Below are 72,089 nucleotides of genomic sequence, written 5' to 3'. Positions count from 1 at the left end.
GCAAGCCACGTATAAATCAGTTTGCAAAAATCTAGGTATAGTAATGTGATTCTATGTGACCAGGTTGGCTAATGTTATTATGTTAGGCTGTTCACGATGCGCTAGCAAGTTTTTAAAGTGCCACAGAGCCAATGTTTACACTTTTTGGGAAATCAACCTACTAATGACTTACTTACAGTTGTCTTTGCCCATTAAACTACGATAGTAAAGAAAGTATTTTAACATTGCTAAAATTAAACACATCACAAGTCACTAAATAATTTGAAAATATGTATCTGTACACTTGCATATGTGTGTATGAGCCAGGGATGTGCCATCCATATAAGCAAGGTAAGCAGTGCTTACCTAACAGAAGGGTGAAAAGAAAAATGACAATATGTAATAATTAAATATAATTGTTAATATAAACTACTGTTTTTGTTCAATTTGTCATCTTTCCTCTCAGGTGAGCAGCACAGACAGCTATTCATTTGTTCGCTTTGACGCCACCCTCAGGTATAAGCACTTTATGTTATGCTTTCTCTGATTCCATTGTTTACTGCCCTTTCATTCAACACTATACGTTCATTCAAATTGAATCAACATGATCACACGGCAGGTCAGCATGTTGTTTCCTATAGTTCCGATATACCTAGGATCAGTGACATTATGCCAACTCACAGACCGCCGTCATGTCCTCACAGACATGTCTGCAACAGCTCCAGCTCAGTTGCTTTCTCCTGTAGCACATCCAGCAGCGTGTCGCATCTGGATGCATGTCACCTCATCGGGAAACACCGTGGATCGAATCCTGTTGTGACCAGGGAGTAATCACGATCGCATAATCAGTGTTAGCCGCACTGTGGACGTTGCATTTTCACATCTAACATTACATTTTTCATACACTAATGGTTAAGGTTAGGTATACGTTTGGATTGGGTAAAACAAGCATTCCTCATATGTGCCTGTACAGCAGAAAACAACTCGTGGACAGTACACCCAGAAAATGGTGCTCCCATGTCACCATACACCCAAGAACACTTACCGCTTTGGCCACATGGGGCAGTGTTCTGAATTTCGGTAAGTGTACACCGATTTTAGATAAAGAAAATTTGACCTACTCTTTCCGATCTCACTGTAAGATCAGTCTGAATGAATCATGCCCCCTACTACCAATGACCAAGGTAAGCATGCTTACCAAAATGAGTACACCAATCAGAAGCTCCTTCCTTCAGTCACAGTATCTGATAGGCTAGATTTTCAAGGTCAAGGTTTCTTTATTAGTACCCGAGGGTAAATTTGTTGTGCAGACAGGAGTTTCAGCAATCCATAGTTAAGACAAGACATCACAGCAATTCGAATTCATAAGACATCAAAACATTAAAACAAGTATCATTATAGTTTCACACACACACACACACACACACACACACACACACACACACACACTCACCCACCCCCTCAAAAGCTTAAAGTGCCATGCATGGCGAAGTGCATCATCTCATACTAGTTTTGTTTAATAGTACAATGGCAATTTTAGTTTTGTGTCAACACTTTCGATTTTACATAATTAATGCTATTAAGCGCAAAAATGGATATCTGCAGTGTAAGCATTGATGACCTATGTGGATTTGGCAAAGTTAATTTCAATAAAAAAATCAAGAAAGAGAGGCTTCGAAACTTCAACAAGTGGGTGACTTTTACAACAAAGTGATGGAGATGTTCATTCACAAGAAGAGATGCATGGATTTTGTGTTCAAGTAAAGGTATGTTAATGTATTTATTAAAAATCTGTGTTATTGATACTAGGTCATTGTTTCTGGTTAGTCTGAGGCTATAAAGTGGTGATCTGGCAATCATGCCCTTCTTGTGTTATGTCTGTTTTATAGTTCTAATGTTAGGGTGCAGTGTCTGTTTAAAAAAAAGCCTTGTGAATTCAGGTTAAGATTGTTGTCTTTTGTGGTCAGTTAATAGCCGCCATCCATTACTGTGGGAAGAGTGATGTGTGAGGCCTATGATGTTGAAACATCCTGGTTACTTTCATAACCTCCATTCCCTGATGGAGGGAACGAGATGTTGTGTCGATGTAGTGACACTAAGGGTCACCCTTGGGAGCCCCAAACACCTCTGATCTTTGAGAAAAGGCCAATGGGAATTGGCGAGTGGAATTTGCATGCCACTCCCCATGTGGAGCACCTACCCCAGTACAGGGCCAAGTTAGCACATGTACTGGGCCGACAACAAGTTTCTACGCAAACTCGCCTGCCACATGGCTAAGAAGGAAAGACATCCAGGGTCCACGACTTCGTAAACACGACTGGCTCAACCCGAAGATTGTAGAACCTCGTGAAGGTATTGAGTGTTGACCAGCCCGCTGCTCTGCAGATGTCTGCTAAAGAGGCACCACTGGTCAGAGCCCAGGAGGCCGCCACACTCCTAGTAGAGTGTGCTCGTAGCCCCAAAGGGGGCGGAAACCGCTCTTTTCTTGAAAATGTGGGTACCACAGCCCTTTGGGCGTGTGGCGAAATCATAAGAAAAGGAAAACAAGGATTCTCCTCCCGGCCCTCCACCGGGGGATGGAGTGGTCTGTTTACCAGCTCCAGGTCTGTAGCGGGTCTCTGTCTCCCTGGGTCGCCCATCTCAGGGGTGCTTCGAAGCCTTCCTCGGGTTCCTAGCGGCGGGTGGCATCTGCTTCCTGCGGGTGGTCCACGCCGGGGCCTGCCTCCTGGGGCGATCTGTGGTGGAGCCGGTGTTGCTGCCGCAGGGGGACACCCTTGGCGATGAGCAGACGGGGTGCGGGATCTTGATCCGCGCTGTGGCAGGATGAGCTGGATAGCCTCCGTCTGCTTCTTAACCATCGAGAACTGATAGGCAAAGTCCTCGACGGTGTTGCCGAATAGGTCAACCTGGGAGATGGGGGCGTCATGGAATTGTACCTTGTCAGCCTCCTTCATCTCGACCATGTTGAGCCAAAGGTGGTGCTCCTGGACCACCAGGGTGGACATCGCCTGCCCGAGAGGCATGTCCTTTGTCGCCTGAAGGGTGAGATTGGTCACCGAGCACAGCTCCTGCATCAATCCTGGTCAGAACTACCCTCGTGCAGTTAGGGTTAGTTCTCTCAGCACCTTGGCTTGGTGCACTTGCAGGAGAGCCATGACATGCAGGGTGGAGGCGGCCTGTCCAGCGGCACCGTAGGCCTTAGTTGCCAGTGACGACGTAAGCCTACAGGCCCTGGATGGGAGTCTCGGACAGTTCCGCCAGGTGGCAGCGTTTTGCGGGCACAAGTGCACTGCAACTGCCTTATCCACCTGGAGAATCGCCGAGTATCCCCTGGCAGCCCCACCGTCGAGGGTAGTGAGAGTGGAGGAGCCCATAAATCGGGTCCGGGCAGTGAAAGGGGCCCGCCACGATCTTGTGAACTCATCATGCACCTCTGGGAAGAAAGGAACCGGGGCGTAGCAGCATCAGCTTTGTCAGCCTGCGACTGGGTGACCGCACCCAAGGGTGGGAGCCCAGTCAAGTCCTCGGCGTCAGACTGGACGAGCCCGCTCTCCAATGCTGCGATCGAGAGCTCATCCTCTTCGCGAGCCCCGAATGAGATTGTGAACTCGCCCTGAGACGAGCCGGCGGTCTCATCCCAGAACTCAACCGGGGCACACGAGCGTACTGGGGAATGGGAGGTCCGTGGGAGGTTTCCCAGCAGAGAAGCTCCCAATGAGGTCCCCAAATCGCCCCCAGTGCTAACCGCCGCGGCCTCATACCCGTAGGTAGAAGGAAACCTACGGAAGGAAAGCTGCGACCGCAACGTTGCCATGGTCATGTTCTCGCAATGAGGACATGACCCATCCATGAACAATGTCTCCGCGTGGGCAGCGCCCAAGCACGTGAAACAGCGATCGTGGCCGTCAGAAGCGGAGAGATAGCGACCACCACCAGGAATTAAACACAGACGGAAAGGCATCTTTAACAAGACGCCCCGTCTGTGCCACTCTTTTAGTAGGAAAATATACTCTTTTATTAGGAAGAATATACTCTTTTAGCTGCTGAAGCATCCAGGGGCGTTCTCTGCACACCACCGGTGCAAGAGGGGGGAAACCGCCGTAATCCAACAGCTTTCGAGGTAAATGGATAGGCAGAGGAATTCAGCTCGCTGAAACACAACCGATCAGCTCTGAAGAAAAAATCAGTTAATAGCTGTATTAACTGCTAATCTTTTATTTTTATTTTTTTGTATGTCAAAACAAGCCCTTCTGGCACTATGGTTCATTGTATGATTTAATGGACGTAAACAGGCTCGGCTCTATATATGACAATCTTTAATTTGTGTGATATGAACAATATTACTGTCCTGAATTTAAAACAATTTGGTCATGAAGTTTGCCACTGTGACATAATTGTTTCCATTGACAAAGGCAACAATTTACTTCTATAACATTTCCGTGACATTACATTTACCTGTAAAGTGTTTAATAATGTGTATTAAAAATCGTTGATGCTTGCCCAGTCTCAATGCCCACGGAATGTGCCTGGTATGAGTTTATATCTGTTTGAGGCTGGTGAGTCCCAAGGTGCTCTGCATGCCTGTATATGTTAATTAACTGTTAACTACCTTCTTATTCACAAATTAAAACTCAGCTAATGAAGTCATAAGTTATTACCTCTTTGTGAGAAATATCCTTTAGATCCAAAGTGGCCCTACATCTCTCATTTATGAATTAAACTGTGTGTGCAATCTGTGCATGTGTATGTACATTAATCTGCACTTCAAGTCAGCAGAGGCCTCTACGGAGTACAAAACCAAGAATAGTCTGTCCACTCAGTGTGCATTGCAATGGGACCACCATTTTTCTAATTGTCAATCCCTTCAAATTATCTGAAGTCAGTTCACATTTAGTAGCTGAGTGGTCTCTCTCTCTCTCTCTCTCTCTCTCTCTCTCTCTCTCTCTCTCTCTCTCTCTCTCTCTCTCTCTCAATTTAAATTCAATTTAAATTTAAGGTACATTATTAGCATGATTGTGTTTACATACAATATTGCCAAAGCATTAATACACAAAACAGATAATTACAAGGCAAAAAATAATAATAAAACAGTAACAAATAACAATAAAAACAGAATTAAAATAAGGTGCCAGGTATTGAATAAAATAAAATAAAAACTATAACAGCAATATACATTATACAATCTAAAATAAAATAAGCATTTAACAAGACATGAACATAAATATATATATATATATATATATATATATATATATATATATATATATATATATATATATATATATTCTGAACGAAGTACCTTAAGGCAGTAATTGGTTTCTGAGGGTGTGCACTTCAAAAATGAATTTGGCTGCAACCGATGCATGATTGCCCCCCCCCCCCCCCCACCAGTAACACCTGCATTTGATCTGTTTCTGCTGAACTGGAAAACTGTGGCAACAGGTTTGAGAGTTTGTCAAAGTATTTCTCTCTCACCTCTGTAACTTTCTCACAGTGAAGGAGAAAGTGTGTCTCTGTCTCGACCTCACCAGTGTCACAGTGAGCACAGAGTCGTTCTTCCTTTGGAAGCCATGTTTGTCTGTGTCTGCCTTTTTCTATGGCCAGACTGTGATCACTTACAGTGTGGAGATATTCTGCCAGACTATACTCTCTGTTTAAGGTCCGATAACATTCCAATTTGCTTTGGTTTTACTTTCATTTTCCCAATGGTCCAAATAGGAATTAGTTAGATGTTGTTGCTTTTTGTGGCATTTTGTAATTTTATAATCCCTGAGTGCTTCACAATAATTTTGTCTGTTTTCAGCTTTGTGTGGCTCTCTGTGTTTTTGGTTAGAGAGCTCTCTGAGTAGTTTTCTTTTAATTTGACATTCTTTATCAAACCAAATTTCATCCCTCGTTTTTAATTCAATTTTCTTGTTTGTATGGAGTAGGTTTGCTTTGAGCACCTTTGATAAATATAATTTATTTGTTGTACTGCGGAATTTACATAAATCTTGTTAGCCATAAATTGTTATTTGAAATCTATTCATTAGTTTGGACATTTGTTTGGAGCTAATTGCACTAAGGAATTCGAATTCACATTTTGGGGACCATTTGTAGGTTGAGTTTAGTTTAAACAGGTTGCTGGGCTCTTGGTCTGTTCTATGGTACTGCATTTTTTTAGGAACACATTAATTTGACAGTGGTCTGATAAGAAAGACTGTGGTCTGACAGTAAATACACATATGTAGGAGGGTTCCAATGTCTGTAATGGTATAGTTGACTACACTAGCCCCAAGAGCTGAGCAGTATGTGACTCGACCTAAAGAGTCCCCTCGGATCATACCATTAAGCATATACAGACAAAGGCCTCGAAAGAGACACTAACTCCTTAAATTTTTTGTTGACTGTACTGTCCGGATTGTTCCGTGTTGTAGTGGTGGGGGTTAAATGTGTGTTGGTTTTCAGTATGTGGTTATTCCCATGGGTATCTATAATGTCAGATTTGTAACCTGTCCTTGCATTTAGGTCCCCACATAACATCACATTCCCCTAGGCCTGAAATTGGCTGGTTTCCATCTGAAGCTGATAAAAATGATTGTCCTTGTAGTACGGAGACTCTGATGGAGTTATGTAGGCTGCACAGATGTAAAGGTCCTTATCACAGTCTACGATGCCTTTATTGAGATTAAGCCAAACATGTGTTGAGCCTTTTATCATGATTGATAGATTGTTTTTTAAAGTCTCTTTGTACCAAATGATGACCCCACTAGAGTCTCTTCTGCGTTTCATGTTACAGTTTTTAAGTGATGGCAATACAATTTCCCTGTATCCTAAAGGGCAGTGACAGTCCACGTCTGATCTGCACCATGTTTCTTGCAGAATAATGATGTCCTGGTTATAAATGTTTTTCATAAACTCTGTTCTTGGCCCCTAAGATTGTGGAGTAGAGGCCTTGAATATTCCAAGAGCTTATAGAGAAAGAATCATTGTGAAATAAAATGAGGTGTTTTGGTGATCCAGATGGCTTACCCCAGTATTCTACAGATGAGATGTAGGAGATGTCTCACCTCTGTAATGTCTGAGGAGTCAGTGTGTATTTTGCCCTTCACTACATCAGCATAAGTGAGCTGCTGTGAATGCGGGAAGGGCTGTGCTGATCTGTCAGGTGCCTCCTGCTATTGTGTGTGAGGGTCAATGTTTATAGGTTGACAGGAGCTGGGCTGAGAGGTGTTTGGTTGGGCTTCAGTGTGTTGTGGTCTGGTTGGTTGCTCTCTTCTTACTGGAGTGTGTCTGGTTTGTGGGCCCCTTTGTGTAGTTGAATGCTGGTTACTGCGATGACTGTTGGAACTTGTACGCCGATGCTGTGAGGGTGCAGATTTGGAATTTCTGCAGAGTGATGAATCTTTTAGGTTTTTAGCGAATACACTTACACTCTCCTGTCTTAGGTGCACATGGTCATAGAAATCCTCAGTCGTTAGACTTAGGTGGTGGGCAGTGTTGATGGCCGTATGGCTGGAACATGCGGTTATTATCCTCTGGTTGATGCTATTGGTCAGGTCAGCAGGGTAGTCCTTCCTGTGTAGCAGGATGGAGATGGTGATGTTGGCCTGCGGGAATTCCCTGCGAGCCTTCTTAGCCACTCTTACGACATAGTCTGCAACTCTTTCCCTCTGGGTATTGAGGTCGTTGGTTCCTGTATGGATGATGATATTCTATGGGTTGTGCAGAGTGGACTGACAGAGGATTTGGAGTGCGCTGTTTGTTGTGGGGCACCAGAATTTGCACCAGAGTCTATAAGAATTGCTGTTTTTAGTGGTTGTAGTTTCCTGACTTGAGGTTTCCAAGAGAGCTTTGGGGTGTGGTGAGGTGTTTGACGGTTTTGTGTTTGAGGGGAACTGTGCTGAGCTGGCTGTGTGATAGTGCTGTCGCTGGTCTCCTGTCTGTTCTCTGTAGCAGGTTGCTCATTGTCTGTCTGTGAGTCTATGGAAAGCAAACTGAAATGTGCTTTATCAGTGTTTCTGCTTAAGTTTTCCAGTTTTTCATTAATGCTATGAATAAGAGTGTCTTTTTCCATCAGGTCTTTTCTCGGTTCAGACACTTTTTCATTCAAATTATTGTTGTCTTTTAAGAGATTTTTTTATTTTCATCTCCAGCAGTCCTATTGTGGTGCTGTATTCTTCTTTAAAAGCCTTTATCTCCTCTCTTAGATGTTGAGAATTGTCAGTTTCTTGGAGTTTGCTTCCTTTGAATTCAGTGATTTCCATTTCCAGTTGGGAAAGGCACTCCTGAATGCGCTGAATAGAAACTGTTGATCTGGGTATGTGTGGGGACAGAGGGGGAGTTTGTGTGCATGAAGGTGAAGCTGTGACCTCATCTGCTGCTGTTGTTGGGGGGAGAGGATACTTTTCCTTCTCAGCTAGGACTTTTAGTTCAGCAAAGTCTCTCTCAAATTGCTCAAGTCTGTCCTCTGAGCCCTGGACCATTACAGTGCCATTGTGATAGAGGTTGATGTTGAACTTTAGTGAAGTGTCCAGATACAGTTGTCTCATGGCTCTATTTCCACCAGAGTGGAGCAGAGTGCTGAGTGCCAGACATTTGGGTACTCTGTACTTTTATTACTGCTCTGTCATTTATTTCCATGAAATCTGCTCTGAGAGTTTCTGGGAATTCTCTGATTAATTTAGTTTCAAGTTTCTTTCTTCCTGGTTACATCGTCAGGATATGTGATGGCCAGAGTGTTGAGGTCCCACCCCTCTGATGAGGCACATCCATCCGTTGTCACCTTGATTACTTTAGGCCTTTGAAATTTAGACAGGTGTGAGTCTATGCAGACGTCAGAATTTGTGATTGGATTAGCTGTTCTCAGACTATTGGCCTCTCAGTGTGACATTCAGCCCTTTGTTTGGCTTAGACGTTTCACACCTTCCACTTTGCAACTCCAGAAAAAATCTTGGGTTGCTGTTCAGCAGGTAGGCAGGCAGACCTAGGTTAACTCTCACTTTGTTTGGTTTAATTTTATGTATTAAACTTAATTGTTGGTTTCCCTTAAGTTTCCAATATTTCAGTCTTTTAAAGGTACTCACTGCACACCGATACCATCAGATTGTCCATGCAGCTTCTCTGTTGGCTGATGCTTTGTTTCTGGTGTGGTCTGTGGAATCCTTAAAATGCTGTGAGATTTCCAGAAGTGTTTGTTCCACAATTCCAAGTTTGTTTAAAAGCAATTTAAGTCCAAATTATACTGATGCAAATCAGTGTAAACATAATCCAATATGATCCAGCAATAAAATCCTGGTTGATCCAGCAAAAAATATTTTATTTGTTATTATTTTTTATTGTTTTTTTTTATTTGTAAAATAGCAGGAGCTCAGGGGTGCATCTATCTCTCTCTCTCTCTCTCTCTCTCTCTCTCTCAAATTGCTTTATTGGCATGACATACAGTATCAAATCAAATCACTTTTATTATCACACAACCATATACACAAGTGCAATAGTGTGTGAAATTCTTGGGTGCAGTTCCTAGCAACATAGTAGTCGTGACAGTGATGAGACAATATGGTAAGTAAGTATATATTGACAAAGCAGTACAAGAAAAACAAATAAGTGAATAGAGTACAATGGACATGAACAATAAGACAAAACAAAACTAGACAAGAAACAACTAAGGAAACAAAGACATGTAATTGTACATGCCATATACAGTAAAGTGTAAATAAATATAATAAAATAATAATAAGTAACAGTAGCCAAACTAAACTGCTGAAACAGGTGCTGGATGTGTGTTCATTTTGTAGTTTGTGGCATTTGTTAATGTGATCGGTCACTAAGGGTGAAGTGGGTCCTTCACCAAGTAAGATTTCAGTTTGTCATTTTCACTGAGGGAATGAAACTCAGGGTTAAGTTGTTGTAATTTCATATATAATGAATACCTGAGGTATGAGTATTTTTCACAGTGAATGAGGATGTGTACTTCTGACACATGTTTGATCTTCTTTAGGTTGCCATGTCTTTTTATGCCTTCCTATTTCAATGGCCAGTTGGTGGTCACTTAGTCTGTATTTGGTTAATAGCTGTCTATGTTTGGTATTTCTGACCAAGAGCAGATATTCAGCAATTCTATACCCTTTGTTGAGTTGAAGGTAATGTTGTAGGTGACTTTGTGTTTTTGTTTGTTCCCTCCAATGTTCCATGTATATATATTGGTTTGGAGATTCATTATTATTTTTATTTTTTTATTAGTTGTTTTGAGTTGATTTTGGGTGCTTTGTTTGTGAGTTGTGACACTAATAGGCAGAGAGGACTTTGTGGATTGAGATCTTGTGTTTTCAGTGCTTTATAATGAAGGGTATATTTAGAACTAGAGTTTAAGTGAATCCAAAACTTTAACATTCTTTTTTTTTTTTTTTTTTTTTTTTTAAGTTGAAAGGTAGACGGCCGAGTTCTGCTCTACATGCATAATTGGGTGTCTTTCTGTGGACATGAAGGACACTCCTACAGAATTCTACATGTAAACCTTCTATAGGATGCTTGTCCCAAGCATTATGGCTGTAATTACTTAATGGAAACCAGACTTCACTTCCATATAAAGCAATGGGGAGTATGATACTATCAAATATCTTTGTCTAAATTCTGATTGGAATGTTTATTTTGAATAATTTCATTTTTATGGCATGCATTGCTCTGCGGGCTTTTGTAGTTAATGTTTTAATTGCCAAATAAAAATTTTCAGAGGGGGTTAAGACAAATCCTAGGTAAGTATATTGTGAGGTATGTTGAAGTGTGGTATCATTTTAAGTAAATTTGTATTCTTATTCCAGATTTCTTGTTTTTTTCGGAAATATCATCATTTTAGTTTTTTGGACGTTGATTTCTAAGGCCCAGTCTTGGCAGAATTGATTTAGGATGTCTAGATTGTTTTGGAGACCTTCTGGTGTTTTAGATAAAATTAATAGATCATCTGCATACAGTAAATATTTGACTTCCGTGTCCTGTAGTTCTAGTCCTGGACTCATGGATCTGTCCAGCAGGTCTGCTAATTCATTAATATAAATGTTTAATAAAGTCGGGCTGAGGCAGCAGCCTTGTCTTACCCCTCGATGTTGAGAAAAATATTCTGTTCTTTTCAGACCAGTTTTTACTGCACATTTATTTTGGGTGTACGTATTTTTAATTATGTCATATACCTTACCCCCTATGCCACTTTGAATAAATTTATATAATAAACCTTTATGCCAAATGGAGTCAAAAGCCTTCTTGAAATCTACGAAGCATACAAATATTTTGCCCTCTTTCTTTTGATGTACATGTTTGTTAATGAATGTGTTTAGTGTAAATATATGGTCAGTGGTTCGATGTTCAGGAAGGAAATCAATTTGAGATTTGCTGATGACATTATGTTCTTTAATGAAAGATGAAAGTCGTGAGTTGATAGTGGAACAGAATACTCCTAAGTTACTGGTTACACAGATTCCCCTGTAGTTATTGGGATCTGTTTTGTCTCCACTTTTAAAGATTGGAGAGATAAGCCCTTTATTCCACACATCACAGAAAACACCCAACATCAGAATCATGTTAAAGAGTTTCAGCAATGCATTCTGTAATATAGGAGAGCTGTTTTTTTTTAGCATCTATTTTCTGATGTTGTCAGGACCGCAGGATTTATTGGATTTAAGGGATTTCAGATTTTCAATTAGTTCTAGTTAGGTTATTGGATAATCTAGTGGATTTTGGTTGTTTTTGATGCATGACTCAAGAGTATTAAAATTTCAAGGGTTTTTGTTTGATTAGGGTAATTTAAATAACCAGTTTGATGGGTATAGAGGTTTTCAGAATAATCTTTCCATATGTTGCTGTGGTGAGCAGGGCGGAGCCAAGCGGCGTCTGGGCAGAGCGAGGCCGGGAAGATAAGTGGCGAATGACTTTCACCTGCATGCCATAGTTGCCATCTTGTATGGCTAGTTCATGTGATTTTGTAGTGCCTAAGCCATTCATAGGCTCCAGAATTGATTCTGGTCTATTGTGTTTTCAATGTTCTTTAGGGTCTGTTTGTGGTATTCCTGTTTGTTCTGTCTCAGTGTCTTAAGAAGTTTTGAGTGTTCTAAACGTAACTCCTTGTTGTCCGGATTTTTGTGTTTTTGGTTTGAAATCAATCTTAGTTCTTGCCTAATTGATTTACAATCACGGTCAAACCATTTTTCGGGAGTTTTTTTGTTTAGTGTCTCTTTTGTACTCATTTTATTTTGTTTCACTTCTGCGAAGTGCATTTAAAATCGTTTAACGCACACCTAGCAGTGGACTGTCCCCCTTATACCATGGTCACTTGCCAGAATTCATTAGTTACAGCTGTAATATATTTCCAGCAGTGCACATTTTGACTGGAAGAATAAAAAATAATGGTTAATTTTATCTAAGGGCCATTGTAGATCTGCAGCTCCACCTGTTCTAAATCAGACGCAGAGAAAAAGTAGTGTGACCACACACTTGGTCAAAACTGTGAATTTAAATGCACAATCCAAAAATAATAATATCCACAGAATATAGAGGGGTTGGCACTCTAGAGAAAATGTGTTATTTAATTTTTATTCATTGTCATTTTCACATCAATTTCACATTAGAAAAACCGACGTTACAATCGTGGCAGTGACAGTAAAAGTAGCACTTACTGTATAATAAGGGAAAACTCATTCAAAATACACTCTGGAACCTGCAGATTTGGACCTATGAGACATTGGTATAGTATCCATCAAGGCAGCACAATTGACTGAATTAATGAAATCACAATTTGTCCCTGCACGGTAGCGCTTCACCACAAAAATGCGTTCACCTGCGTTTTATAAACAACAGTGATTCTCCTTCAGCGTTTGTGACAGAGATGTGTGAGTGTCTAATGGCTATAGGTGGCACTTCAGCACAAACATAATATATACAACACATTATAGTTTAAATCACCTTGCTGGATGGCAAAAGACACATTTAATAGGTCCTGATTTCAAGCTCTCACCCTCCATGCAAAACAAGCTGAATTCCATTAAATTAGCTATGATGATGAAAGTGGTTAGGACATTTTTTTAATTGCTATATTTCACTTTGCTTGCTCTCTATTGTTATGTTCCTATGGTTATAAACAGTGCATTAATATCGAACGGTGATTAAAACTGACCAGAACTACCTGTGCATTCAACGGTTTGAACTGCATGTATTCCAGTCAATCAGAATCGAGTATTAGAACAGACCATGGTATCCACCTTTTTCCTGAATGCGGATTTTGTCCACGATTTGACTGTTTTCGATGTCCAGTGTTTTCACTCCCATCGACGTATATACTTATCATGTAATGTGATGTTTAAGGTATTACATTTGTAAAAATGGTCAAAAACATGTGGCTCTATTGTGCCAATTCTTCAGAGTCAAGATGACCGTTTTTTATTGAGAGTGCCTCAGCTGTGTAAATGTCATGAAGCGATGGTCCGAGCTTAGTTACATTGATATCATTAACTACTTTGAGTTGTAATGACAGCCAAAAACAGCACAAGTTGAGCCTGAAATTTATTTTTACAAAAATAAAAAACAAACAAACTTAAATGGTTGTTTTTCTCCATCTGGATCTGGAGTTTTTACATTGCATCTGGAGAGATGGATGGTTCATGAACAATTTGTTCATTTTGAACGAATCTTTTAGGTGACTCAGAAGAATGAGTAGTCTCAGAGAGTGATTCGCTCATTTTGTGTTGGAGCATGTGCATTGCGCAACCTCTGTTCGTTTTTTACGTGAAAACCGCATAGGCGCTGTACAGGAAACATAAATTATTAGTTCACCTTTCAGCTCTTTTGGTCCGAGTTGTTCGTTCTTTTGTCACGTGACAGCCGTATACACTATGCATTGCTTACATAGGAAACAGAAATGATTAGTTTACCTATCGAGTCTTCTGGTCCAAGTCATTCATTCTTTTGTCATATGACAGCCGTATACGCTATGCATTGCCCACAAAGGAAACAGAAATGATTAGTTAACCTCTCGAGTCTTCTGGTCCAAGTCGTTTGTTCTTTTGTCACGTGACAACCTTATACGCTTTGCACATATGGCTGTTACGTGACAAAAGAACGAACAACTCAGACCAGAAGACTCGAGAGGTGAACTAATCATTTCTGTTTCTCATAATTTGTCATTGGCTGCATTATCAATTTTTCCTTATTGGGACTATAATCAAAGTTTGCGTAAATATGGACTCAAGATGGCGCCGAGTATGGCTGCTGCGTTGCGAGCTCCGACACAACATAGTAGTGTTTTGTTTGTTTTGTTCACAATTCTTATGTTTTTTGTCTTGGATGTTGTCTGCCTTATTGTCTACGACAGACAAACACTTTTGGACATTGGTTCAGCAATTTCACACCGTAAACCAGACTTCAAATTTCTCAATGCTGACCCGCTGTTTACAAACATGCAAGCGGAGCCTTTTGTCTGGGCAGCACGGCCGCGGAAACGCAGGAGGAAAAGGGGAAACAGAGCCGGCGTTCTCATCAGAGTAAGACGCCGCACAAATCGACCCCCGCTACCCACTATTCTACTGGCAAATGTTCAGTCTCTGGATAACAAACTCTGCGAGCTGAAAGCGTGGATCTCTTTCCAATGAGATACAAGGGACTGCTGCATTATCTGCCTTACGGAAACTTGGATGTCTGCGGAGATTCCAGACTCAGCCATTGAACCCGTGGGGTTCTCTGTGCACCGAGCGGACAGAGCGAAAGATCTCTCAGGTAAAAGCAGAGGAGGTGGTGTATGTTTTACGATCAACAAATCCTGGTGTGATCAGAGGAATGTACATTCTATCAAGTCTTTCTGCTCTCCTGATCTGGAATTTCTTATGCTTCTGTGTCGACCATTCTGGCCACCGAGGGAATTCACAGCGGTCATTATCACAGCTGTGTACATTCCCCCACAAGCCGACACAGACCGGGCACTCAAGGATCTGTATGGGATTATAAGTGAGCAGGAAACCGCGCACCCTGAGGCCGCATTCATTGTGACCGGGGACTTTAATAAAGCCAGTTTAAAATACCACCAGCACATTAGTTTCAACACACGAGGGGACTGGGTTTTGGACCATTGCTACTCTCCCTTCCGGGATGGCTACAAATCCCTCCCCTGCCCACCATTCGTCAAATCGGACCACTCTTCCATTCTGCTTCTGCCCGCTTACAGGCAGAAACTGAAACAGGAAGCACCCACCCTCAGAACGATCCAGTGCTGGTCAGACCAATCAGATTCCATGCTACAAGACTGTTTTGATCACACGGACTGGGAGATGTTCCGGTCCGCCTCTGATGACGACATCGAGCTTTACGCTGATAGCGTAATGTGTTTCATCAAAAAGTGCGTGGAGGATGTGGTTCCGACCAGAACAATACGGATCTATCCGAATCAGAAACCATGGATAAATAACGATGTTATTTATGGCACTTAATGTGCGGACCTCCACTTTTAATTCCAGGAACACGGAGGAGCATAACCAAGCCAGTTATGCCAGTAACTATCAGAACCGCAAAACGCCAGTACAGGAGCAAGGTTGAAGGACAGTTTAACACCACCAACTCTAGAAGCATGTGGCAGGGAATTAACATCATCACAGACTTTAAAGGGAATAAAAACTCTGCCATGAACACTGCTGCCTCTCTCCCGGATGAGCTAAATACTTTTTATGCTCGTTTTGAGGGAAAGAACACCACCCTCGTGGAAAGAGCTCTCACGGCTGAAGCTACAGAGGTTAGTTCACTCTCCGTCTCTATAGCGGATGTAACCCGATCCTTCCGACGGGTGAATATCCGCAAAGCCGCGGGCCCAGACGACATTCCGGGCTGCGTCATCAGAGCGTGCGCGAACCAGCTGGCTGGTGTTCTTACGGACATTTTCAACCTTTCCCTCTCTTTGTCTGTAGTCCCCACATGCTTTAAAACATCCACCATTGTGCCTGTTCCAAAGCAATCAAAAATAACTTGCTTAAATGACTGGTGTCCTGTTGCTCTGACCCCCATTATCAGCAAATGCTTTGAGAGACTAATCGGAGATTACATCTGCTCTGTGCTGCCTCTCTCTCTTGACCCGTTGCAGTTTGCTTACCGCAACAACCGCTCCACTGATGATGCCATTGCATCTACAATACACACTGCTCTCTCCCACCTGGAAAAAAAGAACACTTATGTGAGAATGCTGTTTGTAGACTACAGCTCAGCATTCAAAACCATAGTGCCCTCCAAGCTAGATGAGAAACTCCGGGCTCTGGGCTTAAACAGCTCGCTGTGCAGCTGGATCCTGGACTTCCTGTCAAGCAGACGCCAGGTGGTTAGAATAGGCAGCAACATCTCCTCATCACTGACCCTCAACACTGGAGCCCCGCAGGGCTGTGTTCTCAGCCCACTCCTGTATTCCTTGTACACACATGACTGTGTGGCAACACATAGCTCCAATGCCATCATTAAGTTTGCTGATGACATGACGGTGGAAGATCTGATCACTGACAATGATGAAACAGCCTACAGAGAGGAGGTGCACACTCTGACACACTGGTGTCAGGAGCACAACCTCTCCCTCAACGTCAGTAAGACAAAGGAGCTTGTGGTGGACTTCAGAAGAAAAGACAGAGAACACAGTCCCATCACCATCAATGGAGCACCAGTGGAGAGAGTCAGCAGCTTCAAGTTCCTGGGTGTCCACATCACTGAGGAACTCACATGGTCCATCCACACTGAAGTCGTCGTGAAGAAGGCTCATCAGCGCCTCTTCTTCCTGAGACGGCTGACGCACGGTTCTACACCTGCACTGTAGAGCATCCTGACTGGCTGCATCTCCGCCTGGTACGGCAATAGCACTGCCCACAACCGCAAAGCACTGCAAAGGGTGGGCGAACTGCCAGATACATCATCGGAGATGAGCTTCCCTCCCTCCAGGAAATATATACAAGGCGGTGTGTGAAAAAAGCTCGGAGGATTATCAGAAACTTCAGCCACCCGAGCCATGGGCTGTTCTCACTGCTACCATCAGGCAGGCGGTATCGCAGCATCAGGACCCACACCAGCCGACTCCATGACAGCTATTTGGCTATTGAAAATGTAACATTTTTATTTAATTCTGCTCAAATGATCGAAATGAATGAAATTCTTTGAATAAATATTCGTTCATTTTGCTGAACGAGACTCAAAGATTCAAGTCAATAAAATGATCTGATCTTCCCATCACTACCAGAAACAAAAAAACAGGCAATTGGTATCATCATGACGCCTCCCAGTGGTTGCTTATGAAAACTGCGGATAAAAGAAAAGAAAAAAACTATAATAACAATATACTGTACTGTGACCGAAGCACATTAAGGCAGTGATTGGTTTCTGAGGGTGTGCACTTCAAAAATGAATTTGGCTGCAACTGATGCATTATTGTCCTCCCCCAGTAACATCTGCAGTTGATCTGTTTCTGCTGAACTGGAAAACTGTGGCAAGAGGTTTGAGAGTTTATCAAAGTATTTCTCTCTCACCTCTGTAACTTTCTCACAGTGAAGGAGAAAGTGTGTCTCTGTCTTGACCTCACCAGTGTCACAGTGAGCACAGACTCGTTCTTCCTTTGGAAGTCTCTCTCTCTCTCTCTCTCTCTCTCTCTCTCTCTCTCTCTCTCTCTCTCTCTCTTTCTCTCTCCTCATGACTAAATTCTAAATCTGTCTGTTATTGACTGTGCCTTGAGGTCTCTGAGTTTCCAGACTGGCCTCCAGGGCTTCAGGGGCAGTCAGGGGAGAGGCCTAAACCTGAGACTGGGGTTAAAGATGGTTCAGAGCCCATCCTGGAGGCCTAGTGCTAATATTGATCCCCCTGCAGTCATGTGGACATCAGTCATGCATTTAACATTAGCTGAGCTGAGGAGAGACAGCTCAGCCACAAGTCAATCAGAGTGAGAAACTGAACATCATGTCTCCTGACAGAAAAAAACAGGCAATGTTTCCATTAAGAGAAAAAAAAATAGCTATAACACTGTAGGCTGTATTCACACAGACAGTGTTTGGGATTGACAACCGTATTTACTAATAGGTGTGACTCGAATTGTCCCGTTCATACAATGGCTTGCAGGAGTGACTCAAATACTGTCTGAGTGAATAAACAAAGTCAAGGCCCTTCACATTATATCCGTGAATAATGCCTGTAACCATAGTTCTATCAGAAAGACTTGCAGACTTAGTAAAGTTAACATGACATTGATTTGATGAATATATGAAACAGGAATATAATGTCTCTTTTTGGCAGAAGCCCCGTCTGGCGAAGAAATTGCTACTCGAACCATCATATCCTGCCAGAGGTAGGAGGCAGGGGTGAGGAGCCTACAGGACGGGACTCAACTGGTGGCTGTGGGGAGTTGGAGGTTGCCGTGTTGGCACACTGAAACAGCAATGTGATAGATTGTAAGCAGACTTACAATGCAATGGCTGATACATGATTGGCTAGCAGCTACCTAGATAATGGAATGAAGATGTACAGCTGCGAGTCTTCCCACTAGAACTACGCTATGCTTACATTGATAATGTCATTGAGACACAAGAACCAATGTTGATTGAAGTTATTGACATGTCGCATATTTCATTTGGCAGTGTGATCTCATGAAAATTACGTGATGTGGCGATGATTTTACAAAATTATATTATGTTTTATCATTCTTTATCATGTATTGCTCACTGGCAAAAAAATATTTTGTGCATCCTCTATTGTAGAAACACCAAAATGGTTGCGTCATAAATGTCAGATAAATAGCATGCCACCGCATCTTTTATGGTTAAAAGAAGCATATAATAATGTGTTGTGCATCAGTGTAAACTCATATGTGATGCAAGTATCTTTTTTCACCAGCCTAGCACACCGCTATAGGTGACGTAGCTAAGTGACAGCTAGTAAAATGGATACTTCTTACCAAACTCGCACTTGTCAGTCGTCCACAATTTCTTTTTTTTTTTTTTTTTTTTTAATCACAGCTTGAAATGCAATTTCCATGTAAGTTGTGATGCATAGTAAGTTTTGATTATGATGGTGTAACTTTATAAGTTTTGATAACAGGTGTCAGATATCACACACTGGTGTGGCCAAATAATTTTCCATTTTCACTCACATTTGCTTGCACCCAGAAGCCCTTTTTTGTTGTTGCATTATGTTCTTTTTCCTCCAGAAAATGAGCTCCCCTTGATCTGACCGCGCAATAGCACAGATACTTCTCCATAATGCTTGAAGTATGGCGGCAATGCTGTACCTGCAATGATGCATAATTCCTGACACAGTACTGGTAACTATTCTTGCGTACTAGCAGCTCTTACAAAGTGCTGGTCCTGTGTCCTGCTACCGTAATACAATGAGAGGGGGAGTTTGCAAGTTATCCAGTTATGTCTAGCACACCCATTTCATTAATAGGTAAGCCATTTATTTAATATGTATATGATAAATATAACATATAATAAACATGTACAATTATAACGCATGATATAAGGGAGTTGTTTTACAAAGCTAATTGTGTTAAAGGGGTCATGAAATGGAAAATCATATTTTCCTTGATATTTAGACATATAAAAGGTAACTGTACTATAAACAGAGCTTTGGATGCGTTTCTGGCGATCTGCGCCACAGTGCGCCTATGTGTGAGTGTTATGTTTCACTGTGCTATGGACTGTGTTTGTGTGGCTAATAGGACTGCAACTAACGATGATGTTGAAAAGAACAATTATTTGTCTATTTGGCGATTATTGCAACGATTAATCATTAGCCCTTAACTGATTATTCAGTTTGTGCCCCGACTTAAAATGTTGTGTTAAATGTGCTTACTAACAATAAAGAGGACAAATCATCTTTTAAAAATACCTCTAAATGACATTCGCTGAATTAAAGGGGGGAAAAATGTTTTTATTAAGTTTACTACAGTAAATCCTATTGTAATCAAGTGTTTTTGTCTTGTTTTCCATTTAAAATTGTCTAAAAATCCTTAAAACAAGATATATTTACTTGAGAAGCATTTCAGAAGCATTACTTAAGATATTTAGACTTGCTTTAAGAAAATGTATCTTAGATGTATTTTTTCACTTGGTTATACTTCTGTGGTGTAGTAAAGACAAAATGTACTTATATTCAAGATCTATTCTAAAAGTAAGTCTAAATATCTTATATGCTGCTTCTCAGGTGAATGCAATGTAATTCTTCCTCTCCTCAATCAGGCACGAACTGCAGTGCTGCTCTCGCACGCCATCATTAGAGTTTAATGTGATCTCATGTTACGTTAAATGAGATCAAACGACTATTCGACAACGAAAATGTTTGTTGACAATTTTTTATTGTCGACGTTGTCGATAACAAAGTTGAGAGTTTATTTTGTGAAGTAGTTTGTGTATTTTTTAGAGTGACTTATTGAAGAACGTAAAAGCCCTGAGAGTGTGTATCTGCTGCAGAGAGGAAAATAAAAACGCTTACCTGAACCAGGAAATCTGCTTCTCGCCTCCTCCTTCCACTGAGAAGTGTTACACTGGTGCCGAAACCCGGGAATTAGGTTTGGTTGAAGATGGATGGAAGTCGCCCCGTAGAGTCCTCCCAGTTGGCAGAGATCTTCCAAGCCCTCGCTGGCCTACATCGGAGCCACCAGCAAACACTGCTTGAGCTCCGACAAGATCAAGTTCGCCGGTTTGTCGAGCTCCTACACGCTCAAGCTGAGGACCGGCAGGCGATCCGGAGCCTCCTCAGCCAGGAGGCGTCCCCAGCCGTGACCCCGGACACTCACACAGCGTTACCCCCACCCACGTTACAGAAAATGGGGACGGCGGATGACCTCGAGGCCTTGCTGGATTTGTTTGAGTGAACCGCCGAGATCTGGGGCTGGCCGCTCGGCTAATGGGCGGCCCGACTTATCCTGCTGTTGTCCGGGGAAGCCCAGCTCGTGGCTCAACAACTGCAGCGACGAGTCTCCTGGCCTACGGAGATTTAAAGAAAGCCATCCTGCAACAGGTTGGGCAGACTCCGGAGGAAAGCCATCAACTCTTCCGGAGCTTGAAGTTGGAGAGCTCCGACCGCCCATTTGCCTTCACCCAACGGCTCCGTGACGCCTGCCAAAGATGGTTGCTAGCGGGGGACCGCAACGTCGACGGGATTATTGACCAGGTGGTACTAGAACAGTTAATACATCGTCTGCCAAAAGGGACGGCGGAGTGGGTCCAGTGCTACCACCCCGCGTCGCTGGAGGAAGCTGTCCGGCATGCGGAGGACCACATGGCGGCGATCCCGAGGACGGAAGAGCCCTCCTACCCTCTCTCTCCTCCCTCTGTCTCATCCCCCTCCCCTATCTCCTCTTGTTCTGCTCCCTCTCCAGGTCCTGTTCCTGCCCCACGCAGACGAAGAGGACTTCAGCCCCTGAGACCAGTTCCCCGGGTGTGGGAGGCGACACCTTCCCCTATCCCGATGCCCCGCCGCTCTCCCCCTTAGGTCATAGCGCCTAGGCCAGCCTGCTGGAGGTGCGGAGACCTGGGCCACTTCCGGGATCAGTGCCCTCTGATGGAGCTTGGGACGGTGGTGAGGGTCTCTGACTTCCCACAGGCTGCACCCGACCGGGCCGGAGCGTACCGGATACCGGTAAGTGTCAAGGGGGGTACTCACCAAGTGTTGGTGGACACCGGGTGTAATCAAACCACTATCCACCAATGCTTGGTTCAACCCGAGGCATTGGTCACAACTAAAACGGTGAAGGTGAAATGTGTACATGGGGATATTCACAAGTATCCGGTGGTGACCCTGACGATTAAATTCCAGGGGAAAAAGCATAGAGTGGAGGCCGTGGTTAGTTCCCGCCTCACCCATCCGCTGATTTTGGGGACTGATTGGCCTGATTTTAGAGTTCTATTAAGGGAATTTGCGTGGATGTGTCCTGTATGAAGTTAGGGAGATGTGCAATGTGCGATGCTCTGGCAGGGGAGGTGGAGCCAGGGCCATCCTCGACAGATCCACGTCATAATGACGAGAGAGGGAGAGAGGCTGCAGCCCCTCCCCTTCTCAGGGAATTCCCTGAGGGGAATTTCCCTTTGGAGCAGTCGCGAGACGAAACCCTCAAACTTTGACCAAGTGAGAGTCATCGATGGTCAACGACTCCAGCCGGACATCGCCCTTTCATACCCCTATTTTGTGATTATAAATGAGCAGTTGTATAGAGTGACGCAGGACGCTCAGACTAAAGAGGATACAACCCAACTTTTGATTCCACGGAGCTGTCGGGAAATGGTATTCCCGGCGGCTCATTATAATCCCATGGCGGGTCACTTAGGAGAAAGGAAAACACTGAACCATCTAATAGCCCGCTTCTATTGGCCGGGCATTGGCGGCGATGTCCGCAGGTGGTGTGCGGTGTGCCGCGAATGCCAGCTGGTTAACCCACCAGCCACCCCAAAAGTGCCATTGCGCCCTCTTCCCTTGATCGAGGTCCCCTTTGAGAGAATTGGAATGGACCTCGTCGGGCCATTAGAACGGTCAGCACGCGGGCATCGCTTTGTATTGGTCCTAGTGGACTATGCAACGCGATATCCGGAAGAGTGCCTCTTCGCAACATCTCAGCATGCAGTGTTGCGGAGGCATTCTTCAAAATAATCTCCCGGGTGGAGATTCTGAAAGAAATCCTCACCGATCAGGGCACAACGTTTATGTCACGGACACTACGCGAACTGTACGAGTTGTTGAGTATTAAATCAATTCGCACCAGCGTGTACCATCCTCAAACGGATGGCCTGGTGGAACGATTCAATAAAACCCTCAAAAACATAATTCGTAAGTTCGTGCATGACGATGCTAGAAATTGGGATAAATGGCTCGACCCCCTGTTATTTGCAGTACGAGAGGTCCTGCAAGCCTCCACTGGCTTCTCCCCATTCAAGCTGCTGTATGGGCAACGCCCACGCGGTGTGCTTGATGTATTGCGAGAGGCCTGGGAGGAGGGACCTTCAAACAGTAAAAATGAAATTCAATACGTTCTTGATCTTAGAGCAAAACTCCACACTTTGGGGCAGCTAACACAGGAGAATTTGCTCCAAGCTCAAGAACGACAGCACCAACTGTATGACGGGAACTCAGCTAAGGGAATTTGCACCGGGAGATAAAGTGCTTGTATTGCTTCCCACATCGAGCTCTAAATTACTCTCCAAGTGGCAAGGACCCTTTGAGGTCACACGACGAGTGGGAGATCTCGACTATGAGGTAACGAACCGATAGAGGGGGCACACATCAAATATACCACCTCAATCTCCTGAAATTGTGGAGGGAGGCATTCACGTGACGTTGGCTATGGTAGTTCCCGAGAAGGCGGAGCTCGGACCGGAGGTGAGTTCAAAACATAAACAGTTCACCCCGGTCATTTGCGGAGACCACCTCTCACCGAGTCAACTCACGGAGGTTTCTAGGTTGCAACAGGAGTTTGCGGATGCGTTCTCCCCTCTACTGGGACGTACAAACCTCATCCATCACCACATTGAGACCGAGCCGGGGGTCGTGGTACGTAGCCGCCCCTATCGATTACCCGAACACAAGAAGAAAATAGTTCAGGAAGAATTGGATGCAATGCTCGATATGGGGGTAATAGAAGAATCCCACAGTGATTGGTCCAGCCCAGTTGTTCTAGTGCCTAAGAGCGACGGGTCTGTACGATTCTGTGTGGATTATAGGAAAGTCAATGCGGTGTCTAAATTTTATGCGTATCCAATGCCTCGCGTTGATGAGTTGCTCGATCGGTTGGGCACTGCTTGATTATATTCAACATTGGATTTGATGAAGGGTTATTGGCAGATCCCCTTGACACCAATTTCCCGTGAAAAAACCGCCTTCTCCACACCGTTTGGATTACACCAATTTGTGACACTTCCATTCAGTTTGTTTGGAGCCCCGGCTACATTTCAGCATCTCATGGACCGAATCCTCAGACCACATTCAGCTTACGCCGCAGCGGCACATGCAACATCTGAGGGCGGTTCTGTTGATCGCTGCGCCGAGTGGGACTCACAGCGAACCCGAAGAAGTGCGCAATTGGACGGGTGGATGCACGGTGTCTGGGGTTCCACTTGGGCCACGGGCAGGTGCGTCCCCAAATTGACAAGACAGCGGTGATTGTGACCTGCCCGAGACCCAAGACCAAAAAGGGGGTGAGACAGTTCCTGGGGCTGGCTGGCTATTATAGAAGGTTCGTGCCTAATTATTCGGACGTCACCAGCTCACTGACTGATCTCACTAAAAAGGGAGCTTCAGACCCAGTCCAGTGGACGGAGCAGTGTCAGCGGGCATTCACGCAAGTTAAAGCTGCACTTTGTGGGGGGCCGCTTTTACATTCACCTGACTTCTCTCTCCCTTTTGTTTTACAGACAGATGCTTCAGACAGGGGGCTGGGGGCCGTGCTCTCACAGGTGGTGGGGGGGAGGAGCGCCCGGTGCTGTACATTAGCCGTAAGCTCTCCTTGAGGGAAACTATGTACAGCACCGTAGAAAAAGAGTGTCTCGCCATCAAGTGGGTGGTCCTCACTCTCCGATACTACCTGTTGGGGCGGGCCTTCACCCTCTGTTCTGATCACGCCCCACTCCAGTGGCTCCACCGCATGAAAGATACCAATGCCCGGATCACCCGTTGGTACCTGGCTCTTCAGCCCTTTAAGTTTAAGGTGGTCTACAGACTGGGGGCACAGATGGCTGTCGCCGACTTCCTTTCCAGGAATGGGGGGGGGGAGTGGTAGGCAGGCCGGATTCTGCCCCGGCCTGAGTCGGGCGGTGGGGATATGTGGCAGCGGGGGCGTGGTCAAGCATCTCTCCGGAGAGAGAGAAAGCGGTAAAAGTTAAATTATGTCTAACACCTGTCCCTAATTTCAGTGAGCATGGGGAGAGTGGCATAAATAGAGCCACACCACAGGTAGACGAGAGAGAGAGCCTAGGCACCAGAGACCCGATTGTGAAGCGAAGAATTTATTATTGCAAATTTGAGAGTTTATTTTGTGAAGTAGTTTATGTATTTTTTAGAGTGACTTATTGAACAACGTAAAAGCCCTGAGAGTGTGTATCTGCCGCAGAGAGGAAAATAAAAATGCTTACCTGAACCAGGAAATCTGCTTCTCACCTCCTCCTTCCAATGAGAAGTGTTACAGTGCTTTGATTGTAAACCCTGTAATTTAATTTTATAATGTTGTGGAGAGCTTGTTTGTTCTCTTCCGATTGAGTTTCAAATATGGCTGAATTTAAGGGGCTGCAACCTCCCAACCCTACCTCCCAACCCTAAACCTTAAACCTAAACCTAATTGTGTCATAAATGTGAGTGTGTGATTGTGTCATTTTTTTTTTTTTTTTTTAAGCAACCATGTCATTTTGTGGGGCATCTATGACATTTGACTCACGTGTCAACTCGTGTGCTCTTCAGGACTTGTACTCTGGCCCTTTGCATCTCAGATGCAATGCTTAAACAGCTACTACACACTTGTAAATGTTGCTGGTCATGTAATGCAAATGTTAAAAACAATTGCTTTACAAGTCATGCACTGTACTTTGATGTGATTTCTAAATGGCTCGTTGTGGGTATTGCAGCAGTTTCTTGGTGAAATGAACACTGGATGTGCTACAACAATGAATTTTATTCCCTTTTACACAAATCACGACTAAAATGGCAGATTATTAGTTTATAAACATTTATTTTTTCGCTCTATTCATTTCACCAAGAAACTGCTGCAATACCCACAACGAGCCATTTAGAAATCATTTTGGAAAAGTGTATGTATAGTGAAGTGAATCTAATGAGACCAGGTTGTGATTTGGGCTTTGTATACATGAATTGATCAATGATATGATAAGAACTTATATTTTGGTCTGTTCATCATACAAAGTTACCACACTTTATGTCCTCAGAAGACTTGGAACATGATACACGAGTCACGTAGATTACTTTAATGGCACTTGTGCCGTTTCAAGCTTTTAAGTGATGCACTATCCACTGCTGTTGTATGGACATCAGCAATGCTGGCATTCTTTAAAATATATCCTTTTGTGTTTCCTAAAAGAAAGAAAGCAACCTTCTATGAACATGTCAGAGAAAGAATCACCATTGGCTAGTAAATATTTGTTTTTAACTCACCAGACTTTTGACGATATTTCAAGGTGCAGTATGTAATATTCAGAAACCCTTGTCATTAATGACACCTGTGGCCATTAAGTGAACTGCAGCGAGCTACCTGTCGCTCGTGCTCGCGCTTGTGCACACACTCCATAGGGATGTGAGCGAAATGACGTAACGTACAAAGAGATGACGTGATTCACTGGCATCATGCTGAGAGATGAGGTAGCATAATTAAAATTACACAGTTATGATTGTTTTATTACAAGCTTTGAGACTGTATATTATATTTGACTCTCCAGTGCTAGAACAGAGCAAAAACAAAGTGTGGATATAGGTCTTTGTGAGACTGTAGTTTGAAGTAATCACTTTTCTTTGCATGATACATTGACTGCATTTATACGATAGCCAATGTCGGTGTTAGCTAGCTAGCCAGCTTTATCAATAGCTGTTAGCTAAATTTGGTGGATGATGACAGTAGCTGTTTATAAAATAAACTGTACATTATAAATATGTTGACACAATTCAGTACTGATGTGATTCCATCACAATTGTCATTTTGATGCGCTATTGTTTAATAATAATAGAATGTATACATTTTCTGTATAACCAAGTTACATTACTAATGAATGGGTCTTTTTGCATTATCTTGATCATTATCTAGCATTAATTTCATGTGTTATTGTAGTTTAGCTAAAATTACACAGATCAATCCTTATGGCACTATATTTCACATGCTTTGAATTATGTAAGTTTACCTGTCCAATAAGAAGAACGCCAATTCAAGGTCGATTTTGATCCCCAAAACCGAACGAAGGTCCCTCCAGGAATCAAATGCCCTGCCAATGTTCACTCTAGTTTTGGCTCGACCACGATCACGTTCCCGCTTCCGCTTGGCCAGATGGATTCAGTAGATAAATGTTTTTTTTTTTTGGCTTACTCTGAGTTTGTGTAGGAGTCGGTGTTGTGCTGGGAGCCAGACGTTTGCTGGATGCCATCTCTAAGATAACATTACCTAGTGTTGCAGTTTGTTGTCGCTGTTGAATAGCAGAAGAGAAGCTATTACTGTCTGAGGCAAGGCCCTCGGGAGCGCGCATAAACTTCACATCCTTTGGATTTTCCTGGCAAAAGCAACCCGCTCCCTTTGCATGAAAATCAGTCTACAGGCTTTAATAGGCAACCTAGGAAGGGCTCATTTTTTAAGTTGCATTACAAGCTGTACACATTGGCAAAAAAAGGGGGAATATTACATGAAAATTGTTACATATTGCACCTTTAAGCGGAATGCAACTGTACACTGAAAAAATATATTAAGCGAACCGAGAAGGGGGCATCTTCCCACACATATATAGTATTCATATATATGACTTCATGCAATATAGTATGCAAAATTGTACATTTTATTTTCATATTTCCCTTTTGATCATTTTAATCATATTTCAGCTTGTATATTTCAGATTCTATCAATAATTCTATTGACAATATCTTACACCTTTTTTACAAAATATTTACATGGTTTGAACCTAATAATAAAAACAGAATTACACATATAAAAATTATTTAATAATTATATTATTAAAAATAATAATTTAAGTGTTACTATATAAAAATTACTATGCAATAATAATAATAATAACAAAAAAAACAAAAAAATTACCAAACCTTTGCATAGATGCGGCATGAGCCTAATTGTGAAATTTGTTAATATTTACAGTGTTTTCTGAAGTAAAAATATTTCATAATGTATGATTGTGCCTTTAAATATTCATGTATTTACACATTTATTACACTTACTACATTACTATATTTTTCTACATGTTTATTTATATGCACTTGTACAATTTCATTGAATTTACATAGATATGTATAACAAGCACTAAATCTGTACTATCTCTTTAAGAGCATGGCAGCTCTGCAAGCAAATGTTTAGGTTGAATGAGTGCAGTGAGAGAAGTTGCACAGAGGTTTTTCCCTCATCCCTCATCTTTTCCCTAATCTTTTTGACCACCAACTTAATGTAAATAATGGAAAGGATATTAAAAGACATGAAATGAAAATTGAGTGCCTGGATCTCATCTTTGGACACACAATACACGGAATGAAGCAAAAGGAAAGTTTTATTTGCATAATGTGTATGACTTGCTTAACAAATATTTATTGTACATATTCTCAAATTCAAATCTACAAATTCTCGAGTTTTCAACACATTTACCTTCTAACAGACGTCCAACAGGCGCATTACTGGTCTGTTGCCATACTGTAAAATGGAGAATGATGTGAAAACAGTCCATGGAAAAGTTCAACCACAATTATAGTTGACATCATTAAATGCAATTCATTTCATGGCTCAAAAAAAGTGATGGTCACAGCACGATCCACAACATCTCCGGACCCACTGCAGACAAATAAAGTCAATTTCCTTCAGGGTGCGCACTCACGAGACACAACACGATTGTAAAATTCAAGGCTGAATCCAGCTTCTTAATCTCCAGCTTCTTATTCAGTAAAAGGTTTTCAGTGCTTAAGTTCTTCTTCACCACTACACAACTCAATCTCTGGCGAGTAAAATCTGAATATTTACTAGCCAGTGGCTAAAAACAGACATATTTTAGTAGCATAGCACAAAATTTGGTTGCATATGTGAGTGATTTACTCGCAATGTAGAGGGCTGTTGAAAGTCATACGGTTTTGGAACGACATTTGGGTGAGTGATAGTTAATGAGATGGCTGGTGGAGTTCAGGGCACCCACTCGTTTGTGTGGGTCACCGCACATTCACACGCACCTGTAGTGGCTGCGGACCTTCATTTCTTTATTTATGGACATGACGTAATCACACACATATGACTGACGGAAGTGTGCAATTTCCCCCCAAATCCATCCTGACAGCTCTAAAATATAAATAATTATTATAGGCTTACCATAGGCAAATACATGGTTTGGAAGACAGATTGCTGGTGTACTTGCTCATTAATAACTTACACGTGCATCTGTGCGTGCATCGGGCGAATGAAGCATGCTTTTGCGTGAACTACTGGAGTGCATGCCAGCACATGCCAGCACACTCCAGGGATAAGATTGCCAGAGCTCTGGAACAGCGCAGAGCTAAACTTGCGTGAGTCAGCTGCGCTTCACTAGATATTGCGGCTGCTGTTGGAAAACACAAAACTTATGTGACTCATTTGAATTCTACAGAGAATATTCTAGTATAAAGCACTATATAGAGAATTCAAACCTCAAATTCCTAGACAGCACATCAGTGGCGGCTGGCCAATAGAGGGTGTTAGGGCGCCCCCCTCCGAGCCACACACACACAAAATAATAATAATAATAATAATAAATTTATATGATATGATGTGGTATGATATGATCTGTGATGATATGATAGAAAATCATCTGTGCAAAATATATGATTTCCCTACATGTCTCTGCCTGTCTGCATGTCTCAAGTTCAGCTCTGGGGCGATAGAGAGGATCACCCACAGGAGGCGGGTCTATGTAGCAATTTAGCCAATTGCTGATTCAAAATCTGAACATTTTCAAGATAGGACAAAATTTAGCCAATCAGCGTCCTCAAATCTAATCAGAAAAGGGTGATTATTTTATCGCCCCTAACGAGCCACTGCTAAAGTCAGGACTAGTCTGTAGAGGCGCCATTTTAACTACATGACAATGGCGAGCGCAATTAGCACTGCTTCCAGACCCAACCCTAACTCTGTAAAATCTCTCTTCCAAAGTCCGTTTGAGAGGAGAACTTTGGCGGAAAAACTAGAGGTGAAAGCGCTGGGCCCAGATCAACCTGACCTCGCAATCAGACAGCAGGCTAGCGATAAAGGGAAGCCGTACATGCGAGGTTCTCTCGTATTTGGTACACCAAAAAGGCCTGGCTATGTTGGTGCGTTATGCTAATAGGTTATTTTGCTTTCCGTGCTTGCTTTTTAAACAGCGGGGATAGATCCAGCATGGACAGCTATGGGAGTAAGAGATATGAAGCACCTGTCTGAGAAAGTAAGGAAACACGAGAACACCAGGGCACACATGGATAATTCTGTCAAGCTAGCTATACTGGGAAGAGTGAACATCGCTACACAGCTCGACGATGGCCACAGGATTGCGATGAGGAAACACAATGAGGAGGTGGATAAAAACAGGCACATTTTATCCAAAATAACCGATTGTGTGAAGTTTTGCGGGGCTTTTGAGTTGGCTTTGCATGGGCATGATGAGACAGTGTGGAGACAGTGCATCTGACCAGCAGCACCCGCCCAAATAGCGACGGAGGATGCTGGGACCAGGAGAACAGCAGAGGCTGGCTACATAGAAAAAAAATGAATCAGACACAGGATGGAATATTACCACAGCTGACTTTGGTCGAATGATGCAGCAGGCTGTCTGCAACTTAAATTGCATTCATATTTTTGTTCACTCTGTAGATTCCAGGTTTATGACAGAGCAGTCACAAGCAGCATGATTTTTTTGTCATCCACACACATAGGAAAGGAATTCAGTGTATAAGGCATCCTCACATGTAACAGAAAATAGGTGGTTTATTTACTGACATGCCCCTGTAGACCTTGTTTTGTTGGGGAAACCAATAGCAAGTTAAAGATCAGGAGAAGTAAACATACTGTAAAGTGGTATTAAGAATACTGGTGTTAAAACCTTAGTAATCATATCATTGACTTGGACATCTGTTCAGTCAGAATCACTTTCATCAAAATAGCTTTATTGTAAATTTAAGCTGATGATGTATATTTTACAGGTATGTGATACCATCCTGATGCATGCCAAGGAGTGGTTCTCCTTCACCCAGGACCTCATCAGCGCAACACTGTTGAATGGAGAGTTGTTCCACAACACAGTGTGAAGTTCCCTGATGCAGCACTTGAAACAACAGTGGAGGTGTACCCTATGCTGAACAAGGCCAAGCTCAAAACAGAACTGTCTCTCATCTATGAGAACAGTGAGTTCAAGGCTAGCAATGGTGCAGTGCCTCTGTACCAGTTTTTCATGGAGAATAACCTTCAGAGTACTTTCTCAGAGACTGTCAGTCTTCTCAAGATCCTTATCAGAGAGGTGCTTCTCTACTTTGAAGAGGATCAAGACCTTCCTGAGAAACACCATGACACAGGATCGCCTTAATGCTCTGGCTATGCTTTCCATGGAGAAGAAACTTGTCAGGGACATTCCTGACTTCAATCAGAAAGTCACTGAGAAGTTTGCCACTCAGAAAGAGAGAAGTGCAAAATTCCTGGACAAATAAGCTGTCAGGAAAACATGCAGGTTTTTTCACCACATTGAGTTTTCTTGTACATAGTTGTCCTCAGTCTCATTTGTTTAACTTGGTCATGGAGGCATCACCATTTAATTGAGACCAGTAAATTAATTCATCATAGCTGTTAATGAATAACCAGGTGTCAAGCAGATGTACTCAAACATGGTAGTGTACATTTGTTCATGTTGAGCCCCAGTGTGGTGTTTTTGTGTATAGTTTACATTTTAAAATAAATCTAAAATAATCCATGTGTAAGAGGTCAGTTGACATTTACAAGATTGTTTATTATTTTGAATATTCTCTACTCTTAAAGGGACAGTTCACCCAGAAATGATTGTGAATGATCATTCACTCATCCTCATGTTGTTCCAAACCTATATGACTTTCTTTCTTCTGCAAAACACAAAAGAAGATATTTTGAGAAATGTCTCAATGTTTTTTTTTTTTTTGTCCATATAATGGAAGTCAATGGGCACCAATGTTTTTTGGTTACCAACATTCTTCAAAATATCTTCTTTTGTGTTCCACAGAAGAAAGGAAGTCATACAGGTTTGGAACAACATGAGGGTGAGCGAATGATGACAGAATTGTCATTTTTAGGTGAACTATCCCTTTAACAGTTTTTCTTAAACTTTTGCTTTAACTTTCACTGTTTTGCATTAAATCATACTAGGATGATTGCTGAAATTGTTGTATGTGGTACAGCCCTACATAGAAAATTTTCCATCAGCCGCCACTGCAGCACATACATTATAAACAGCACTGACCAGGTAAAGAGGATAGCTAAATTATAAATAAGTGTAATAATGATGAGAATAATAATAAAAAAAATAAGGTAGAAGGTGTTAATTTACGCACCGCATAACATGACGCCCAACATGGGGCACCATGTTATGCGGTGCGTAAATTAACACCTTCTACCATATGTTTATTATTCTAAGGTTAGGTAAAGTAAGTCGAATCTGGCCTGAATTATAAGCATAAATTATACTTGCAACATGGACAGAAGATTCCTTTGTAGTTTTTCCTGGCTCATGAACTTAAAACATCAAAATAAAAGCCTCAGTAGGTAAGTAAGTCTTTTTGCAGTCAATAAAAATAGTTTTATTTGTTATAGTTTTTCTAGCAATCAAAATATAGGTAAGTCAAAAAAGTACAAAATGAAATAATCATCAATACATTTTCAAAGGCAAAGTCAACAATGCATTCTAGCATTGGAGATGCTGTCACGTTTGTGCAGTATCTCCAATGCTAGAATTTTTACAAATGGAACAAAAAAAAAGTTGAATGTTAGCCTCAGTCACCACTAACTGTCATTGCATTATACATTCTATTTTCTTTTGTGTTCCACATAAGAAAGAATATCACATGGGTTTAGGGAAAATACTGTATGTCATCATGATAATCACAAAAGTGTATTATTATTTATTATTATTATTTTATTTTTATTTTTTTGATATTCAACCAAATTCTATCCAATGATCAAAGAATATACTGGGCATGTTTTTAAAGACAGACAACATTATAGGCCTCTAAATAGCTTTCTGATAATGTTGTGATGTTCTCTGAGCACTTGTTTTTATGTTAATAATGAAGCAGGGTAGGACCTTGTCTAAATTGTCAGGAAAATAAGATGACAGCCTGTACACAAGCTCCAAATTATTCACGATTACAAATCTGACAAATTTTCAACTTAGTCCGTTCTTAAACATGTAGTCTAAATGAAATGTATTTGTCACATCACAAAAAAACATAAATTAGGAAATAAATGGATGCAGATATAAATCTCCATTTGGCTCTGTGCCCACGGCTCCCCTGCCAGAGAAGTAGATGGTGGGGATATTTTATTCATGTTATCAGGAAGTTTTCTTTCTCTCTCTTTCTCTTTGCTCCTGCGTTTAGTTTCTCAAATGGATGAACAAGATGAGGCTTTGAGAAGAAACACTCCAATTCAAACATTCTAATTTGACTTTTTTGGAGGTGGCCTTCTCTGTCTCTGCCGCTGTCTATATATGAGGCAGCGAGGCATCTGTTGTGCTATTTTTAAAAGAGAGCCCTTGATATTCCTCTCCTTTTCTGTCTCTCTCATCTCATCTTTCATTTTCCATCTCTTTCTCACTTTCTTTTCCGCTGCATGTCACAGCCTGAGTTTTTGGAATAGGGTTTTTCCAATCTTTCCAAAATAATTACACCATTTGGTCTCCATCTCTTTAGTCTCTTGCCTGCCGTCTGCTGTGTCATTCTCAGTGGGTCTGAATATAGCAATCATGCAACTGGAGAGACTGGAGTCTTACATTGAGAAAGAGAAGTTACGTTGGTTTTGTTTGGAATAGCAATCTACCATCCCATTCATTCTGTTACTGCAGTATGTAGTATGAATACTGTGCACAGTATGCAAATTTGCTGCATGCATCATAGAATTAAACAGCAGTAGACTGGCAATAAGCATAAAACATGAGGGTCTGAATGATTTTTCTGATCGGTCAGTTGTGATGAAGCTTACTTTCCTGTGATGTCAGTGGTCAGAAAGAGCATATTATATCATCTTGTTTGACTATGTTATTAACTTTCTGCTATGCATTGTTAATGTAATGCCTATTAAACTTTCTCAGTACAAGCCATTGTCATCTAGACCGCTGCTGATGTGAATGTGTGAGCATGTGGTCATGTGTTATATATTACTCTGCTAAGTGCTGGTAGCGATGGACCGGATGGACCAATCAGAGTAATTTGATACTACAGGATAGGGCACATAGAATGAACATTATTATAACTACACTGAAAATATTTACAGTAAATTGCTGGCAGCACAGATGCTGCAGCTGGTGTGTGGTGAGGGTACTGGTGCACTATGGCTGCCGTCGCATCATCCAGGTGGATGCCGCACACTGGTGGTTGTTGAGGAGATTCTCCCAATACTATGTAAAGTGCTTTGAGTTCCTAGAAAAGTGCTATATAAATGTAAGGAATTATTATTAGTAGTAGTAGTAGTACATTACTGTAAAAAACAAAAAACAAAAAAAAACAACAAAAAAAAATCATGGTACCGTAATTCTAATTTACAAAAACTTACCATATACCAAATACACTACGTTACTGTATTTTCTCAAATACACTGAAGTACTGTTTTATATAAAGTACTGTATTTTATACCCAGCTCCTGTTTAAATACTACTTTACTGTAATTTTCATTTTCTCAGGAATGTGCTTTCCCGTGTCTGTAATGATTACAATGTCTTTGCGCACACTCACAATGAGAAAAATGTGCTTCACAGCAGAACACTGCTTGCTGTTGCTAATGCAACTGAAACATTTGTCTGACGCATTTATGTGCGAGCACTCCAATAACCTTTATGTTGTAATGATGCTGCATGTACATGTAACTTTGAACTTATATTTATTCAGTTATTGAACAAGACAAAAGATTTATAATTAATTTCATATTGTTCTTTAATGCATACCACTTAATTGTTGCCCATGTAAATGAGAAAGAAATTATTAGCTTTCTTCTGGTTGGACGATGTAACACAAAAGGATAAAGTTGTGAGTTGATTGACAGGCGATGTCTGTATCTAAAAGGTGACTGGCTCTTTTACCTGTAAGTCAGGACTTCCTTTCCACATCCATTGACCGTTGGGCACTAGAGCTTCTTGGTTGGGCATTCCAATTTCTTCCATTAATTTAAGAAGTGGCCTGTCTCGGCTAAATGCAGTTATGCTCTCTCCTATGAGAGAACCATGTAAATTGTTATCTCAGTAAATGAAATAATCTCTGGCTAAACTCCAGACACCTGTGTGCCCTGCCTGCTGAGCTGCTGCTCTTCTTAAAGGGCCATTACCATTTTCATTGCCTGCTGAACGACAATGTAAAATCAATGTAAATGCAAATGTAGATCTGAGACGGCTTCCTGTTTCGTGTTTTGAAACGTTTAAAAAAATAAGACAAAGTAGGAGACTGGAAATAAAGTTTCCAAACGTAAAAACAAACTATACATGGTGTTTATTCAACAAATGATCAGAGATGTCACAAGTCCTCTGAAATTTTACCTGAAATGCTTTTATCCCTGCTTCTTGATTTGTGAAAGCAAAATGCAGACAGTATTCACACCAGTCTTTGTGATTCATACAGACAAATTTTACCACAAGTGCTATTTTATCCTTTCTGTGTACATGTATATGGATGGGATTAAATAAAAAATAAATAAATAAAAGCTAATCCTGTTACATATCATATTATTATTATACAAATAATGAAATTAAAATATTTTGTTCGGTTTTCTCCAGTTAGCTCACAAGTCAACCGATTAGCCTGGTAGTGGGCGTGTCTTGTAGTAGTCTTCACAGGCCCTTCTAGATGCAGCACGATATGCTTGGTGTGAGTGCCCTTGATAGGTTTTCTATTTTATTTCAAGTGTCTTGACTAACAGGAAAACATATTTGACACTGTTATTAAGAGTACATTATATTATTAGTTACAAATGACATATGTGACATATTTAAATGACTGTATTACACTACAGGAATGTTAAAACTTAACTGTGATTTGTAACTAAATATTATATATATATATATTTTTTTTTTTTTTTTTTTTTTTTTTTTTTTTTTACTATGGAATAACAAATGGAACTATGGGAATTATGTTGTGACTAAACAAAATCCAAAATAAATGAAAAGTGTGTTATATTTTAGCATTTTCAAAGTAGTCACCCTTTGCCTAGAATTTGCAGACACGTACTCTTGACATTTTCTCAACCAACTTCTTGAGGTATCACCCTGGGATACTTTTTAAACAGTATTGAAGGAGTTCCCATCTATGTTGGGCACTTATTGGCGGCTTTTCTTTATTATTTGGTCCAAGTCATCAATTTCAAAAACTTTTTATTTTATTTTATTAAATGTTAGTTTTGTAATGAAATAAATTAATATGGTGGCATAATTATATTTTTGTCTACAAAACTAATTTCAAACATTTAAACATACGCATTCAGATCAAAAGATTTTTAAGATCATGAGAAACATTTCGGTCAAGTGTTTCAAAACTTTTGACTAGTAGTGTATATATATATATATATATATATATATAACAGTAAAATACATTGCGTAATACTATAAAATACTATAAAACTTAATTACAGTACTTTTGCTGTGAAATTTTCCCCGTAAATTTACATTTTCTTACAGTGTACAGTACATTTTTACAAACAGAGTTTTTCCCTGCAGTTTCTTGCTCAAATTAACACTAGATGCACTACAACAACTGTGCCTTTTATTCACTTTTTCAAAAATCTCGAGTATGACGGCCGATTAGGCAGGCAGGCAGGCAGGTGCTGGGAGAGAACATGACAATCTACCCATCCTTTCTGTAACCAAATGGGGGTCATAGTCTGGGAAGGTGGTACTAATTATGGACCTTTTCAAGAATCCAATCCAATCAGTCTAAATGCAACCAGAGCTCTGAGCTGAGTGATAATTGCTCCTCTCTCTCTCTCTCTCTCTCTCTCTCTCTCTCTCTCTCTCTCACTTTTTTTTTCTCACAATAACTCATGAATTCTCTTGTTTGTGAGGGAACAATGGTGTGAATGTGTTGTTGTGAATCCATTTAGCTGTGTTTGGGGATATTCTTTCAGCAATACTAGGGTTTCTGTGCTTTGGTTAAAGACCAGTTGAGGAAAGAAGCAGATGCAGGAGGAATAATGAAGCATGGAGGAAGAATGATCTACTGAGAAATTGTAGTCTTGAGATATGAGTCCAAAACTGGTCAGTTTCTATGATATTAGTATTTCAGAAGATCTTCTGTAAATACACCTTATAGACCCAAGCCAAGGCTTGGCTGGTTAGCTTTGGTATATGCCTTAACTACACTATTATGTGCCCAAAAGGCCTCTTTCTCCATTGACTGCCATTAAAAAGTAGCTGTGTATTCTGAAATGGTACATACAAGTATTGCTTAGTTTCATATTAGATGTTTAACCAATATGTCTGATTTTGTTAGTATTTGGTAGCATTGCCATTAAATTGTTTAACTTGGGTCAAATGTTTTAAGTAGCCTTCCACAAGCTTCTCACAATAAGTTGCTGGAATTTTGGCCCATTCCTCCAGACAGAATTGGTGTAACTGAGTCAGGTTTGTAGGCCTCCTTGCTCGCACACGCTTTTTCAGTTCAGCCCACACATTTTCTAGCAGATTGAGGTCAGGGCTTTGTGATGGCCACTCCAATACTGACTTTGACTTTGTTGTCCTTAAGCCATTTTGCCACAACTTTGAAGGTATGCTTGGGGTCATTGTCCATTTGGAAGACCCATTTGCAAGAGCTTTAACTTCCTGGCTGATGTCTTGAGATGTTGCTTCAATACATCCACATAATTTTCCTTCCTCATGATGCCATCAATTTTGTGAAGTGCACCAGTCCCTTCTGCAACAAAGCACCCCACAACATGATGCTGCCACCCCCATGCTTCACAGTCGAGATGGTGTTCTTCGGCATGCAAGCCTCACCCTTTTTCCTCTGAGCATAACAATTGTTATTATGGCCAAACAGTTAAATTTTTGTTTCATCAGACCAGAGGACATTTCTCCAAAAAGATCTTTATCTCCATGTGCACTTGCAAACTGTAGTCTGGCTTTTTTATGGCAATATTGGAGCAGTGGCTTCTTCCTTGCTGAGTAGCCTTTCAGGTTATGTCAATATAGGACTTGTTTTACTGTGGATATAGATATTTGTCAACCTGTTTCCTCCACAATCTTCACAAGGTCCTTTGATGTTGTTCTGGAATTGATTTGTACTTTTCGCGCCAAACTACATTCATCTCTAGGAGACAGAATGCGTCTCCTCCCTGAGCAGTATGATGGCTGTGTGGTCCCATGGTGTTTATTCTTGTGTACTATTGTTTGTACAGATGAACATGGTACCTTCAGGCATTTGGAAATTGCTCCCAAGGATGAACCAGACTTGTGGAGGTCCACAATTTTTTTTCTGAGGTCTTGGCTGATTTCTTTTGATTTTCCCATGATGTCAAGCAAAGAGGCACTGAGTTTGAAGGTAGGCCTTAAAAAACATCCACAGGTACACCTCCAATTGACTCCAATTAGTCAATTAGCCTATCAGAAGCTAAATGGCTAATTGCCTAAAAGCTTGACATAATTTTCTGGAATTTTCCAAGCTGCTTAAAGGCACAGTTAACTTAGCATATGTACATTTCTGTCCCACTGGAATTGTGATATAGTCAATTAAAAGTGAAACAATCTGTCTGTAAACAATTGTTAAAAAAAAAAAAAAAAAAAAAAAATTTGCTCATGTCATGCACAAAGTAGATGGCCTAAATGACTTTCCAAAACTATAGTTTGCTAATATGAAATCTGTGGAGTGGTTAAAAATTGAGTTTTTATGACTTAAATCTAAGTGTATGTTAAATTCTGACTTCAACTGTATGTCTAAAGGATTGAGGTCCGTCACTCAAAACATTAAATACTGATTTAATTCGATTTTTTGTTTTTTATTTCAACCATTAATCTTGGACGGAGGTTTCGGTAAATATTTAGTTTATACGTAGAGTTACGTTTCATCTATGATTACTGGTGCAAAGCTCAAATATTTATTAATACGTACAATGTAAGTTGCAACTTAGTGCCTGTTTATGCTTTAACTAGTTAAAGTTGTAACTTGCACACGGCTGGTACAATCAGCCCCAGGTTATTGGCTCAAAAAATGTGCTAGATATCAATGCCCATGAGCAAAAATGAATGATGCAGTATGCATACTTCCACCTGTGCATGGTCAGCCAAGCAACTCCCATTGAGATGAATGGGAATGCTAACAGAGTGATCGCCAGGTATTTTAGACCTCTTTAGTTTCAAAGTCTACAATGAACAGAACAATCAGCGTTTCTTCTCAGTAATTTCTTTCAAGCCTCACAATACTGTGTGAACATGCTTGATCAAGGCCACAGCTGGAATGCACTCAGAATATTTATTAGTATTACATCATATCATATCTTATAATTACTCTGGTTGATTTATTAGAGAAATGTTCAGAAGATTTCTCTATGTTTTGTATCAGTGTGAAACAACTCAGAGCTTGCTTTCTGTAATAATGCTTTCCTAATGTGGAATAATAGAATTATGCATGGTATTCGCATAACAAATCCCTACTCCACCAATTAGTTTAGCCATGCCATATTTTCTATTTTTTCTTCTTCTTTTCTTTCTTGTGCATTATTATCATTTCCATTTCCTTCGCTCAGAAAAGCACTCCAGTGACCAATGGCTAGCATTCTCTGCAGCCTCTCTGTTAGACTAGAAGAGTCCACACAATAATGCAAATCCTCTCTGAATAGCAATGAGGTCAGAGTGCATACATTATATCTATGATGAAAAACCTTTCTTAAAAGTGTGTGTAAGTGTATGCGTAATAAGATGTTTTGATGCAGAGTGTGACAGCTGGAATAAACAGAGGCCACTCTGCCTAGCCCTGCTATTTCTGTTAACCTCACGTAAATGTCAGCATTTAGAAAGCAAATCCCTGCCTGTGATATATGCTAAAGCATTAATATGACAGCAGAGCAGCTTTCATTATGTCAGACGATGATAAATTAGGCTCATGGATGAAATATTCGAAGCATCCTAAACTATACAGATTCTTGCCATCAGATATTTAATCCAGTCGAACGTGTGTAAAATGGTACAGAGGTAAAGGTGTATGACCATAGACAGGTTTCAGTCACAAGGTGATGAATACAAAACCTTACATTGAATTCCGCTGTAGGCCAAGTTTATGTCACATCTAGCAATGGACATGTTGTGACAACAGCAATACTGTAACCTTTTTAAAGAGGTCTTTTAAAGAGGGCTCAAGAGGTCTTATCCTACTCTTTACAACGCATCATCAGAATACCTGTCATACATGGTGACACATTTCTGTAATATACGCACAAACATACACAAACAGGAAACACTAAAGCTTTATTCTAAAACGTATTGAGCTGGCTCACTGCCTACTGCAAACTGCACTTCAGTAGAGTTTGATGTTAGTATGTTGCTAAGCTAACTGTAATATTCTAATAAGCATAAGCTAACTGTAATATTCTAATACGCATGCAAATATATACACATATTGGTTAAAATAAGTCTTTTTTTTTAAATACAATGAAGTAATTTTCATAGTATTTTTCAATACCATTCAGTATTGAAAGAAAGATGTTTACGTATCATAAATATTTATCTTGCTTCGTAATGATTTTGGAAACATTTGTGGTGAATCGCAAGCTCATTTGCATGTGAATATAATAACTTTGCAGCAAGTTTGTCAGAACTCTAGATTTTTGGTAAAGTTTATGTTGACACGACAAAATAATTCTCATTAAGGGTGATTGTGACAACTACCAAAACTTTGTGAAGACAACACCTTGCAAATGTGAGAATAATGCTTTACCATCAATGTTTGAATATGTGCATTATTTGAGATTTAAAGAGATAGTTCACCCAAAAATGAAAATTCTCTTATAATTTAATCACATTCATGCCATCCCAGATGTGTATGACTTTATTTCTTCTGCAGAACACAAATGAAGATTTGTAGAAAAATATTTCAGCTCTGTTGGTCCTCACAATGCAAGTGAATGGTGTCCAGAAATCAGAAGGTCCAAAAAGGACATAAAGGCAGCATAAAAGTAATCCATACAACTCTAGTGGTTAACTCCATGTCTTCAGAAGTGATATGGTAGGTGTAGGTGAGAAACAGATCAATATTTAGAACCTTTTTTACTATCAATCTCCACCTTTGACCAGACCCAAGCTGTAGGTGGCTGAATGTGAAAGTGTAGCTTTTCAGTAAAAAATTATTTAAATATTGATCTGTTTCTCACCCACACCTATCATATGGCATCCAAAGACATGGATTTAACCACTGGAGTTTTATGGATTACTTTTGTGTTGCCTTTATGTCCTTTTTGGATCTTCTGAGTTCAGCCTACTATGTACTTGCATTGTGAGGACCGACAGACCTGAGCTATTCTTTTCAAAATCTTAATTTGTGTTTTGCAAAACAAAGAAAGTCATACACACCTGGGATGGCATGAGGGTGAGTAATTGATGAGAGAATTTTCATTTTTATGTTAAATGTTGGACTGAGGTTGACTAACATGCTAAATATAGTTTCAACCCATTATAAGCAACTGAAACATCACTTCATTTAGCTGAAAACCGGCAAAGGTGGTGTTCCAATTTTGTGACGATGCTACCCTTTGAAAATTCATGGCCAAGTGCATAGTAAATAATTTGAGACACAGCTAAGGTATCTTGGGAGGCAGCAGAATTAAAATGGCTTCCTTTTGGAAAAGGCTTCATGCCTCCGTTCCTCTTAACAGATCATAACATACCCATAATTGTTTCAAACAGCAACGATGCACTGTAAGAGCAGAATGAGTAATTACTAGAGTGGGGAAAAAGTACCTGTCTGAACGCACACCTGCTTGCTCAGTGCTGAGAGAGCGAGAAACAGAGCGAGAGAGAAGGAAACAAGAGAACAAGCTGGCGGGAATAAGGCTCAGAGAGTTGGAGTCAGCAACTGAAGCTGCTCAAATAAACGTGTGACAGGACAGCTGTCAAGTCCTGATAAGCAAGGCATTACATTTTGGCAGACAAAACATGACTGTTTCTTCAGCGTCTAATACAATGTGAAAAAGACAACCCAGACCCTGGTTTGCACAGAATTACATATAGTTTTGGCGTGGGCACCCCTGTAAACGACGTCTGTGTTTAGGAGTGTAATGAAGCGTGAGAGAGACAAAGCCCAGTGGCTTTAATACAGACACAGTAACTAAGAGAACAAACAGAACAACTGTCCATTCAGCTCCCAAACTCTCTCTTTATTCCTCTCTCAAATGCACAACAACACACTGAATATTGCAGCTTTTTGAACAGAAATTGAGCAAACTGAGAATTTTGCAAATGTTTTAATGTTTCTGTACTCTGTATAAGTATGCAAATTGGGATTCAGACTATACACCTACCAAACATTCAATCTGAGTTCCATTAAACCTAATAAAAATGGTAAGGTAGGTAAAATCATAAGTCTTTTGACATTAATGTCAAATATTATAAATTCAAATTTTAGAACTTGGACAACTCCATGTGACCTGAATGCCCTCTGAAATAGATCTCTTAGTTTAAAAGTTTTCTCCATTAAGCAACAGAAGCCAAAAAGCTTGGAACATCGTCTGACTCTCCCTCACATTAAAGCACATCTCTCAATCCGTCAACTGTGTACCATTGGTTGTGCATCCAATGTGGGTCTCTCTGAGTCATCCTCATTATATCCCTGTGCTATGTCCATTCCTTTGAAGTTTAATTGAGGGGAAATGTCACTTAACTTTAAATATCACAGTCTTTTTCTCTTTCTCTCTGTCACCTTAAGTTGGTTGATGTAATTCACTATTCCCAAACTCATCTTGGAACCTAATTTCCTGCCAAACTCTCACCACAATGAAAGACGTTAGAGTAAAACTCTTATAAAACAGATAATTTCAAGTAGAAACATAAAGCAAAAAATAGACAAAATAACTAGCCATATTGTTTCTAAAATTTAAGTTACTCGATATTAACCTTACAGAAATGGGGGCGTATTACAGAAAGAACCTAACTTTAGAATCATATCTTACTGTATCTGATTGGTTACAATGGGAATTTCAGTTTGGATCTCATTTAGGACAAAAGCTATTAAAGAATAACATTTTCTAAGTGTGTTATCTTAACTACAGATAAGATACGATTTTGTGAGATAAGAATCCTAAATCACTTTAGGAATTGCTTCTGTAATATGAATTTGTGAAAAATTCTAACTTAACTGATCAGATCATAACTTAAGACTTAAGATGGGATGTTTTTTTTAGTATGCCCCCTGATGTATAAAAGCAATATTACACTCCAAAATCATGCTGTTGTAATGAATATCAGCACAGCTGATGGAGGCCCACGCTATTCTCCACGGCATCCATGCACAACTCACCACGCGCCCCACCGAGAGCGAGTACCACAATATGGCAACCATGAGGAGGTTACCCCATGTGACTCTACCCGCCCTAGCAACCGGGCCAATTTGGTGCTCTGGCTGGAGTCACTCAGGACGCCCTGCATTTGAACTCGTGACTCCAGGGGTGGTAGTCAGCGTCAATACTTGCTGAGCTACCCAGGCCCCAATTAAGTACAATGTTAAGTACAACAACACACTTGCTTGTGTCATATTGCTTAATTGTTTATCCATAACAACTTTGGTCAGTCATTTGTGTTTGCTCGTAATTTTTGCATGCCAACCAGCCAAGTTTGATTAGTATTCAATCCATAAAAATGTCTAGTTTCCTCAAAAGGAATGTTCAATGAATGTGTGAACACAAAGTTAACACCAAGCATCCTGATTCATGCCCACACAGCCATGTTAAAGCAGCCCTGTCCTCTGAGAGTTCCCAATATTAGACTGGGCTGCACTCATATTGAGGAGCACTTTGCTTTGATAAATTATAGAGTTCCTTCTTGCTTTATCTATAAAGAAGGGAACATAGGTCTGATCAGTATCTCCATCTCTTTGTTTCGACATACACAAGCCCTGAATGTTTAATTGTTTCCTTGCTCTATCACTCTGGTTTTTCTCCTACATTCATTTTTCCCTTGACTCCAATTAATATGTAGAGGCAGATAGATTGGTACAGCTGAGACAATGAGAGAGCAATTGCTATAAGTCTCTGCTTCTATTCCCAACATATGAAACAATGGAGGAAAAAAAGAAGTGAAAAGAAAACAAAATCTAATAAAATGTCTTCAATTAAAGTGGAATCAGGGCAGTGTTTTCTGTCAAGTTTGGGGTGGATCAGACTAGAGCCATGGTGATGCTCTCTCACTCAGGTGCGCGTAATGACATTATGTGAGCAGCATACACATCTGCAGACATTCTTAGCATCATGCTTTTGCTTTCTGTCAAAATAACGTGTAGGATTAGGAGGCTAAATTGCTCAAGGAGGATTTTGTTGGAAATTTGGGGCAATGCTGTGAATTGACCCCATCTGGTTGCTTTAATTTCCCCTATTCTCTGAAATTTGGTGTCAAAGGAACTTGTGCAGGGCAAATGAGAGTGAGTGTGTTGAAGTCAGTGATAAAGGCTCTTTGTTCTCCTGCTTGCTTATCTCTCATCTAGACCCACAGCAGAAGCCAAATGCATTAGCTCTATTTTGATCAATCTGACCCCGAAAGTGGTCTATATCTTGCAAAACCTCCCTTCGGAGAGTTGGAAAATCCCAAATATTGCAAATTGATAATCATAAAACCCCTGAATATACACTCAAATTAGATTTATATAAAAACAACAGAAGTCTATGGTATGTCCCTATCTAGATAGCTAAATAAATGTGTTGTGCACAAGTATACAGTAAAATGCAAGTTTTAGATAACTGACAGATTGTCAGAGCCATGAAGCAGGTTGTGTTTGTGCAGACTGATTTCACTGTGAATTTGGCAAACAGATTGGGTTCGATTTGGGCGTCATGGCGACCTGGGTTTGAGTCCAGCCTGCATCATATCCTATCTTAATTGTCTTGGCTAAAAAAATACCTTACAAAAAAATAAAAACTGCACAGTCCAAAGGGATTATTATCTTGTATATGCAGGAGACAAGAGCATGTTGTGTGCAATAGTGTCTAATGGTTTAATCATCTCAGAGCATACAGCTTGACAGGATTAGAGCTCACCTGCAGTGCGAGAAAAGGCAACATAAAGAGCAGTGAAAGGTACACCCACCAGGAACTAAATACCAGTATTTATGGCTACATTACTGGCACATAGTTAAACCATGAAATGAGTAATGCTTGCCTGTCTTAGTTTTCTTTATATCTACTTCCTCCTTGAAAGACACACTCAATCAGCCTCATTTCTTATTCACCTTCCATACTAAGCTATACTATGTTTTCATTCTGATGATTAAGATCTACCGTGAGATCAGCATGTAGTCATACATTCCTAAAGACCAAAGAGAGGAAGTTGTAATTGCCAAACTCCCAAACATTTGGCATCTCTGAAAAGCCCAGTAAGTCCTCTTAAGAAAGAGACCTTCCCTTACGATTCAGTGCACTTGACATTGCGACACTAAGCTGACGCTATGGGAACAGATTCCCATCATGCCGCACCACAAAACATAACCTTCCCAGAGAGGAAACATGATACCACAGTCCCACAGGACAGCGACCGACATGAGTATGCCGCAAGTGAATGACCCTCATGGTGAGCCAGGAGGGGAACACTCAAAATGGAAATATGAACTATGGTCATATAGTATGAATTAACCCCTTCATGAACCTAGTCGCGAAAGAAGTTTATTTGTAATGAAAGTGCCTGTGACTTTTGGGAAATACAACATTCTGAATACAGGCGGTTGTGTAAAATGACAGGGAGTCCGTACTTAAAAAGAGGGGCATAAGTATATGTTTGGCCAATGAAATAGCAAGTGCTCTAGACAGAGAGGACTTGCTATGAGAGAGACGTAATGTCTAGGTTGTAAAACCTTGCGAATGTATTTTTAGAAGACCATCCTGCTGCAAAACATATGTCTTGTAAGGACACACCGTTCGTCCATGCCCACGAAGAGGCCATGCCTCTCGTTGAGTGTACTTTAACACCAATTGGGCAATTCGCACCCTGCAATTCATAAGCCAGGGCGATCGCATCAACGATCCAGTGAGAAAGTCTTTGCTTGGAGATGGACATTCCTTTTGTGCGTCCTCCACAGCACACAAAGTGCTGGTCAGACAGTCTGAATTGGCGGGTGCGCTCAATGTATGTGTGTAGCACTCGTAAAGGGCATAACAATGCAAGGACTGTTCCTCATCTGAATTAAATAGAGGAGGAAAAAAGGCTTGAAGGTGAGCCACCTGCGCTCTGAAGGGTGTGGTTAGAAATGTAGGCACATAGCCTTTCCTGGGTTTGACAGTGGTTTTTGAAAGTCCCAGACCAAACTCCAGGCATGCATTTTCAACTGACAATGCTTGCAAATGACCGACCCATTTTACTGAGGCCAAAGCCAGAAGAGAAAGCACACCCAATTCAACAGAGTCTAGAGGCTCGAAGGGAGGCCCCGCGAGCGCTTTTAGGACCAAAGTTAGGTCCCAAGTCAGGACTGTAGCAGGGCGAGGGGGATTTAGCCCCGCCCCCTTAAGGAATTTTATGATTAAATCATGTTTGCCTATAGAGGTGCCGGCTTCAGGTGTGTGATACACAGATTTAGTCGCCACTTAAACTTTGAGCATTGATGGAGTGAGCCCTGCGTCCAATCGTTCTTAAAGAAATTTACAAATTTCAGGTATGGGGCAGTTCAGTGTGTCTTTGCTGTGTGAAAAGCACCAATTAGTGAACACATTCCATTTCAGTGCATAAAGGCGTCTCGAGGATGGTCTCTAGCCTGTAAAATGGTGTTCATAACCGATTGAGCCAATTCTGGCTCATCTGCTGTACTCCGTTCAAAGGCCACACGTTTAGGCTTTACAGCTCTGGCTGGGAATGCCAAATCATGCCTTGTGTTTGATAGAGAAGGTCTCTCCTCAGCAATATTTCCCATGGAGGCCCGTCCAGTATTTCTACCATCTCCAGAAACCAGGACTGATTGGGTCATTTTTGGTGCAATTAACAGAACTGTTTCCATGTCCACTCGGACTTTGCTGATGACAGAATAAAAGAGGCGCACCAGGGGAAATGCATACTTGGGCCAGCACGTCCTGGCGACTTATATACACCACTACTGTTGTGTTGTCAGAACGAATCAGAATGTGGTGTCGGAATGAAAAACTCTCAAAGCTAGAAAGACAGCTCTCTTGGTGGTGCCATGCCCGTTTTGCACCTGTCCAGGTGTCAAAAGTCAGGCGTCCATCACACACAGTGCCCAACCTGTGTTGGATGCATCTGTGGTCAGCACTTTCCTTCTGAAAATTTGACCCAGCATAACACCCTGTTGGTAGAAGGCCGGCGCTGTCCATGGTGCTAGAGCAGCCAGACCACGGAGAGTCACCGCAATGTGCATGCGCCCAAGGCTCCAGGCGCAAATGTAGAACATTGCTTGAGCCAGTACTGGAGGGGTCTCACATGTAACAGACCTAACGGTATGAAGGATCTCCTTGCAAAGAATCTCCTTGTCATTGCCACGCGCACGCTCCTCACCCTCGCTGGGGGAAGAGGTGGCAACATCCTCCATTGACCACTCGCCAGATACAGCAAGAGACATAACATCATCCCCAGCATCAGAACCGCCAAACATGACAAGGTTGTGCCTTGACAAGCTCGTCATGCACATACTGTATATGTGTATACTCATACAGTATAACTGAGATTGAGGGGCTCGCGGGGCATGTGCCGGCACAAGGTCCACCTCATATTCATCCTGCTTGACCTCGGGAGTCACAGAAGAAGTGGGTGTGAGGGTGCAGGAGGCTGAATCGTCCCTCAGAACAAGGGCGAATTGCGAGCAAAGCGTCTTGAGACTCATGCCCTCACAGTGAGGGCAGTCTGTCTCAATGAAATCACGTTGGCGCGGTCCAGACAGTGAATGCAGCTCTCATGCTGATCTGACAGCGGGATGTGTCCCTCGCATAAGGAACATTTACGGAACGACATTTTTAAAAAGACATGAACACACAAGCGGCTAGTTTATGAGTAGATAGTTTATGAGGCAGAGTAAATGTTCGCCAGAACACTGCAGGGGAGCAGAGAGTCTTCTCGTTGCCATGAAGATCCCGCCCGCTGACTCGTGTATGTCAACGGCGAAGTAGTAGAAGGCGTCTAGGCGAGAGATGAATCACTGTCTTGAAGGAAGAAAATTTGGAGGAATGGTCTTTTCACGCCCGCTTTTTTACTGGACAGCTTTGTGCCTAAAAGGGCAGGGCTTAAACACCATAGCCAATCCTGGCATTATTGTAAAAAGGTTTAAACTAGGTTGTGTAGAAGGATACTCCCCATAGCGTCAGCTTAGTGATGCATTGTCAAGTGTACTGAATTGTAACGGAACCTCTTAATTGAATTTGATAAGGAATGCCTATGACAAAAACACAATCCATGCCTCTGATAACGCACCTGTAAGAGGTGGCTTTACCATCCCCAGGGGGTATAAAAGAATGTAATGTAGTAATTGGAAAGATTCTGAATTATGTTCAAAGTGAAATATTTTGATCTATTTTGAAAGCTGGAAAACCATCTCATTGTATTTAAGTGAAATGTGTTTGAATTGCCCCAGGCAGTCATGGTAGTGAAACACCGATCTCTATTATGGAAAGTGATGCTATTTTGTGTATTTTTATGTATGGCATGAAAATCTGTTTGTGAAGACAAGGCATGATTTTAGGGGAAAAAAAACAAAACAAAAAAACAACAAAACAAGTAAAGCATTATTTGCAGATCACTGCTCTGTGTTCAAGTCATAGAGAGGAGTTTAAACCATGCTTCCCCAGCACACACTTTCAGATTTCATTGCAATAGGTGAAACCACAATCAAACTTTTTCTTGCAGAGAAAATAACAAATCAATATAATTTCTAAAAAAGCTGAAGTGGAAATTGGGCTGAGGTTATGATTGAGCCACAAACTGAGAGATTCACACTCTGCTGTGAAAACACCGAACAAACCATTGATCATCATTCACTTCTGGAATTTTCACAAATTGTTACCTTCTCCTGAGGTCATATTTCATGCACAGCTTTCACAGCTGCAGAAGATAAATGAATGTGATTTACTGACGTGTATTGTCAAATCAGTCAAATTTGGAGGACATTATGACAACCTACCAAACTATACTGCAGGAAATTATGTAAGCACAAGCTTATTTTCAACACTTTGTATATACAAATGTAATCTCTGTAACACTGCATCTACTGTTAAAGCAACTGAAATGTATTTGTCAGGTAACCTAAAATGTGCTTCATGTGGTAACTTCTAAATTAACTGGTTTAATTTTAGTCAACAGTATTATTTCCAAATCAACCTGAATACATTAGGCTACACCAAATAAAATCTTTTAAGGGTTAAACCAAGAAACAGATCTTTAAGTTAAAAATTGCACATTATCAAGTTTTACATTGTATCTTACAGTGTTAACACTTTACACCACTGTATTTGTAAACATTAGTAAACGAATTAGGTATGATGAACTAACTATTTTTACTTAAGTTGTTAATCTTGGTTAGTGTTCATTCATGAAAATTGTATTGTCTATTGTCAGTTCATTTATTAACGAATGTTAACATATTCAACTTTTAATTTATAAAATGTATTATTTATTCAAATGAACATTAACCATGATTAATAAGTGCTGTAGTGCTATTAATAAGTTCTGTTCCTGGTTAGTTCATGTTAGTTAATGTAGTTCACTAATGTTAAAGAATACAACCTCACTGTTATGTGATACTCAGAATGTATTATATATTTCTCATTAAATCACAATAAATGGCAAATGTAACTGCACCCTCAGAATACTACAAGGAGTTTAACTTCAGCCAAATTTGAGGTGAGAAAAGTTGAGGGTGTTAAGAACCAGAACTCTAGGTTTGTGTGAGCAGTAGGATAAATATACAAACAAAGGTAAGTTGAGAAAAATCAAGGCAAATTTAATTTGCTGTTATTATTTATTTTTAGAATTTTTGATTGGCAATAAACATTTCTTTTCCTTCTTTTCAGGGCAGAAAAATTAAACAACATTTATACAATACACATGTAAATGTATACAGTAATGTTCAACAGTAAACAGAGAAAAATAAAAGTATCTGTCTTTTTTTTCCTTTTTGTATTGATTTATAGATCTTTAATCTTTGTTAACATTATTTTATTTTATTTGGTTTAATTGAGATTAAGTGGTTTAGTTGATCTGTTTTTCCTTCTCTGATGTACTTAGTTTAGTGTACTATATTCAACCCTATCTCATGAAAAGTCGTACATAATTTATGAGTTGGCTATTTTGTATGGCCTCGCACGATGTTGTTCGCATAAACTCGTACGAAATCATCACATGCAAATTCTGTGTTTTGTGTTTGTGTTATGTATTTTGTGCAGCTATTTTGCTTCGTTGGGGGATTGTTTGTTATGTCTATTTACATTTGTGTTACATGTTCATCAAAAAAGTAAACACCTTCCTCCTTACTTAAGTAAATGCAATTACATGAAGCAGCAAGCTCTAAATGCCTGTCTATTTCTCTGCAGGAGTAATCATATAACTCTCTCAACTAACTGACAGCACCATAGTCTGTATGCAGGAATCTCCTGCTAGGCTCTGAAATAGTCTAAAAGCTTTCTCATTTCATTAGACGTCTGTAATGCAGTCATTTATAGCCTGTACAAACTCTATACAAGCTCACTCTCATGGAAAATATAAAGACTCACCGCACTGATTATTCATAAACACATCTAGCTGAACTGTCGCTAAAAGTAGTCTGTATTGTTATTTCCGTGCAGGGAAGAATGTTCATTTGCATCACATCAATCTCGCTCGATCTTCTGATGTATAAGGAGACATTGAGATGGGTAAGAATTCCCAAGAAAGTCACAGATGGATTGGACCGCTGACAAGTTAGACATTTTGAGGTTGTAATCAATGTAAACACAACACAAAGTCACAGTCACAGGGAATAAATATAATTGAAAGTGTTACATACAGTTCATTTAATGTAAACAATGTCAGTTTAAATTTTTTGTTAGAACAAATTTCATCAGTCAGATTGGTATAGCATATCCTGAGCCAGTAAGTCATTAACAGACTGTAATTTACTAACACTGAGCCATTGCGTAATTAAAGCAACTTCCCGATTAAATCCTTGTATTTGTTTGCCATAATCAGGCCTTAAATCCTGAATGACCTTATGATGGCAGCTGGAGCATGTTTTTAAACATGTAATGCTATGGTACACTAAGAATTGGACATGACAGTGGAATTAAAACAGTAAGTGAAAGCAAAGGGAGTATGCTAAGATGTTACACTGGTTCCTGAGGCCTTCAGTCATGGAATCCACAGAGTTCACAGAGAGAGGAGAGAGACAGACAGACCTGAGTTTTCGTGTCTGTTCCCTGAGGGAGAGTCTTGTGTTGTGTGAAGCTGAAAAGTGGACTGTTTATTTGAGTGACGCTGAAAAGCCGTCTTATGTTTTGAGTGAAGCTGTACAGTGATTACTGGTTATTTGTGAATAAAAAGGACTCACATGAACTGTGGAAATTGGTTACCACTTCCTCCTTTTTCTGCCCAACCTGAACCTTTGTTACACAAGCCTTTGTTTTATTAATCATCTTTACAAGGTTCATATCTCATGTCACACTGTGAGTGTATTTGAATGAGGGAGAGACCTAGCTGTTCTCGACAGAGTGTGTGAGAATGTTTCCTCTTTTTTAGTACCTTAAAACGCGACCAGTCGGGATTTCTAGATTCCCTAAATGTCCACAATTTGGCTCTTTTTCATACTGAACTGCTCAACAAAAAACATAATTAAATCTAGCGCATCATATTTGCGAATTCTCTCTCTCTCTCTGCATGCTGTATGTCTGTCTCTCTCTCTCTCTCTTTCACACACACACACATACAGGGCACGTGCAGAGAGCGCTAGAGCCCAGTAACTTTACCATGTAAGTGTGTGTGATTGTGTACTTACCTAATCAGGGATTGCCGTCAAAACCGAATGTCCACATGCGGCCATTAGTGAGAAAGGGATTTACGTTAAGTAAACACAGACTGTTCACTAATTTTTGACGGTTGTTAGTGATATTTCAGTGCTTGGTAATGGGAATAATCTGCGAAGCGGAAGTCTGTAGCATCCGCATTGGAAGAATATGCTAAGCAAAATGGCTAATTTTGCTGCCTGTGAAAAAGGTGGATAGGTCTCACTCCACAGAGCCAGCATGGCTCTAGACCTTGGGGAGGGAACTCAAGAGCACAGATGTGGACAGAGTGCTCTGGAAAGTAGACTGTAATAGAATCAATATCAGGCAGTGACTAGTGAATAATACATGAAAGTGCTGCAGGCCTGCATTTATCCTCGACAGTACAATGGCCTTGATACAAAATACCCAAAATTGTCTCATAACAACTCTATGAAATGGAGAAATGGTAAGAGATCATATGACTTCACTCATATGGAAAGGTACGATTTTTATTCCCATAGAGAACAACCAATCAACAAACAGAATTTCAAATATATGCAATAAAGGCATTACATTTTAGCTAGCCTCATATCCAGCACTTTTATTTGAGAAAGGCAAATTTGGTTACCCATTCCATGATTATTTATGCAGTACAAACAAACGATGTATGTCAATAACCTGCATATGCTTCCCGTGTCTTGTTCCAAACCCCCAATGTTTTCTTATTAACGTGGTACACAAATGTTATTTTCTATCAAATTTATGGTTTTAGATTTTTGGGTAAAGGGTTAGATTTTATGGTTAGGTTTAGGTTTGAGTAAGGAAAAATCAAAACAACATTGTTTGCTGATTAGATTAGATTTTTCTATAGGAGTAAGTCAAATGTTTTTGTATGAGCCAACTCGTACGATTTCTTACAAATATGCCATCTCATACTAATTAGCTTTTCATGAGACCAGGATAAAATACCAACAAAAGCAAAAATCTTTCCTAGGATGTCTCTTTATAATTTTTATTTTTTATCATATGAGCTATAATGAGACCTAATCAAACTTGCTGAACTTTATCCTTGTTGGAATGGTGGCCTAAATCTTCCTAATATTTAAAGGAATAATTCACCAAAAACTGAAATTTGTCGTTCATGAAACATGTCGTTCCAAACCTGTGCTACTTTCCTGTCATATACAACGGTGAATTTTTGAGTATCTTGGCCATTCTTTTCCACATTATGAAAGTGAATGTGGACCTGGGCTGAAAATGTACACAAAGCTATCGGATGACTTTTGAAAATTGGAATTAGCGCACAAGTTACATGGACCACTTTTATGTCAATTATTTTAAATTTTTGAGCTTGACAATCAAAATTGGACACTCCGAAGTAGAGCCCCACACCTCTTTGCTTTCATTATATGTAAAAGAGTGGCCAGGATGCTTTTACATCAATGAAGGTTGGTGTACAAATGTAACAATGTTGAAGAAGATGTGCTGTCTTAATTTGGAAGCGCTCTTTATTAACTATAAGCCTTTCTACTCGCCACGGGAGTTCCCTATCTATCACTCACTCGATGTTGTGTCGATGTAGTGACACTAGGGGTCACCCTTGGGAGCCCGAGACACCTCTGGTCTTTGATAAAAGGCCAATGAAAATTTGCATGCCACTCCCCTGGACATACGGGTATAAAAGGAGCTGGTATGCAACCACTCATTCAGATTTTCTCTTTGGAGCCGAACGGTCATGCTCATTGAGCTGAATTCCCACGACTATTCATTCAACTCTGCTTGATCTGATGGCGCATTTCAGCGGCTTCTCCCCCCTCTGCACTGGTGCATTGCAGAGAATGCCCCTGGGCACTTCGGCAGAAATAAAAGAGTATATTTCTCTAAAAGAGTATATTTCTCTAAAAGAGCGGCACACACTTTTTAAAGATGCATCTTTTTAAAGATGCCTTTCCGATTGTGTGTTATTCCTGGTTGCGCTCGTTATCTCTTGCCTTCTGACGGTCACGATCACTGTCTTTCGTACCAGCGCGGCTAAAGATCCCGCACCCCGTCTGCTTGTCACCAAGGGCGTCCCCCTATGGTGACTACACCGGTTCCGCTGCAACCCGCCACTTCGGCCCGGCCCCGGCGTGGAGCCCACCGCAGGAAGCAGACGCCACCCATCTCGCAGCCGCCCAGAACCCGTGAAAGGCTTTAAAGCGCCCTTGAGACGGGCGACCCAGGGACGACGAAACCCGCTGCTCTGGAGCTGGTAAGCAGACCTCTCCATCTTTTTGTTACCTATGCATTTAATTGTGCTGCATGCCCAAGTGGCTGCAGTACTCAAGAGTTCAGCAACAGTTTCCATGTTCCCTGGGTCACGTATCCGGTGTGCACGGCCGCCACCGTCCACCACTCTATTTGGCAGGTTTGGCACTCCAGCGGCGGTCTCCCGCCCCTGAGCGCCCAGCTGTGGCACAAATCCACCCCCGATGTGACAGTCTCCACAGGTCATGAGGACAGGCCTCTTCCTGATCCGGACCGTCCGACTCGGCTACACGATTCAGCTCGCCAGGCGTCTGCCCGGGTTCAGTGGTGTCCACTTCACCTTGGTGAAGGACGAAAATGCTCTACCTTGCACGGAGATTGCTACCCTCCTACGGAAGGGCGCGATAGAACCTGTCCCTCCAGCTGAGATGAAGAAGGGGCTTTACAGCCCCTAATTCATCGTACCAAAAAAAAACAAAAAACGGTGGGTTGCGGCCAATCTTGGACCTGCGAGTACTGAACTGGGCTTTACACAGACTCCCGTTCAAGATGCAGATGCAAAAACGCATTCTGGCAAGCGTCCGGCATCAAGATTGGTTCGCGGCGGTAGAACTGAAGGATGCGCACTTCCATGTCTCGATCCTTCCTCGACACAGACCCATCCTGCGGTTTGCATTCGAGGGTCAGGCATATCAGTACAAGGTCCTCCCTTTCACCCTGTCCCTGTCTCCTCGCATATTCACGAAGGTCACAGAGGCAGCCCTTGCCCCGCTAAGGAAGTGGGTATTCGCATTCTCAACTATCTTGATGACTGGCTAATCTTAGCTCACTCTCGGGACATGTTGTGTGCACACAGGGACTTGGTGCTTTCACACCTCAGCTGACTAGGGCTTCGGGTCAACTGGGAAAAGAGCAAGCTCCTCCGATTCAGAGCATCTCTTTTCTCGGTTTGGAGTTGGACTCAGTCACTTTGACAGCGCGCCTCATGAACGAGCACGCCCAGTCAGTGTTGGTCTGTTTGAAGGTGTTCAAACAGAAAACAGTGGTTCCACTGAAAGTTTTTCAGAGGCTTCTGGGGCATATGGCATCCTCAGCGGTGGCCACCCAACTCAGGTTGATGCATATGAGACCGCTTCAGCACTGGCTCGAGTCCCAAGATGGGCATGGTGCCGCGGGACACATTGCGTGGTCATCACGCCGGTCTGTCACCATCTTTTCAGCCCTTGGACCGACCTCTCGTTTCTACGGGCAGGTGTTCCCCTAGAACTGGTCTCCAGGTGTGTCGTGGTCACGATGGACGCCTCCAAAATGGGCTGGGGTGCTGTTTGCAACGGGCATGTAGCCGCCGGCTTGTGGATGGGCCCACGACTGCATTGGCACATCAACTGCCTCGAGTTGTTGGCAATTCTGCTTGCCCTGCAGAGGTTTCGGCTGTTGATCCAGGGCAAGCACGTGTTAGTTCAGACAGACAACTCGGCAATGGTAGCATATGTCAACTGCCAAGGCGGTCTGCGCTCTCGTTGTATGTCACAACTCGCCTACCGTCTCCTCCTCTGGAGTCAGCAGTTGCTGCGAGCCACTCACATCCCGGGCAACCTCAACACTACAGCAGATGCGCTGTCACAACAGGTTACCCTCAGGGGAGAGTGGAGACTCCACCCTCAGGTGGTCCAGCTAATTTGGAGTTGATTCGGACAGGCACAGGTGCATCTGTTCGCCTCCCAAGAATCCTCCCCACTGCCTGCTCTGGTACACCCTGACCGAGGCCTTCCTCGGCATAAACACTCTGGCACACAGCTGGCCCCCTGGCATGCGCAAATATGCATTTCCCCCAGTGAGCCTACTTGCAAAGACCCTGTGCAAGGTCAGGGAGGACGAGGAGCAGGTCGTCCTGGTAGCACCCTACTGGCCCACCCAGACATGGTTCTCGGACTTCACGCTCCTCGCGACAGCCCCCCCTAGCGAATTCCCCTGAGGAAGGACCTTCTTTCTCAGGACGGGGCACCATCTGGCACCCGTGACCAGACCTCTGGAATCTCCATGTCTGGCCCCTGGATGGGACGCAGAAGACCTAAGTGGTCTACCACCTGCGGTGGTAGATACGATCACTTAGTCTAGGGCCCCCTCTACGAGGTGCCTGTATGCCTTTTAAGTGCCGTCTGTTCGCTAAGTGGTGTTCTTCCCGAAGGAAGACCCCCAGAGATGCGCAGTCGGATCAGTACTTCCTTCCTGCAGGAGAGGTTGGAAGGGAGGCTCTCCCCTTCCACCTTGAAGGTGTACATTGCCGCCATAGCAGCACACCATGACGCAGGTGATGGTAAGTCCTTAGGGAAGATCACAACCTGATCATCAGGTTCCTGAGAGGCGCCAGGAGGCTGAATCCCCCCAGACCGTGCCTCGTTCCCTCATCGGACCTCTCTGTAGTTCTTCAGGGTCTACAGAGAGCCCCCTTTGAGCCTTTGCAGTCAACTGAGCTTAAGGCACTCTCCTTGAAGACTGCCCTCCTGACTGCGCTCACTTCCATCAAGAGGGTAGGAGACCTGCAAGCGTTCTCTGTCAGCGAAACGTGCCTGGAGTTCGGTCCGGGCTACTCTCACGTGATCCTGAGACCCCGACCAGGCTATGTGCCCAAGGTTCCCACGACCCCTTTTAGGGACCAGGTGGTGAACCTGCAAGCGCTGCCCCAGGAGGAGGCAGACCCAGCCCTATCGTTGCTGTGTCCGGTGCGCACTTTACGCATCTATTTGGATCGCATGCAGAGCTTTAGTATCTCTGAGCAGCTCTTTGTCTGTGTTGGAGCACAGCGGAAAGGAAGCGCTGTCTCCAAGCAGAGGATCACCCACTGGCTCATTGACGCCATAACTATGACAGGACATGCCGCCCCCGGTAGGGCTCCGAGCCCTATCTACCAGGGGTGTAGTGGCTTCCTGGGCCCCGGCCAGGGGTGCCTCTCTAACAGACATTTGCAGAGCAGCGGGCTGGGCAATACCCAACACCTTTGCAAGGTTCTACAACCTCCGGGTGGAACCGGTTTCGTCCCAGGTAGTGGCATGCAACACAAGTGGATACGCCCGGGATGGCAGGCCGGGTGTATCACATGCACATAGCGCCTTCCACCTCCTTTTGAGCTGAAGACGTGCGCCATTAATTCCCAGTAGTGTTCACAAGTTTTGTTCCCTGGTTGACTTCCTCCGAGCCCTGCGGCAGTCAAGTTTTCGGAGAGACTCGCTGCCAGCCCAGTACACATGCTAACTAAGAGCCCTGTTCTGGGGTAGGTGCTCCGCATGTGGCGGTTCCCTGTAAGGCTAACCCCATGCGATGTATATCTTCTGCTAATTCGTTTCCCTGTTGGCAAACTGCGTCTTCCGTCTTCCTTCCAGAGAGCCCCTCTGCCCCAGTCTCCATGTTTGTAGTAACTCCTCCCCCATTGGGTAGGAACTACCTTGAAGACTCTCCACATGGTCGGAAAGACCATGTGACATATTCTTCCACTTAAATATCCCCCCCTCTCTTTGGGCGAGGTGTGGTCTCTGCGGTGTCTTCCCCTTGAGAGAGACACCTCTCCGGGGACATATGCAAGGATCCTTTTTGTGGACTTCAGTTCGGCTTTCAACACCATCATCCCAGCTATTCTCCAGTGTAGCAAATTAGCTTAAAAAGGGAATTATTTATAATTAATTATAACTGGTTATAATTAATAATACATATTTAGATTAGATCTTAGAATTAACTGTAGCAGAATCGATATTACAATTACTTGATCTGTCCGTCCACCGAGCAGACAATATAATTATTTATCAATTCTAGGAAGATTACTTTCCTGGCCAAGGAACAATAGCCTTCCTACTTATACAGTGCTAGCAGTAGTTTAGCATGTAGCAAGGAGCAACATTCAGTGACTTCGAATTGTGAGCGGAACACAGAGACAATCAATTGTGAATATAAGGGATTTAATAAATGAAACTATAACTAACATACAAACAAAGCAAAACATACATATATAGAATGAAGGAAAGTAAGGAAAGGAGAGAGAGAGAGCAAAGAAGGCAGTATTTCACATCAATTAACCACAACCTAAATGAGAATCATCAGAGGCACAATTCACCTTAAAAGGGGTTCAAACTTAAACACGCATCTAATCAGTTGTAAATCGTTACTTGCATTGGTTTGTTGCTGAATAAGAGTCTTGATGCGGTAGACGAGGTTCTTGACGATTTCTTTAGAGTGAGTTGAAGAAGTCCACAGCAAATCCACAAAGTTACTTGAAGGTAAACACTGCCAGAAGGTTAAACTCAAGAGGAGAGTTTTGGAGTGTGTTGGTCTCAAGAAGAAGAGTTTTTGAGCGATGATTAGTCTGCGTTCTGGAGTTTTACTAGTTCATTGCCGCACCCATTTTGTGGGTGGAGTGGCCAATCAGAGGCATGCATTTTGAGTGGGAGAGACATCCTTTGTCTCCGTTTATGGCCCATTCGCATTTTATTGCTGATCTGGACCGCTAGTGCAGCTTTTAATTCAAAACATAGTAAGAATTGTTCGATGCATTTCACGATCACATGGTGTACATTATAGTGTGAGAAATAAAGAGAAGATCATTTTGATACCAAGAAGGTAACCTCCAGACGATATTAAAGCAGAGATACACTCATACACTTGAATATAGGCGTTTAACGTCTAACTAATACAAGTAAAGGGTTTTAACTAAGTTAATATAATAGGGGAATATACATACAACACATGCATATAGCAGATACATTTATAACTGCTTACTATGGCCTAAATAGAGAAAATGTCTTTAGGTGTGTGTGTGACGTGTATTGGAATTACTGGAGACAGACAACTGCTCTGGTGCCTGGCACGGGGGTCACCCCCCTTTCTGTGGAATGTGTTTGAAGCTTGATGGAGACACTCCAGAGGCGACCTGTTTTAGCATCCTTTTGATAGTGATAAAGACCATCTGCAATTTAGCACCCATATAAATGTAAACGCGGAGGCCAGGTCAGTAATTTATATGCAAATGTCAAAAGGCTAAAAGGGTTTTTTTTTAAACAAAGTGTAATTAGCCATCACTGATCTTACACAGACGTTACACCAGACTAAATTACACCAACTCTCTGTTACCACGTCTATCTGTCAGTAGATTACCAGCTTTCTGACAGACAGGCAGCAGCTTGTGAGACAAGGGAAATTCACTTCCAGCACCTGTACAATCATCACTGGTGCCCCCCATGGATGTGTGCTCTCCCCACTACTCTTCTCCCTGTACACAAATGACTGCACCCCTCTGTCAATCTCCTGAAGTTTGCAGATGACACCACTGTCGAATGCTTCATCCAAGATGACGATGAGTCTGCATACAGAAGGGAGGTTGAAAAGCTGGCTGTCTGGTGCAGTCAAAACAACCTGGAGCTGAACATGCTCAAAATGGTGGAGATGATTGTGGACTTTAGGAGGAACACCCCAACACTGACCCCCCTCACCGTTCTAAAAAGCACTGTGGCATCAGTGGAGTCATTCAGGTTCCTGGGCACTACCATCTCACAGGACCTGAAGTGGGAGACCCACATTGACTCCATTGTGAAAAAGGCCCAGCAGAGGTTGTACTTCCTTTGCCAGTTGAGGAAGTTTAATCTGCCACAGGCGCTGCTGGTACAGTTCTACTCAGCAGTCATTGAGTCTGTCTTCTGCACTTCAATAACTGTCTGGTTTGGTTCAGCTATGAAATCAGATATCTGAAGACTGCAAAGGACAGTTCGGACTGCTGAGTGGATTACCGGTTGCCCCCTGCCCTCCTTTCAAGAACTGTACACTTCCAGAGTGAGGAAAGAGGCTGAAAAAATCACTCTGGACCCCACTCGCCCTGCCCACTACCTTTTTGAACTGTTGTCTTCTGACCGACACTTCAGAGCTCTGAGCTCCAGAACCATCAGGCACAGGGACAGTTTTTTACCTCAGACTATCCATCTCATGAACAGTTCAAACTGCCCCATTGAGCAATAATTATGTACGATTCAAAGTTCAGTCTTTTTATATTTATCCAACACATCCTACCTCTTCTGCCATTCCATTCCCTTGCACTGTATATAACAGATCTGTATTTAAATTTGCACTACATATGTGTGTATGTATATGTATGTGTGTATGTGTGTGTGTGTGTGTGTGTGTGTATATATATATATATATATATATATATATATATATATATAGTGTATTCTATATACTTTATTTTCTATTACATTTTTATTTTATTCTATTTTAATTCATTTTATATATATATATATATATATATATATATATATATATATATATATATATATATATATATATTATATATATTATTATTATTATCTCTGTCTTGTTGCTGTATTGTATTGTTGTGCACTGGAAGCTGCTGTCACCAAGACAAATTCCTTGTATGTGTACGTAAGCATACCTGGCAATAAAGCTGATTCTGATTCTGAGGATGTTCTTTGAAAATTCCCTTTTTGTATTTCGCAGAAGAAAGAAAGAAAGTGTTATGGGGTTGGGACAACATGAAATTGAATAAATAATTTTCATAAATGACAAATATTCAAATATGTTTAGATAAGTAACTCTGGTCATAACTTCTAGTAGAGTGGATGAGTGCAATAGTGAGGTAGTAACTTTCCCACAGGCTTCCCTCAGGCCTCACTGCTCAAGCTCAAAATACAGCCTGACATACACCACACACACATAAATAGATAGATAGAGAGAGAGAGAGAGAGAGAGAGAGAGAGAGAGAGAGAGAGAGAGAGAGAGAGAGAAAGGATGAGGTTAAAGGATGTTTGGATATTCGCCCAGGACCTCCTTTCTATACGGAAATTCCACCGATCTAGGGGAGAGGATGGGTTTGATCCCTAACTTATGTATCTCTCTCTCTCACATTTCTTTGAATCATCTTATAGAAAGTCAACCATTTAACCCCCTTCACATTTCTTCCCTGAAGCCAGCCTGAAGTACACAATCCCTAACAGATGAGGGTACATGGATATCTGGATCTATGTATTCTTGCTTACATTTCTTTGAAAGTTAGTTGGTTAAGAGCTTTGCTGTGCTTATGCTTATAAAGATATACAGTGCATAAAATGATAAATATAAAGACATTAATATAGAAGGAAAATGTCGTTTTTATACTGATATGTTCAGTCTGCATATACAGTATGTCGAAAGGTGCGGTTGTTGTAGAATACTGAGAAAAATTAGCAGCTTACTTCCTACAGATAAAGATTTTAAGCTCTGATACATGTACCTGCTTGTACTGTTGACTCTTTCCGTTCTATGCTGATCTCTCCTTTCCCCTCATTGTATTATCATTTATTGAACTGTACAGCAGAGATGTTTCTTGAGAATATATCCCCTTTGCCAGCATGGTGAACAAGTGCAAAGACCTAGGGCATGTTTTTGGGGGGTTAGCTGTTCAATAAAATTGGTCTGGGATTTTATGAGACACATTTGTATTTTTTCATGGGTTTGTCTCTCCTAGATGCTTAATAATTACACAGTGTGTAGTCCCAAATTTACATTTAGTCATTTAGCAGACACTTTTATTCAAAGCAACTTACAAATGAGACACATAGCATGCAATTTGTCATACAAAGTTTAACAACATCTGCAGTATTGGACTGCCAAATTCTCAGAGTGGCTGAAGTATTCAATATGCTAGCACAGAAGAAAAAGACAGACAAGGATTTCTTTGTATACATTAAGTGCAGGTTAAGTGCAGTAGAAAGTGTAACTAGTGTGGGTTGGTTAAGTGCTTATGGAACAGATTCTTGAATGTTGAGAAGGTAACACCATTAGCAGGGTTTCAGCTACTGACAAGAGGGCAGTCTCTGTTAAGTGTCCTTTCCTGAAGCCAGATTGATGTCTGTTGAGTAGGTTGTTCTGTGAGAGAAAAGCAGACAACTGGTTGAATACGACCCTTTCAAGAGTTTTAGACAGGAAGGGTAGGAGAGAGACCAGTCTGTAGTTGTAGACTACTGTGGGGTTATTTGTTTGTTTTTTAAGCAGTAGGGTTACTTGAGCCTGCTTGAATGCATTTAGGAAAGTTTCCAGTTGTGAGAGATGCGTTGATAATGTGTGTGAGTTCCGGTAATACCGATGGAGAGGCAGCTTGCATAAGATGGGAGGGGATAAGGTCAAGTGGACAGGTGGTAGGATGGTTAGAAAGAAGCACTTTGGAGACCTCAGTCTCAGAGAGAGGAGAGAAAGAGGAAAACAGAGGATGGAATGTTGGAAGAGAGTAGCTGTGGGTTTTATATGTAGAGAACTGGCTGCAGATGCTCACTACATTGTCAGTAAAAAATGTGGCAAAGTCATCAGCAGTCAGAGAAGTAGTAGGACGTGGTGGAGGAGGACAGAGAAGAGATGAAAAAGATGAAAATAGTTTATGGGAATCTGAAGTGTTACTGATCTTGTTCTGGTAATAATCAATTTTAGCAGCAGAAAACTCTAGCGGAAAAAGAGGAGAGAATTGATTGATACTTGCACAGGTCAGCAGGGTCTTTTAACTTGTGCCACTTTCTCTCCGCAGCCCTCAGCTCGGTTCGGTGATCTCGAAGTGTCTCTTACAGTCAGGGGCTGGAGGGTGTGGCACGTGCTGGCCTGGAGGTGAGAGGACAGACACTATCAAGGCAAGAACTTAATGTTGAGCAAAGAGCATTTGTAGCTTCATTTAAATCAAGTGAAGAGAAATGGTTATGGTAGGGAAGGGGTGCAGAGACTATGAAAGTGAAGCAAGTGGTTGAGAGAGGTTGCAGCAGAAGGAGACCATAGGTGGAGTAAGAGGTAAAGAAAAAGAGAGTAACAGAAGGGAGAGTAACAGAAAACTGGATGAAGATGAATAGTCTGAGATATGTAGAGGGGTAACAAGGGGATTATTGGAGATACAATTATATGTAAGGATGAGATCTAGCTGTTTCTCTGCTCTGTGAGTTGCAGGGGTGTGCAGTCTTTTACAGTCAAATGAGGTCTGAAGAGCTAGAAAGTCAGCCGCTTGAGGTTTTTCCAGGTGGATGTTAAAGTCTCCAAGGACCACCAGCGAAGTTCCATCCTTCAAAAAAGTTGCCTAGTTGACCCGGGGGGTGTTAGATGACCAAAAAGTGGATTTAAGCAGGATTAGTGGCAGTAATGACATGATATTCAAAAGCTATGTTATTGCAGAGAGAAGAAAGCAGAGTGAATTTCCATGAGTTTGAAATTATCAAACCAGTTCCCCCACCCCGCCCAGTCAGATGAGGGGTGTGGGTGAAAGTGAAGTCAGTTGAGAGAACTGAGGGAGTTGCAGTGTTGTCTATGCAGATCCATGTCTCATAAACATTAAGTTTTGACTGACAGCTGACTGGCAGTTCCACAGTCCAACAGAGATGGAGAGGGGCTGTGGAGAGGCAGTGCTAAGTGACCAAAGGTGCTCTGGAGTGCGTAGTCTACAGCGTGTGCACGTAGATTTTTGCCTACATAAGTGTGATAACGTTAAATTTGGGGGCAATGGAGGAGTCAGGAGACAGCGAACAGTTGAGTGTTTATTCACACACACTCCTGCAGACAGACACAAGACCACGCCCCCCCATGCCACATACCCCCATCGCCGACTCAGGCCGGGGCAACATCTGGCCTGCCTACTCTCCCCCATTCCTGGAGAGAAAGTCAGCCACAACCATTTGTGCCTCCAGTCTGTGGATCACCTCGAACTTAAAGGGCTCAAGAGCCAGATACCAATGGGTGATCTGCGCGTTAGTATCCTTCATGCGGTGGAGCCACTGCAGAGGAGTGTGATCGGAACAGAGGGTGAAGGCCCGCCCCAGCAGGTAGTAGTGGAGGGTAAGAACAGCCCACTGAATCGCAAAACACTCCTTCTAAATGGCACTGTACTTTGTCTCCCTGAAGGAGAGCTTGCAACTAATAAACAGTACCGGCCGTTCCTCCCCTCCCACCTCTTGTGAGAGCACCACCCCCAGCCACCTGTCAGATGCATCCATCTGCATAATAAAGGGGAGAGAGAAGTCAGGTGCATGTCACAGCGGCCCCCCACAAAGTGCGGACTTTACCTTAAGGAAAGCCTGTCAGCATGGCTCTGTCCACTGGACCGGATCGGGAGCCCCCTTTTTCGTGAGGTCAGTCAGCGGGCTGGTGACATCAGAATAACTAGGCACAAACCTCTGGTAGTAGCTGGCCTGCCCCAAAAACTGCCTTACCTCCTTTTTGGTCTTGGGCATTGGGCAAGCTGTGATCGCTGCTATTTTATTAACCTGTGGACATACCCGCCTGTGACCCAAGTTGAACCCCAGATACCTAACTTCCACCCACCCAATTGTACACTTCTTCAGGTTGGCCGTGAGTCCCACCTGCTGCAGTGCTCTCAGGACAGCCCTCAGATGTTGCATATGCCACCGCCAGTCATTACTATAAATGATAATATTGTCTAGATATGTGGCAGAATATGCTGTGCACGGTCAGAGGATCTTGTCCATGAGGCGCTGAAACATGGCCGGGGCTCCGAACAAACTGAACAGCAGCGTTACGAATTGGTGTAATCCGAATGGTGTGGAAAATCAGTTTTATCTCGGGATATTGGAGTTAAAGGATCTGCCAATAACCCTTTGTTAAGTCCAGCATCGAGTAAAATTGAGCCACACCCAACTGATCGAGTAACTCGTCAATTCGTGGCATTGGACAAGTGTCAAATTTGGACACTGCGTTCACTTTCCGGTAGTCAACACAGAATCGGTACCAGAACTACCGGGCTGGCCCAATCGCTGTGCGACTCTTGTATTATGCCCATTTCAAGCATTGCCTCTAATTCTTCCTGAACAATCTTTTTCTTGTGTTCAGGAAGACGATAGGGGTGGCTACGAACCACCTCCCCTGGGTTGGTCTCAATATGGTGCTTAATAAGTTTCGTGCAACCGGGAAGGGGTGAAAATACGTCCGCGAATTCCGCTTGCAACCGGGCAATGTCTGTAAGCTGCGACAGTGAGAGGTGGTCTCCGCAAGGGATGAATGGTTTGGGTTTGGAATTTAGTTTGGGAGATATCTCTGGCCCGAGCTCTGTCCTCTCCAGAACTACCATCACCCAAAGGCTACAGGCCCCGCCTCCCTCCATGGTTTGAGGAGGTTGAGTACGGGAATTCCCTCGTCTACGTTATCATGATACCAAGCAGACATCAATGGCCCTGGCATCACCTCCCCTGCCATAGCATCGCACTATTTTGCAGAACCCATCCACACACATTACCCTCAATAAATTTTTAAAACCAGGCCAATTGGTTCCCAGAATTAGTGGATGGGTGAGGTGGGAATTAACCGCAGCCTCAACTCTATGCCTTTTCCCCCTGAATTGTATCTCAATGGTAACCACTGGATACTTGTGAATGTCACCATGCACACACCTCACCCTCACCCATTTATTCCTATCCAATTCCCCGCCTTGCATAAAGCATAGGTGGATAGAGGTTTGAGAACAACCCGTATCCACCAAAGCTTGACGTGTATCCCCTTTTACTCTTACCGGAACCGAGCGGGGGTGGCCTGTAGAGCATTGGGAATCCGGATCAGTGTCCCCAGATCCATCACCGGACACCGATCCTGACTGTGTCTGGCTTCCCCACAGCTCCACCTGACCGACCCAGGCCTTCCTTCCGCAGTTGTGGGGGCGGTCTCGCCAACCTGGGGGGGATAGCGGAGGGAGACAGGGGGAGTAGGAGGGACAGACAAGGGGAGGGGTCCCCAGGACCGGGGATGGGGTTTGGGCAGGGCTCCTCCCCACTTCCAAGGAGCCGGAACTGGGTGGGACTGAGAGTGATGGGGTGGGGGGGGGGGTGAAGGGACATGAAACACAGGGTTTGGAGAGAGAGCAGAAATAGAAGAGGGAAAAGAAAAAAAACTTGAACGCTGCCTCCTGGAAATGCTGCCATGTAGTCCTCTGCCAGCTGGATGGCCTCCTCCAGCGATGCTGGGCAGTGGCACTGTACCCACTCGGACATCCCTCGTGGAAGCTGGGCAACAAACTTCCCAGTACCACCAGGTAGACTACATCCACGATGCCGCGGGTTCCCTCTGCCAGCAACCATTTCCGGCAGGCAATAGCGATGGGTGGCCATGCTTCCCGAAACTCAGAGACCGAAAGAGCTTATGGCTTTGTTCAGGGCCATGACCAATCCGTTTCTGGATGGCCTTCTTCAGATGTTGATAACTGAGGAGGCTGGCGGCGGGAAGTTGTTGTGCCACTAGCTGCGCCTCCCCGGAGAGTAAGGGCCATAGACGGGCTGCCCACTGGTCAGGAGGCCACTTCCAGACTTCCGCCATCTTCTCAAAGAGGTCCAGAAAGGCCTCCGGGTCATCGTCCAGCCCCATCTTCATTAGGGCCGTGGGTGGGGTGGGTTCCAGGGAGGTTGCAGCACCAGCCCCCTTTCTGGCGATCAGGCTCCGGAGCACCTGCCGGTCCTCCGCTTGTGCCTAGAGCAGGACTTGGAAATGCTGTTCCTGCTCCAGGGTATGTCCATGAGGGTCTGGTGTTGAGTCTGCTTGATGCTGGTGAGGGTTTTGAAGACATCGCCCAGCAATGAGGACTCCATAATGGCGTACTCCTCCAAAGCCGGGTTTTCGTCACCACTGTGATAATGTTAAGTTCGGGGGCAATGGAGGAGTCAGGAGACAGCGAACAGTTGAGTGTGTATGTAAAGCCGAAGTGTGTCTGAATAAACAAAGAAAATGGCTCTTAGTGGCCAACTCAAATAGGGTTTTAAATAAACTCAGTCTCTAGCTTTAGCTGCAGGTCTTTCAATCACTACTGCTCTGAGCCACTCTCTCCTCTGCCACTCAAGCGAGCCTTATCAGGTCTCCCTCCGCCTTCACTATAATGAGAGACAGGTGTTAGATTAATTACAGCCCAGGTGATGAGCCTTACCGCTTTCCCTCTTCCGCAGACAGACTCATGACCAAGCCACCCCCCAATCCCCCCCCCCCATGCCACAATGAGATAACAGGAATGTACTGAAAACACATTTTATGAGTAGTATAAAGAATACCTATGAGAAAAAGAGAGAAGGGGCAAATCTTAGCATAGTGTCTGGCTCCTTGTCTGTGTCCTTGCTCAGTAGACTTGCAGGTCTTTACCCAAGATAGGTCTTCACATGAAGAGGGCTGCACACAAATTAGCAACTCAAAGTCACAAAGTGTCAAAATCCTGAAAATGAAGCAGGATTGCCCTAAAAAGCTTGCCAATAGACAAAGGTTTACCTTAATTGTCAGTGAAATGCAGCACAATCTCCTGGCTAACAACAACTAATAATCTAGTCACAGCAAAAAAAAAAAATAAAAACACAGCAAACAAACAAATGCAGTTGTTGTTCCCTTCTGACAGACCAAATACTTGTCGCTCAGTGTGTAGCTGTGTTCAGCCATAGTCTCATTCTCTCTAAAGAAAGTCACATACACACATACTTACAAACACATACATTCTCTATATCAATGGAAAAATAACCCTCTTCTTATCTTTAGAACCATCTTTGCTGTATAGGGTTCTCGATATGCTTTAAATGATTCTTTGGAGCGTTCATGGTCCTTCAGAAATGCATCTTGGTTTCTTGACTTTTTAAAGGAACAGTTAACCCCAAAATGAATTATTTGATCACTCTTATGTCATTCCAAATCCATATGACTTTCTTTCTTCTGCAGAACACATAAAAGGATACATTTTAAAGAATGTTGCAATTGGTTCTTGTGTCATGACGTCTGGTCACGAGACGTGCAAGAAACAATGTTGTTTGATGTTACTGAAGGGTCAGAATATTTGGTTTTGGTGCTAGATACATGGTGTTGATCAGTGATTTTATTTGATTTGAGAGTAAATAATGACTTAAAGCAGTGGTTCCCTACCCTGTACCTGGAGGCCCCCCAACACCACATATTCGATATCTTCCTAATCAAACACACATAATTCATCTCATCAGCACATTAGTGGAGACTCCAAAACCTGAATTGGGTGTGTCAGAAAAGGTAGATATGCGAAATGTGCAGTGCTGGGGGGCCTCCAGGAAAGGGTTGGGAACCACTGACTTAAAGGGATAATTCACCCAAAAATGAAAATTCTCTCATCTTTTACTCACCCTCATGCCATCCCAGATGTGTATGACTTACTTTCTTCTTCAGAACACAAATTATTATTTTTTTAGAAGAATATTTCAGCTCTGTAGGTCCATACAATGCAAGTAAATGGGTGCAATGTTGATGCTCCAAAAAGCACATAAAGAGACCATAAAATCAATCCATATGACTCCAGTGTTTTAATCCATATCTTCAGAAGTGAAGAACATTTCCATTTCGCACGAAGAACCAATAAAGCACAACTATACGAGCTTTATTCACTCCATAAACAAACAAAATGAAAAAATCTCTGTGAGGCTTCCAAGCAAAACAAGCGCCTCTCTCCATCTTCTAAATCCCCTCTAATCGACTGGCAAACTACAACGGCCGCATGCTATAGTTCCGCCCCTGCTTTGTCACTAACAATCCCCCTCCTCCTCCCTCTTCTCACTCTTTTTCTTCCATTACTGATAACCAACACATCTACAGATCTAAACAAACCACAAGGTTTCCTCAGCAATTGGTCCCCCCTCCCATCCAGCCTACATCCAATCCTATCCTAGCTCTGATTGCATCAACTCGTCCCCAAACATTCACACTCTCTACTGCCACTTCCCTTCCAGCAACACCCCCCCCACCCCACGCAGTTGCCATGGATCACCCACCAGTTTTATTTCACCTCCGCACTAGCAGGTGCGGACATTGATCTCTCTTCCCTTCTCTCTTCTGTTCCTACAAATGAATCTCACTGCTCCTTGGACTGCGGATCTATTACTATTAACCTTAAAAACTCAAATTCTGACCACACTCTCACTTTAGCTGAATTCTGTGTCGCTTTCGGTAGATTTACTGAGATAATATGTCCTACGTTTCCTGCAAGATGCAAAGAATTAAATGGCTAACTCTCTATAATAGCAGAACTGTCACTTACTTATGGCAGATGCCATTTCTATACCTACCACAGGCTCTTTTCAGAAAAAAGTGCCACTAGGGTTGCCCAATGGAAACAATGCCCTTCCTGGGGAGCCCTCAACTAAGAGCTATAAAACCGAGTTTTGTTCCTTATTCAATCCAGCACCCCAAATCCAATCAGAAACACATCAACTCACCAATTCCACCTCGCAAGTGTAGGGCTTTACTGGTTGTTTAGATCAGTGTTACTATCAGAAATAATTAATAATTATTTCTTTAGTTATTAATTAATATTTAAATTAAATAATAGAATCTAACTCATTAAAACCTCATATGGGCTCCAGTAAATGTAGTGCGCTACGTTTAGGAGCGGGTTTGGTTATTAGCAATAATTAATAATTATCAATAATAAATATTAATTATTAAAATCAATAGAACATTGATTTGAATCAATGTTAGCTTTTTTTATCCTTTAAATCAACAAATCAAAGATAATCGTTAATTGTTAACATTGATGAAACATTAATTAAAATTAACACTATCCTATTGATCCTTCAAGTTCAACAATCATCAAAGATAATTATCAATTATCAAAAATCAATAGAATATTAATAAGGATCAATATTGACGGGGCACCACCCTGGAATCAGGGACTAATAACCAGATAGTATAACAGTCTCAATATTAAGATTGTTCTCTTAGGAAAATCGACATCCGAAGAATATCGATTTTCGAAAAGAAAACAACGAAGGCTTGAATCCGAGCACTGACATCCCGTCAGCATTTGAAACAGGTGTGTGCAAAACAAGCCAAAACAATTCTCTTTGAAATATAACAAAGTTTATTTATGCAGTAATATCAATTAATAATTAATACAATGCAGTCAATAAACTTCTGACTTACAATTACAAAAAAACATTGATATGATTAGATATGGTAACCAAAATAATCCTATAACACATGAGGGTGTGTGTGTGTGAGAGAGTGTGTGTGTGTGTGTGTAAGGAGGGATGCGCACAAAATGGCGGATGTGACTCTCGTGGAAAGTATGTCATGCAAGACTTCCGGCCAGAGAATTTGGCCACGAATGTGGGCGGAGAGAAACCAGTCAATGGCGTCTGCCAGTTTACCATGTGTATCCGCTTGTACGGTAGCTTAGGGACAAAGCTGAGCTTTATCATGAAGCTATCTACTAGCCAAAAATGTGTGTGAGAATGTTTGTGAGGGGTCATGCGCGTGTGTGTGTGTGTGGTTAGTACGAGAGAGAGAGAGAATAAAGTGATGGCCCCAAAGCCGATTTCGCGATCGTGGGAGAGAAAGCAGCTGTTAGTTTATCACTCAGAGACGCGGTGGACAGCTCATAAACCGTCCCGCGGTCTTTGATTCTGTAGGGCTTTACTGGTTGTTTAGATCAGTGTTACTATCAGAAATAATTAATAATTATTTCTGTAGTTATTAATTAATATTTAAATTAATCAATTGAATCTAACTCATTAAAACCTCATATGGGTTCCAGTAAATGTAGTGTGCTACGTTTAGGAGCAAGTTTGGTTATTAGCAATAATTAATAATTACCAAAGATAATTATTAATTATTAAAATCAATAGAACATTGATGAGAATCAATGTTAGCTTTTTTTTAATCCTTTAAATCAACAATTATCAAAGATAATCGTTAATTGTTAACATCGATGAAACATTAATTAAAATTAACACTAGCTTATTGATCATTCAAATTCAACAATCATCAAAAATAATTATCAATTATCAAAAATCAATAGAATATTAATAAGGATTAACATTGACGGGGCACCACCCTGAAATCAGGGACTAATAACCAAATAGTAAAACAGTCTCAATATTAGACTGTTTTCTTAGGAAAATCGACATTCGAAGAATATCGATTTTCCGGAAAAAACAATGAATGAAGGTTTGAATCCGAGCACTGACATCCTGTCAGCATGACACAAGCGTATGCAAAACAAACCAAAACACTTCTCTTTGTAATATAAACAAAGTTTATTTATGCAGTAATATCAATTCATAATTAATACAATGCAGTCAATAAACTTCCGACTTACAACTACAAACTAAACAGTGATATGATTAGATATGGAAATAAAATAATCCTATAACACATAAGGTGTGTGTGTGACAGTGTGTGTGTGTGTGTCAGTGTGGTTATTACGAGAGAGAGAGAGAGAGAGTGAGAGAAAGAGAGAGAGAAGTGACAGCCCTAAAGCCGATTTCGCGATAGTGGGAGAGAAAGCAGCTCTAAGTTTATCACTCAGAGACGCGGTTTTACGAACGGGGCTCATAAAAGTCCCACGTTATTTGAATCTTTAATGGATGAACTCAGTTGCTGTCTCACCCGCGATGGTGAAATTGCACAACCATCCAATTTGGTTGGACCAGAATACAGCAAAACAAATTTGTGATAATTAATACCCTGAGTATTAATAATGAGCGGACATGGCGGTCTGTAAACTGTACAAGCAAAAACCTTGAAACACAAGAATAACACACTATAATATTCTATCTCTGCCCAGACGTAAACCTCTTACTTGAATCGCATGAGGACACAGGTAGAATGTGTTTTCCTCCGTCCTATAACTCTGACCCGGTTCCTTGAGGCTCGGGTGATGACGGGAGGCCGTTTCCTCGCTCTGTCGGCGGGCGGTACGGCTGTTGATTCTCGGCGGGCTGGCGGAGAACTCAGAAATGTTGACTTGATTGAAGATGGAAGAGAAATCTTTAATCTCTTCACTTCTGTAGGCAAACGGATGAAGATGTGAATTGCTCGGCGATCTCCTTCGGATCCGTTAGAGTGTTCGGTTGAACACAGAGTAATC

The sequence above is a fragment of the Myxocyprinus asiaticus genome, chromosome 27 (assembly GCF_019703515.2).
Source record: "Myxocyprinus asiaticus isolate MX2 ecotype Aquarium Trade chromosome 27, UBuf_Myxa_2, whole genome shotgun sequence".
Classification (NCBI taxonomy): domain Eukaryota; kingdom Metazoa; phylum Chordata; class Actinopteri; order Cypriniformes; family Catostomidae; genus Myxocyprinus; species Myxocyprinus asiaticus.
The sequence above is the reverse complement of the archived record's forward strand: the minus strand, read 5'-3'. Positions refer to the sequence as shown.